A 51,317-nucleotide genomic window follows, 5' to 3' on the forward strand; every position below is an offset into this window, starting at 1 on the left:
TCTCCTCCTCGAGAATCATAAGGAACACGCTCCAAGAGATTGGTGCCAAGTATTCTAACAAAAACAGAGAAAAATACTGTATATAAGAATGATCAAGGATTACAGGCAATAAATGTCATAATACTTGGATTTCTTGTTAAAATACTGTGGCTGGGGAAGCAAAAGTGTAATAAATCATCAATGTTTTTTAATACTTCGGGCATTCAGAATGAACGCTGGCATTTTTCCAGCTGTAGCATATTAAAAATGATATTATTGCTCGTGGATGGAAAACAATCATAGCCAATACACACTTGCTGTACACTGGCCCAAAGCCCCAGCTCTCTGGCTTGGTGAGCAGATTTGAACAGATTTCTCCCACGCCAGTGGATGCATACTGTTACATGCTAAATACGTGGTGCAAGAAAGCAGTTTGACAGACTAAAGAGTATAAATGAAGAAAACATGACAAAAAAAGTCTTGAGGTGTAGTAGCTGTGGTATAAGCGGAATGATTGTCTCGAACATTGAATTATTAAAAATGAATGCAAACCTGAGGTGTAACGGCCGCAATGCGATTACCAATATGGGGTGTGCAATAATTCGATGGTCCCTCGTCGATTATTCCGTACTAAACTGAAGTAGGAAAACAATATGTTGGCTTTCTCAAGCCTGTATAATTTAATAAGTATTTTGAGACCAAATATGGTTAGTACGTGAACACGTCAACGGCCGTCAATGAAAATTATTACCTACAAACACATAACAATTGGACAAATACACAAAATGCCAATTATAACAACATTTAAATTTAAACGTACCTCTGAATTTATGTGATTCTTCAGTGACTTCCAGGTTATTTTAACTTGAGGAGAAGATCCTCCACTGACAGTCAGAGATCCATCATAGTGTTGCAAGCGTTGGTCCATGCACATCCCAAACTTCCCGCGCACATCCAAAACTTCCCACGCATGGCGAGTCAGTCCCATTGGACGAATTTGAATAAAGCCCTACACTGTGAAATTACCTGTTGCACTTGCAGCTCTTCAGTTTTTCTTGTTTAAAAAAGTTTGTATTAATTGTGCATAAGTTTGCACTCTTCCTTTGAATAAATGAAACATCCAAAAGATCCAAAGTTTAATGATTTTATTTAAAGAAACAGTTCATTTATTTTATATGGGATAAAATGGCATTGTTTGTAATTTAATTTAATGAATTTGTTTTATATGTAAAAATAAATAAATAAATAAATAATAATCATCTTGACACTAAATATAAACACTAAAATCCAGGTCAGATATGATTTTTTTTTTTCACCTGTTGAATGTGACCAGAGAACATGAACTATTTTACTATATAACATTTTATTTTATCATTTATTATTTAAGTTTATGTTGGTGTTGGGTGATTTTCAATTGCGTCTTTACTGAATTGTTGAGCTCACGTATGGGACAATGAAGTGAATTTCATGCACTTGAAGGGTTTGGCTTTGGGAGCTTTGAACCACCTCATCCCCCACCAGGCAAATCATTTGATCATAGTATTTTGTACCTTTTTTGGGGGAAATGGTACATACATGGATCCTATGATGGACAGAAATGTATTTGTACCTTATCTATCCCTAAAGGGTACATATTAGTACCTTAAGGTGTAACTTTGACCCAGTGAGTGTACAATCACATAAGCTGTAGCCTACCCTATGTGATCACAAATGGACTCCGACCGTACCCTTTTTTCTGACAGTGTATAAGTCACCTTATAATTTATGGTGAAATTTTGTAGTTTTATTTTTTTTTTTTTAGAAGACCCCAAAAATATGTTGTTTCTTCTTATTTTCAATATAAGTTATGCACATTGGGGTGTTTGGTGTTATGTTATAGTTTTTTACAGTGATGAGTATCCATTTTTATGAATATGCAATAATTAACAATATTTGTTTAAAACAAGCTTTTGGTAAATATTCCTCCCTTTAGATCAGAATTCTCTACAGATGATCACTGTAGAGGGCTTTGGTCTTCACCCTGTGGTCCCTCCCACTCAAGACCACCAGGACGTCCACAACGGTCCAGCTTGCTGGGCAACAGGGGACGCTGTGTGTCCTCGGACAGGACAGCTGGACAGTAAAGCTGTGGACACGAGTCCTAAGGGTGAGTTGAGTGCCACAACCCCAAACAAAACACAGATGCTCTACTTACAATATCTGCAAAATAGTACTGCAGTTTTTACATAACATTCTGGTTATTGTCTTTCCTGGCCTGATGAAAAATTGGACTAAGGAACAAGGACATAATAAATAATCTGTTTGTTTGATGTAGTTGTAAACGAAGCATGGCATGTCACACTGCAAGACACTGATGAAATTGTTTGAAATTTCATGTCAACCACATTATTTATCTTTTAACAGACATTTTGAGCCGATATCGTATCGGTAAGAAGCTGGGAGAAGGAGGGTTCGGAGCCATCTACGAAGGGGTGTGCTTGACGGATGGCATGAAGGTATTTTAGAGAATTTGGAACTTAAATTCACAAAACTTGACATGTCTGTTCAAGATAATGACTGAAATTATATGACCTCTACACTCTTGTTAATTGTAACTAATTCTCACAAAAAAATCCCTATTTCATGTTTTGTTGATCAGGTGGCTGTGAAACTGGTCAGAACGTTGCATGAGGAGTACATCAGCATCGTAAGCAGTTTTCTGTCACTGTTTTCAATTTAAAACATTGTATATGAATGTTATTAACATACTACAAATGTTTTTCACCAAACAAACTACCATTGACAAAAATTTGTCTATGCCTAAATCCTTATTTGGGAAACCACATCATGCCTCAAAAAATGAAAAAAAAAAATGCCCCTAAAATAAAAAGAAAATGGGGGAAAACAAATGGCCCGTCAATCAGTTTTTTTTATTTGTAACATCTGATATAGTTATTAGTATTTTATTATATTCCTTGTTATGCATATTATGGCATAAAATATGAGTTGATTTAATTCTTAGGGTAAGAGGTATTAATAAATTGAGGCACAGTTTGTTATAAATGGTTAGAAAAAATCTGCCCTCATAAAGGTAAAAATGCCCCTGAAATTAAAATCTAGGGGTAAAATATTGACCATTAATGTAAAAGTTAATTTCTGACATTTCATCCAACCAACATGATAATAATTGTCTTTCTTTTAGCCTGATCATCCCGTACCCCTTCCCACTGAAGTGGCTCTGACCATCCTGGCTAACAAGGGCCCCAGCTGTGCCAATATAATTCAGCTGCTCGACTGGGGTGAGCAGGCTGAATTTACATCATGGTGCTGGAGCGTCCCTCACCCTGTGAGGATCTATTCGCATTTGTACAGCACCATGGTGGCACACTGCATGAAGGGCTAGCGCGGCGTGTCATGAGGCAGGCCGTGTTAGCTGCTGATATGTGCTGTCATCGTGGAGTGCTGCACCGGGACATCAAACTCGAAAACTTCCTTGTCAACAGCAACACCATGGAGGTGAAGCTGATTGACTTTGGGTGCGGGGACCTCCTTAAAAAGAGTGCCTACATGACATTCAGTGGTAAGTATTATCCCTAAAAAGCTGTTGTTTTGGACGTTTTAATCATATCAGTTATCTTTGTATGTCTTAGTTATGAATGGCGACAAAACTTTTTCAGTTCTGTTGAGTAGGAAGTATTCAGTAGTATGTAAAAGTAGTGAATGTAAAAACAAACCAAATGATTTCTTACATGCTAACTGATACAGAGAAATCATATTTTGTTAATTCAAATGCACACATCTGACAAAATCTCTTTCCTATAGGCACACGACTGTACTGCCCTCCTGAATATTCAGCGACAGGCAAGTACAAAGGCAAGCCAGCGACCGTCTGGTCATTGGGAATGCTCCTCTTCCTGATGGTCTGTGGGCATTACCCATATGGCATTGACCTGAACATGATGGATGCCAAGTGCTGGTCAAAGGGTGGCTTGTCAAGAGGTAAGATCTTCATGACAACAAAGACTGCCAATTAAAATATTAAATCATACCAAACAGAATAACGAAAACAATTTTACCTGATATTCTGACCTGAAGTGTGATCTTAGAGCTCATAATAAAATGATTAAAGAGATCAGGTGTAAAGTTAATGGTAGTAATCAGTCTCTCCCATCTCAGATTGCAGCAATTTGATTCAGGCTCTGCTGCAGAGAGAGCCGAAGCGGCGGATGGGTCTGGAGGATATACTTCGCCACAACTGGTTTAAGGTACTGAGCCTAAGATCAACTAAAAATAATTGTGAAGATATGTTTACATTTTAAAAGATTTAGAATTTTCTTTTGTTTAGTATGATTGTCAGACTAATGTACATTAGCTTTCTCATGCTCGTTACATCATATTGTCAATCCACATACACAGCACAGATGACAAGTTGTATGTCTGACCTTATGAAATGTGCTTTCTTAAGTTCTAAAATGTCAAATTCTGATCTTTATGAATGTTGCCTCCCTTTGGTTGGTTATTTTGTTTAAACAGTGTTTAAATATGCTATTTAATGTAATGAATTTAAACAATAAACCTATTTTCTGTTTTCGTTTCAGCTCACCACATAAGTTGTGACAAAAAGAGAAAAGAGCTCACTGTCACTACTGCCTCCTCTTTTCTCTTTATGTCAGCTTTGTGTCTTGCAGGCTGACATGAGTGGCCTCTCCATCCCTCCAGCTTTTGCGTCTGGCGAGGCTGGCAAGCCTTGGTTGTGCCTGGAGCCTTGGCTTGAGGCAGCAAATTTGTTTATAGTTTGTTTGCTTGCCACTGCATGGGACTGCACCATCTCTTCATCTCTTCACCTTGAGGCCACTCAGAGACATTCCCACACCACGTCGCTCCAGAAAAGCGGCAAAAGAGATTCCTGCAATGGTCGCACAAAGGTTTCTGTCATTATCATCCCAGAGGTTACTGCTGCAGATGCCCGAAGATTCCTCTCATGGCTTCCCCAGAGGCTCCTGTCCTGTTATGGCCACTCCTGAGGCTTCTTCCATGGCTGCCCAAATTAATCCAGTCATGGCAAAAGGATCCTCCCCTTTCATGGCCACCCTGGCTCCAGAGCTCCCTGACATGGGGGCCCTAGAGGTTTCTGTCTTGGCTGCTAAATAGATTCCTGCCACAGCTGCCCATAGATTCCTGTTATAGCCACCAGAGAGGGTTTTGTAACAGCCAGAACTCCCTGTCATGGCTTCCCTAGAAGTTCCTGTCACAGCAACCCAGAGTGCTCCTTCTATGGCTGCCCAGATGTTCTTGTCATGATGGTCCCAGAAGTTCTAGTAATGATGACCCACAGGTACCTACTATGGCCGCCCAAAGCACCCTGTCATGGCTGCCCTTGAGGTTCCTGTCATGGCCACCCAAAAGGATCTTTTTATAGCAAAAGGATCCTCCCATTTCATTGCTGCCCTAGTCCCAGAGTTTGGTCTGTCTCAAGAGTTTCCTGTCATGGCCACCCAAAAGGATCCTTTTATAGCAAAAGGATCCTCCCATTTCATTGCTGCCCTAGTCCCAGAGTTTGGTCTGTCTCAAGAGTTTCCTGTCATGGGCACCATATAAATTTATGTCTCAACTGCCTCAGTCCTAGAGCTCTGGTCCCAGATTTCTGCCCCAAAGTTCCTGCCACGGCTGCAACAAAGTATCTGGCATGGCTTCCCCAGAGAATACTGTCACTGCCTTCCAGAGGAATCTTCATGACCACCACAGAGGTTCCTGTAGTTGCACCAAAGTTTCCTGCCATGGCAGCCCCAGAAGTTACTGTCACGGCACCCAGAGTTTCCTGTCATGGCCACCACAAAGCTTCCTCCTAGAGCTGTACCAAAGTTTTCTTTCATGGCTGCCCCTGAGGTTCCTGTCATGGCCGGCCAAAAGGATCCTGTCATGGCAAAAGTATCCTCCCATTTCATGGCCACCCTGGTCCCGAAGCTCTCTGTCATGGCCACCCAGTTCGCTGAGCTCCCTGTTCCCTCCTTTGTTGCATAGCCTAATTCTACCTGGAGAGAAGCTGGCATATACACTATAAGGGATCTTTGTAGGGATGGACTGTTTGAAGAATTTGAGTATGTTAGGGAAAATGTAATATCCCTGACTGTTATATTTCTAAATACGGAAATCCTAGCATCATCAAGGAAGATTATTTCAAAAATGTATTATATGATGTATGTAAATGTTTTATTTGATTAATTTGTGCCAGGAGCACCTTATAAACAAAGAGAAATGGGGGAAATATATATATATATATATATATATATATATATATATATATATATATATATATATATATATTTGGGTAAAAAGATTTACAAATAAAAGAAAATGAAAAAGTTGATTAATGATTCACAATCCATCTTTGTGAATCTCCTTTTAAATTACATCAGTTTTATCCTACAACGCCTTTCAAGTGCCTGATAGGTAATCAAGAGAATGCAGACCTATATCACATGTTCTGGGTCTTCTTTATACAAACAGCTTAGTAAAATATTACACAAAGACATTAAAATTGACCCAAATGTTGTATTGTTAGGGGATATGGATAAATTATCCAGCCCCACCTTGGATTTGTCACATAAAAATTGTTTTATTAGCTATGACAGCTGCAAAAAATATATTTATTGGAATCTTGGAAGTCTGACAATCCTCCAACACCGCAGCAATAGTTGAATGAGCTTTTATAATTTTGTATCTCAGAGAAAATCATGTATAGTCTAAAGGGGAGAACTGATACTTTTGAAAAAATGTGGGGTTCTGTGATAGACAATATGTCTATAATGAAATTTGATAAACATGTGAAGGAAAAAAGAGGCCTGTGTTAGGTTTGTGGTGAGGTTGAAGATGATGGTATTGATGCTATAATATTGTATTGATTATTTCTATTTATGTGTGCATTTGTTAGATTTAAATATATAAATAAAGAACATTAGCATGCCTCAATATATTATCTCATTATATTACTTCATTAGGAAGAAAAAAATGAATGATTATAATGAGACTGAAATGTTCACAATTAATTAAATGTAGTTGATACACACACAGACATTTTAAACAAATGAATCTACTTAATATATATATAAAGTTCAGTGCAAAAGTCTTTGGCGCATTATATTTTTCACAAAAGCATTTGTCTTAAAATGGTTATTTTATATATTCTGGTTTTATATCAGTAGGAAATATCAATTTCAGATTTCAACATTCCCTATTCAAATAGAATTGAATAGCAGAAGAACAAGGAGCTCTACAACAGATGGTATGGATCTCAACATCATTGAGTCAGTCTGGGATTACATGAAGAGACAGAAGCAATTGAGACATAGATAGAAGAACTGTGGCAAATTCACCAAGAAGCTTGGAACATCCTATCTGCCAACAACCAAGAAAAACTATGTCAAGGTGTACCTAGAAGAATTGGTGCTGTTTTGAAGGCAAATGATGGTCACACCAAACATTGATTTAGCTTTTTTTTATGTTTACTGGACTTTGTATGAGGTTAATTGATAAATGAAAACTATTTATGGCATTATCTTGAAGACATCCTCACTACGAAACATTTTTTCAAAAGTGACTAAAACTTTTGCACAGTACTGTATATAAATATTAATAATTCTACAATAATTTATTAAAAGATATTTTATTAAATCTAGAATTGTATTAATTCAACATGTTAACTGCTGTATTCTTATTTTTTTTCAGCAACTCACTTCAACAACTATTTTTTTTTATTTTTATTGAAGAATGTACAGTTCTTGAAATTTCTATAATCACAAAATTAATCATAATGAATTATTTGAATGCTGACACTGGTAGGCCTTGAAGTCAAACTGGTTAATCACTGTTTTACATTATGCAAATCTTTGCAATTCATAAGCCACTGAGCTTTACCTACTTTATTTGGTTAACTTACAAACACATACTCAGGGAAAAATAGACAAAAACGACATAGCTCTGATAGTTAATTGCATTGCTTTAAAATCCAGTAACAAGAGGTCACAGGCAGCACACATAACTAGACCAGCCTGTGGATCAGGACACAGCAGCTTAGTAGGTGCGCTTCATTTTCTGACCACCAGATGGCAGAACATTAAACCATGTAAATAAGCTTTTGAATAACAATGCGAGTATGGCAGGCGGATTTATCATTTATTGTTTGACTGTCCATAATTACATTTCAGACAGTCACAGTTGCATTTAGATGAGTCACAATTTGAATTTGATTAGTCGTAAATAGTATTTGAGATATCTGCAATTGCAATCTGACAAGTCAGAAAGATGATTAAAGATATCTGTAAATATATTTTGACTAGTCAAAATTCCATTTAAGATATCTGTAATGACGTCACAGATATCCACAACTGACACGTTACACATACACAAAGATAATTAGAGATATCTGTAATACAGTTTTGACTAGTCACAATTATATTTTCAAATATCTAAATTTCCCTTACCCCAAGTCAATCTGCTGTGTTGTGACGTGCAATGACTCTTCACAAAGCTCCTTACTTAATGAAACAAACAAACAAAAAGACAAAATGAAGCACCTTATATTATCCTATAAGTAGTACACCATTAAAAAGTATAACTAGCTAAAACTTTTTCAGAGTTCTTTAAATATTTTCTTTAAATATTAAATATTTTAAATATTTTCTCCCCAATTTTTGGAATGCCCAATTCCCAATGCGCTCTAGGTCCTCGTGGTGGTGTAGTGACTCAATTCAATCAGGGTGGCAGAGGAGGAATCTCAGTTGCCTCTGCTTCTGAGTCCGTCAATCCGCACATCTTATCACGTGGCTTGTTGAGACATAGCATGTTTGGAGACTTCACTCTATTCTTTGCGGCATCCATACACAACTCATCAGTGCCCCACCTAGAGCGAACCACATTATAGCGACCACGAGGAGCTTACCCCATGTGACTCTACCCTCCCTAGCAACCTGGCCAATTTGGTTGCTTAGGAGACCTGGCTGGATTCACTCAGCATGCGTTCTTTAAAGAATTTAAATATATTTCAACATCTTTCCTGAAAATTATAAAATCAGACATTTTATTTGAGGATTTACATTTATGAATATAATATTTTGCATGAAATAATAATACATCAATTGCAAAATTAATTAAAAAAGGGTCTAATTTTAAAGATTCAGAATATATATATATATATATATTACATTTTACAAAATTTGAAAAGTCAGTCCAAAACACTGCAGTAAACACAATTCCAAAACAAGTGGTCAACTATGTCTTCAAAGTTGGGATAGCATAAGGGACCTTTGAGACAAGACGGAAGTACTAATTTGACAATCAGGAATTGCATCCAAAATTATGGTCTGTTTTTTTGAGGGGATTAGAAAAGAACATTCTTGCATAAAGCGTTTGTAAGAAAACAAGACATCCCTATAATTCAAGAGCTAGCTTACTAAAATAATATTCTCATCAAACCAGTTGCGAAAAAGGGACTTGTTTTTATATCTTATATTCTTATTGTTCCAGATGAAATACATAATTTCCCGCGTTTACGGATGCACTTATTTTGCGATGACATCATTGCGCTGAGCTTCGACTCCACCCCCTTAGATTTTACCCACGTACCACACAAACTATCACCCAATACGATGATCAGAAACGAAATAATTAACGCGTCATAATGATTGACATGTCCAAGCACCAAACATACCAAACATTTAATCTCATTCAAAGCCGCCAGCCAATCAGCGACAATGAGAGAACACATTACGAGCCAATCGCATCCCTGTGTCCATGCACGACACCGGCTTTCATTCGCTTGGATCAGCGCTGCTGTTCTCTCTTTCTGAACCCAACAGCGATGGCGGAGCAGCAGCAGTTCTACCTCTTACTGAGCAACCTGATGAGCCCTGACAACAACGTCAGGAAGCAATCAGAGGTATGAAATTCGGCTCGCTGCCGTATTTGTGTGGATATATGGCGGGGAATATGACGAATCTATTTTTGTTTTAGTGCGGGGCGGTCAGCTGAGCTCCGGCCCTGCACATGTGTGAGGCGCGCGCTACTGCTGCTATGCGGGTTCGATTCAAGTTAGGGAATCGGTTTGTTCGGACGGTTCATTCCAAAGAACTGGGTTACAAAACTAAAACACTTGAGTGCTGTTTCGCGGTGTGTTTGGTAGATTGTGTTGATTTGTTTCAACAGTTTTGTTAATTATAACTATTTTTGTACAACTTTGTTCTCTCCATCCATTTTCTTTGTAGAGAATTACAAATGTTTGACGAATCGTTTCGACAAAAAGCGAATCGGTTCATAAGAACACTTAGAGTCGTTAGCGCGCTCTGCGTATCAACGTGGCCTAACAAGCGCTGTGAACGGTATAAACATTATCTAGTGTGTTTCAGTTCTGTGTCGGCTATTTTACGGCTTATTTGTTCGTTCTTTCGATCATTTAATAAATCAACAGCCGTGTTACTGGTCTTAGTTCCGTATTCGCGGCTAGGTTGCCGTTGCGCTGTTAACCGGGTGCAGGTGTTGCTCAGCTTGACTTTCAAACGCGTCTGTTAATAACTGTTTCTGTAACATGTTGAACAATTGTGTGGATTTAGAGCTAAATGAGTCATATTAGCGTCATATATTTCGCTAACTGTCAGTCAGGGTATCGTACGCTAGGTAACAACACAATCAAAATCATAGTTTTGTATTTTCACCTGAAAATACTTGCTATATGTAAGGTGGCATTTCTGAAATAGACAAGCAACTGGACAAAACTAAACTTCTTGGAATAATAATGAATATCTAACAGCTTTTATTGCCCCTTTTGTGGCGTGTCTTGTATTTCAGCCATTAAACAGTAACTTTACACCCATATTCACGATGAGAAGGAAGCTTATCACAAAAGATACCCGTTTTTAATGCCATGCCATGGAAACACTTTGGATTTGGGCCAGGAATGTGTGTATTTACATCAGGGTGAGTTCTTGTAACCATGCGAGTTTCTCATTATTAAGTTGTTAAAACACCATCTGTGCATGGAAGGTCACAAGTGTCCCGGATTTCGCGGGAAATTCGAAAGTTCCCCAAAAACTTGGCTCCCCAGTGGCGCGTATTATACGAGTCTTTTGTCTGCTCTAAAGCCTGGCAGGGAGCCAGATCGGTGTCCATGTGGATCAGGATGGGTCATTGGGTCTTATCACGCTCATCTCTGACATCGGTCAGCACTTTCCTTTATTACAGACAATGCATGACCAGCACACTGCTAATGCTCAGCGGAATCTGACTCGCTCTCACAGCATGACCAGGGCCAACTGGACCCCACAAATCCTTTTCTTTTTTTTTTTTTTTCTCAATTGTAAGAACCATCTTTAGAGTTCCTCTCTTTGATTACAGCTGTGTGCACTTCATGCCACTGGGCATTCCATACATACTATACTACACATAACCAAGTACCTTTTGGCACTTGGAAACTGACTCTTTGAATGACTCAGGCAAAATGAGAGTCTTAAGAGCCTCACCATGTCCATTTCCTCATCCCGGATAAAACAGATGGAACTTATTTGTTATTGGGTGTTGCTAAATCTGCGCTCTCTCTTATAAATGTCTTTGCCCTAAAGAGCGCAACAGTCTGATTCCGGAAGAAGAAATCCCATTTGTTTTTTCCATAGATTAATTGACTTTTACTGATAACGTACAAAACATGTACCGTGAGCTCTGAGGTTGTTAATCAATGGTATATGCTTCTGTTGACGCCATCAGTCCACATTATTTCAACTTAATTGTTGAAAAATCATATTTAATAGCGCAGTTCCTGGTGAATGACTACATTACCCATGATCCAGTAGAGAATCTACCAATCAGAGGACTGCGACTAAGCAAAGCCTGCCAAACAAATTCGCCCAATCCCATGACGTACTCTGGATGACGCAAACGAGTCTCCCTTCACTCTCAAACTACTTTTATATATTGTAATTTTTCAGAATAAATGTAAACTATATTGTTTTTATACTTGTAATCGGCAACCTTAAATCTATAGTTTTTTTATATTTCCATCGAGAGGTAGAGATATTCACAATGCTTCATGGGATTGTAGTTCGTGCGTGAAAGATGGTAAGTATACAGTCTTGTACCTTTTTGTCAAATATTACTTTTCTTCAAAACAAAGTTTGTAATGTTGTCAATCATTCACCATGGTGCTGGTTGGTTTGGTTCATGGCTTGGAACTCATTCATGAAGGATTTTATGAAAGAAATGAATGGGAAAAATACTTCTGGAACCCATTCGGCTAAAATGTGGATAGGTACTGTTGAGCTCTATTGCAAAGAATGGGCGTATTGTAAAATAAAATTAACATCTTGTGAATGTTTGTCTCGGATTGTTTAGGAAACATATGACACCATTCCCGGCCAGACGAAAGTCACATTTTTACTGCAGGCCATCCGCGATGCTTCTGCTGCTGAGGAGGTACGTAAAAGTCTGTCTACCACCATCTGTGCTCTAATTGTTGTTTGAGACATCCATGCTATTCTGATTGCTTCAAAACAAACTGTACGTCTAAATGAAGTTCTTTCTTTACATAGTCCATTATGTTTCCATACCATCTACCTTCAGGGTCAGACGCTGTGCTCTTGTCTTGTAGTGTTTAAGATGCTGTAAGTAGTTAAGTAACGTTGTTTTGCTGACTAGTGAGATTGGAATGGAGATGTTGTTTATGCTTGAATAGAATTTGATTCCTGGAACAACTGATTGCCCAAGTGAAACTCCATCTTGATCTAGTGTTGTCACAGTACCAAAATTTCAGTAGTTGGTACCGATACCAGTGAAATTTCACAATGTGCTATTAAACAGTGCTGTTTAGCCTATTTAAAAAGTTACTTTTCAATGTAAATAATAAATTAAAAGAGATCCATGTTTCCTTTAAGTGTTTCTCAATCAAGGATGCATTGCTTGAGTGTTTTTAAGTAGTGCCCTACTGACATCTGTTTTATTCTTTACCAAATCATGTTTTCCTTTTTGTTATTTATTATTATTTTCCAGAACTCCATGTTTTAGTTTAATTTCTTCATCAAAATAATGAATTAAAGTCTTTTAACAAGTGAAATATAACTTCATGTCATCATTGCATTTATTTTGCCAAACATTTATTCAGCAGCAGTCTTGTCATATATTGCATTATTATTATTATTATTATTATTATCATTACAGTGAATATTACATTTGTAATATATTTCTGTCACAATTTCTTCAATTTCAGGGCTCTAGCTTATATTTTGAAATGTTTTTATTATAATTTTGACGTATTTTTTTGCCTGAATCTTCACTTTCCGGATAAACCGTTTGCGACACATAAATCATGTCTGAAATCTCATCTTACACTGGCCTTCGAGTCTGACAAATGAAATATAGGACACAGTTTTGGAGTGTTTGTAGTTTGTGTTTTAAATTACTGGTGTTTGTGTATGTGGTCATTTTTAAATGTTATGTTTTAAATTAGGGATGCACCGATACCACTTTATCTTCCGATTCCGATATCGGAAATCTCAGTATCGGCTGATACTTATCCCAAGCTGATACCAGTGTTGTTTTTTTGCATAATCAGTTTAGAATATCTTTATTGTGTGGAACTAATTGGGAGTACTTTTTAATATGTAAAGAAACACAAACCTCTAACTACACATTATTTGAATGTAAATGTATAGCTTATTAAGAAACACTTTATTATTAACTAGTATACTGGATAATGTAGCAGCAAAATTAACAGTAATTCCAGTCTTCAAGTCTCCAGTGGAAAAGAAACCAGTGTTTTATTTTTTCCAAAAATGTTTAAACTTGCATCTGGACTTTAAAGGATTCAGATCTTTCTTTTTTTTGTTTTTTTTTTTTTTTTTTTTGTTCAGTTTAGTTGTAAGACATCAGTCCACTTTTCACACAGTTATTTTTTGGAACCCATTCAACTTAAATATTGTTATAAATTGTAAATAAATTCTAATGATGACAATAATAGTAATAAATTATTATTGAGTTTTTAATTTTAAATACAACAGTAATATATTTAAATTGTGCACTTTTTAAACCCTCTCGCTTTTATTTTGACATTCTAAACTCTCCAGGAAGTCCTGTATGTGTCTGTTTGTAGGCAAGTTCACTGTAGTTTAATTTGCTGCTTATTCAAATTCTGGTAAAATGCACCTCCGGTGCCATTCTAAATGCATATTATAAGTGAACTGAACTATTGAGCATCTACATCCGAGATGCTGTTCTTGAGTAGCGCTCAAATATTGCGCACCGCTGTGAAGGCTAAAAATAGCTGCGAATGCATCACCAACCTGTGCATGAGTTTGTGTCAACCGAGCGTTAGCGCTGCGCATACTATATTTTTTGTTAATTTAATGTATTTATTAAACAGCCTTTTGTGATTCACCAAGCTATCGCACATCTTCAAGTGGCTTTGAATAAAATGCACGAGTCATATGAACTGCTTTAATGGTGTTTTTATGGTTCTTTTATGTCATTTTTAGAGCTTGACAGTAACTAACATGACTAACACGCAGTATCGGATTTGGATCGGGCTCGTCGGACTGATACCCGATCCATCTAAAAGCTTCAGTATCGGAGCCGATACCGATCCAGGTATCGGATCGGTGCATCCCTATTTTAAGTTGTATTACTGTGAAGCACTTTGGTGAACTCTGTTGTTTTAAATGCTTTATAAAGTTGAGTTGAGATTAAAATGCAAATGCTGTGATTAAATTATATAAATATGTAGTTTACATGTGCTGCGTGGTTGACAGTAGGTTAGTGCTCTGCTCTGTCATCCGAAACGTGTCGTGAATGGTTCTCCATGTATGAGCGGTCGGAATTATACATTCAAAGTACGCAGCTCTTCCACACGAAGATTGCAGCCTTTAGCGATTTAATAAATCACACTAGGAAATGTCGCAATTTTAATTTTATTAATTGTCCATTTTAGTGTAAGGAGTAATGGAGCATGCGCTCAAAATGAGCGTTTTAAAGCAGTCGTGTGTCAGTCATATTGCGCGCTGGTACTGGATAGTCTGTGCTCAGTACTACAGAAACGCTGGTATCGTTACATCTTTTTTTATTTTACCAAAATACCTGCACTTTTGACAACGCTATCTTGAACTTGTTCCAGCAGCTTTGGAATACTTAACACTTGAAAAATCCCTCCAGTGTCTTTCTGTTTGGTTGCCCTTACAAAAATTAGAGGGTTCATGACAACCTTGCCGCAAATTCGGCACTCATTATTTTCACATGCAAATGAGCTTTGTGGCAATTTGTCTGTCAAAGGTTTGCTGCAGGTTCACCACTACTGGAGAAGAGTTTTTTTTTTTTTTTTTTCTTTGCAAGGGATTCGTAAATATTTTATGCTTTGAAAGCTGTCACGGTGACTATCTTTATTCTTTAAGCTCAATCGAAAGCATTTGTGGCATGATGTTGATTACCACAATTCATTTTGACTCGTTCCTTTTCTTTAAAGCAAAAATCGAGGCTACAATGAAGCACTTACAATGGAAGTGAATAGGGCCATTTTTTTGGAGAGTTTAAGGGCAGAAATGTGAAGCGTTTTATTTCATAAATTCATAAATTTTAAATTTTACAGTCATTTTTAGGTTTTGTTGACTGTCTTTATGGAAACGAAGTTAGAAAGCGATTTCATCACATTAAAAGCATGTTTACAAGCATATTGTTTGACTTGTGTAGGGCCCTAAGATTTCTGCGTTGCGGAAAATGGACAATCGCGGAATCGTAATATGTCCTAGTGTGATGATTAGACCTTAATGTTAAGATTTAATGAAACAAACTGTTTGCATGAGCTGCACTTGAATAGGTAAGTTAATGGGAGAAGCCGGTGTCAGGACGTGCATCACATGTGTACTATATATTTATATGATCAAATTATAGCCTTTTAATAAGCATATTAGTCCATATAGCGAACGGCTTTTCCGGAGGTGTGAAGTCGTCAAAAACATCCGGTTTTGTGCTATAATGGCACAATAAGTGTCCCATTTATCTAGACACCTGAAATTGAAAACAATGCGACAGAGAAATATATTCAGTGTAGGAGCAGTAGTAATAATGATAATATATCAATAATAATTAATTATATTTAAACAATATCTCACAAACAAGAGTTTCATCACTGCTTTCATTGACGCCGGGTTCACATCCTCCCAGTGAGTGAGACGTGAGTGGCGCATGAGCAGGGCGATCAATGTGTGGATTTTCACATTGGCCATGTCTCTTCCGCGAGAAACAGCAGCGCCTCTGCGCAGAAAATAGTTATCTATGGGGTCCTATGCCAAGTTTTTTCTTTAAGGTCCTTATAAGCTGAGGTTATTGCTGCTTTAAGGACAACAGCGGGCAGTCACGTGCTCTTCATCTTTATCAGCACACTTGGTTGTGATTGGTTAATGTTGCGTCTATACTGTACACCTATATACTAGCGGTCGACCGATATATCGCCATTTCTAATTAATCTGCTTATATTCTGACTTTTAATTAACGCATCGTCCGATAAATTTTCCCATTTATGTCTTGAGGCCGCTGAAAATCGCCTGCTTGCATTTGAAGTGACTGAGACATGTAAATGACCATTCATGGTTTTTGTTACGTGCCATCGTGTACTACAATAAGACCGGTGTGCAACACAGTCTCATTTAAACGGTCAATAGGCAGTCCACATGGCGTTACTCTTGCACTGATGCCACAGTATACTACCCAAGACACAAGCTATAATAACAGCGAAGTACCACATTGTTTTTTTTATTCATTACATTTGTATGTATATATTCTCAGATAGCAGAGGTATTCAGCTGAACTCGGTGGTGAAGCATCTTGGACTATCAGCCCAGGCCAGGGGCTGTTCAATCAAACAGAATGGAACCAAATGCGATTTGGATCTCGAGACACATCTTTCCTGACAAAGTATTAAAAAAAAACTCATTGCTTAATCTGAGAAATGCTTATAAGAGAGCAAGACGCAAAAGCCAAGTACCTCCACCTACTTTAAGGGGATATTCACATGGAACGTGTCGCTTTTACAACCATCCATTTGTTTTTATTTGTGAACGCACGCTAGGCGAACGTCTTTGTTTTTCTTTGTTTTTGTTTGGTCTCGTAACCGCACTGTTTTTAGATGCTGTCTAATTAAAAAATAATTTTAAAAAGCATCTCGAGACACCTGCTTTCTGTTCAACTGTGTCTAGCCTTTTTAGCGCAAGAATGGATCGATCTGAAGTCATCGTCAGTTCTTGGCACACATCCAAAATTCGAATGCACAATTTTAGCATTCGAATGCACAATTTTAGCATTCGAATGTGCATTTTTTTTTTCTTAACTTTGACCAATATTCGATTTTCAAATTTTTATTTGACAGCTCTAATGCACTGAATGTGCAGTTGATTCGATTAGGGTTTTTTTTGAGAAAATGCGATTGCAAACATGGGCATGCCATCCATGGTTGCTGGACTACTGTGTACTGTTATTTCCTTTTTCTAGTATATTAACACATTTTTCATGTGCAAATAAATTACAAAAATGTTATGACCAAACAAATCAGAAGAAACTGCTATCTACCATTTAAAATGAAAATTTTATTTTTTTTAGATTATCTTTTTCAAAGTTAAAGTTTTTTTGTGAAAGTGAGTAAATATAGTGCTAAATAAGAATTTAATACTTTTTTGCCATTTTATTTACTCACCATTGTATTGGCCACCCTGCTCTCTGAATATCGGCATCGGCCTTGAAAAAACCCATATCGGTTGACCACTATATTCTAGGGCTTCACAATCAGAAAAACTAATCACGATTAGTTATGACTGCCACGATTATGTAATCGTTAAAACTGACGATTACAGCGTTCAATTTAAGTCCGCTCCTGTTACGTCAGTGGTTTCTATTTATGTGTTTTTGCAGCGGTTGAGTATTCTAACCAATAACCAACATGTCCGTTGAGCAATGAAACAGCAATGGCCAATCGGAGCCGCTTAAATTAGTCCTCCGACCTATCTGTAATGGCAACTGATCCTAATGCGCAAGTTTTAAACCGTCTGAATGCCCAGATGTTTGCTTTATGTTCTAGCTCTGTTCGCGTGGCACACGAAAATTAATACTGAAGAAACATCACCTGGCATCCGAAAAGAAGCTGTAGAACGAGTGAAAAGCACTTTGGAATTATTTTGGATTCATTGCATATTGCACCTCTCGCTTTGAACGTAGATGTTAAATACACTGCAAATGAGCAACAGGACAAAACTAAAACGATCCCGTTCTAATCAAGGCATAGATGCGGTGTAAATAATTGCTTTTATTATGCTGATTAGACAGCTTTGTTTTTAATGAGAGCATTCGCGATAGTGCAGACCTTTGTGCGGAGCGTCATTGAGCTTGCGTCGAAATGCAGGTCTCAAACAGTGTAAACTTGCAGTGAGTGACAGCAGATTTCTAATTAATCTGCTTATATTCTGACTTTTTTAATTATCGCATCGTCCGATAAATTTTCCCATTTATGTCTTGAGGCCGCTGAAAATCGCCTGCTTGCGAGACATGTAAATGACCATTCATGGTTTGTTTTGTTACGTGCCATCGTGTACTACAATAAGACCAGTGTGCAATCGCACAAACTCTGATCGCAAATGACTGTTTTTAATTTCCAAAGTGCAACCACTGAGGCCAAAAATGATCTAACGGTGATCTTACATCAACAAGATCACCATTGAGGATCTAACGGGATGAATGGTCCCGTCTTGCCACTGAAGGGCTTACTGAATGCAGCAACTTGGTCGATTTAAATCGGCTGTTAATAAGTTTGAATATTGAATGTCATTATTTACTGTACGTGGACTAATAATTTAAGCAGTAATTTAGCAATAATATAATTTATTCTATACCACAGATCAATTTAAATTTTTTATTTGCCTTACCTTAAACATTATTACAATATAAAATACAATACAGTATAATGCTTAAAAGATGCTTAAAAGAAACTGGAGCGCAGCTCATATCCACCATTGAAATCTGCTGCTCTGAAGAACCACACGGTTGCTTGCTTTGTGACATCACGGTATTTTAATATTTTAATCGACATTTAATAATCGTGATTACAATATCAAGGGCAGTAATCGACAATTATGATTTTTGCTATAATTGTGCAGCCCTACTATATACACAGAATGGCAAAAGGTCCGGCAGTTTATTAAGTTATATTGAGTTTACTTGCATGCAGACATAAATTGTAGTGCACTATAGGTTCGGTTTGAATAATTTAGCTTTTATGTCTTAATCTTAGATTATTTGTGTTTTACTGCACACAGAGCCGCTGAGCTCAGCGTGAGCCGTGCTGCAAAAATAGGCTCAATGCTGAAACTATCCACTCACTGCTGCTTCTGGGACGCATCACCTCGCAACTCGCGCTTGCTGCGATAATGGTGTAATCTGTTAATATGGTCGCAAAAACGAAAACTCGCCGCTCACGCTCCGCTCATGGAAGATGTGTGAATCCGGCGGAATACAGTGATGCTCTTCAGTGAAAATAATTATTAAAAATTTAGTTTTGGATTGTGCTTTGATCTGTATAGAAGCTCTTCATTTAATAAAAAATAATGCAATGGTATGTTGTAAAGTAATTGTTCTGTTCTCATTTGATTAAAATTCCATGAATTTCATTAGGGTTTTTTTTATTATTATTATTATAAAATGTACTTAAATTTTAACCTGGAATTCAGAGAAAATAAAACTGAAATAGGAATAAAAATTAATGGATTTCATAGGGCCCTACTTGTGGCTATACTTTTGAAATGGAAGGTATTTCATAATTTACGGATTGGCCCTATTCACTTCCACTAAGTGCCTCACTGGAATCCAGATTTTTGCAATATAATGTCACAAATGCTGTCAATTGTGCTTAACTTGTATTGTGCCTGGAATGTTCCTTTGAGGATCTTGTTGTCCTCCAATGTATTTTATGCCTTTGCCTACTATCTCTTTTAGGTGTCCTGAACTGAGATATTTATAGAGCTGTGAAGCTACAGTGGGACAGTGTACCTAGAAAAGTGTTCCAAATGTTTTTGTCCAAGTAGGCATCTATATTAAATGGGTGGTGGTGATGCTATATGGGTCAAAGAAACCATCATACCTGAATGTAAAGATAGCGGACAGTCCTCCGTCTGTGTGCATCGTTGGCTCATTTGCCTGTGGTTGACTACTAAGAGTTTCACAAAGCAGTCGTACTACCTATGCGTCCGTAATTTGCTTGTGATCAACGTGGCCGACCAGTGTTTTTTGGTATGCAGAAAAACCAAGTAAACCTGGCCCTCCCAAGAAACTTATGACACCCCCCACCCTGGTTTGATGTCTATGTCCCACTTTGCTAGTCTGACGGTGAAATAAGAGAATCTGTTGCCCACCCTAAAGGTCAAATGCCACCTAAAAACAAGGATGCTGATTGGGCAATCCAGTTGCGCTAAAATACAAAAGAACCAATGTGACTTGATACACCTGTTCACCAACTAGATCACTGCACAGCATCCAACAATTAACCTTAGTTAACATGTCAATAACTTTTCTAGTGGATGTAATTTTATGAATTTTTATCAAATGTAAAAATAAAAAAATGGCATCATTTAATATTTTTGATAACCGTTTAATCAATGTCACTCCAGGCTGTGCTATATTGTGAATAAGGCCATCAAAGTAGCACTTCTATAAAGTTAAAAGTGGCTCAACTTTATAATAAAAAAAAGAAGCTCAGAAAACATTGCATTTGGTTCCGTTCTTTGGCTGTGCGTCCAGCTGTCTTTTTTCAAGGAGCAAATTTTGTTGTGTCTGGTCAACTTTACCCTAATTTAGCCTAATTATAGGCTACAAGATGTGGTTTTTAAAAACCTATTTTGCACATTTTGTTTAACTGTAGATCGCTGCGGTGTTGATGGCTTTTCCAGCTGTGTGTTGTCTAATGTCTACATTGTCTCCACCTGCACAGGAAGCTCAGGGTTTTTCCTGGGTCAAAAATGGTCTTCCGTGGTGGCTGAAGTACACGTTCATCACGTGGCAGTTATTTTTTTTTTTTTTACATAATTGTAATTTATATTTAAGTTGTATTTCTTGTTTGTAATATTTTTCAATCATCTGTGCATCTAGAAACTTCTGAACTCAGTTTTTGTTGTTGTTCAAGGTGCTGTGGGAAATCAAACTAACTTAACACTTATTTCTATAGGGCTTGTTAGAATATTCATGAGTTAACCACTATAGTGAGAGTACTGATTTGGGACTGTGCTTCTACAGTAAATTTGTATGTTTCCTACCTTATAACAGAGATTGGGTTCCTTTTATCAGACTCTTAATGATTTAGGAATCATTGTGTTTCTAGGAATATCTGAAGCAACGCCAGGCCAGTTTGTTTCTAATATCAAACATATTACAATTACACATGACTTAATTCATAATTTATATTCTACTCTGTAGCCTACTTGCACTTGTGTTTACCATAATTAAGACCAGGGAAGAAAATAGAAACTGGCCCAAATGTTGTTGGGGGGGGGGTTGCTGTCCTTTTCTGCACATCGCTGCCCCCTTCCGCATATCGCGACACCGTTTTGTGGTGCGTTCTGCATAACGCGGCAGCCCATGCGGCCCCATTTCGCGGGCGGCCCACCGGGAAAAGTCCCGGTTCTCCCAATGGCTAGTCCACGCCTGATTAAGACCATGGATTGCTCCTCAGATGTTAGGTAGTCTTTCTTAAAAATAAACTGTTCATTTGTTATGAAAAAATGAAATAATAGCCTAAACACATTTAAAAACTTAGATTTAATACAACTACCACAGTTGTAATGGAAAAAAATCTATTAAAGTTTACTGCGATAAATGTTTGTAAGGGTGTGTTGGTGTGAAAAGTCATGTTATTGATGCTAGTGCAGGTGTTTTCTCTTTCTCTCATCAGTGCTGTTTAGAATGTCAGTGCTGTCTTGCTGTTTGAAATGGTTGAACTGATCCCTAGCTCTTTAAAATTGAAAATTCTCATGTAGAATTCAAATTGGTTGCATGAGGTTTATGCGCCATGATATCGAGGGATGCCCAGTTTAGCTTTTAACTATAAACAAACCCGAAATACACAACGGACTCTTATTTTAAAGTGTAGACTTGGAAACCCTTTCTTGGAAATCATACCTCTAAATGTATTCCCTTTAAAACGATAAGGAATTGGTGTCCTGTGCTCAACGTGTGCTCTCTTCATGCAGGTTAAGCAGATGGCAGCCGTGCTCTTGCGTCGACTACTGTCCTCATCTTTCGAGGAGGTTTACCCCAGCATGACCGTCGACGTGCAGACAGCCGTGAAAACGGAGCTGCTCGCTGGAATCCAGTCGGAAGCTTCCATCAACATCCGCAAGAAGATCTGCGACATCGCTGCCGAGCTTGCTCGCAATCTCATAGGTAAGTTAACGTTTCGTAACATTGTGTGATTACTTTGTTGCACACTGGAGTAGAAGTGAAGAAATGTCTTCTGTTTCTCAAGATGATGATGGGAACAATCAGTGGCCAGAAGTCCTCAAGTTCCTGTTTGATTCGGTTAACTCGCAGGATGTCAGCCTCAGAGAAGCAGCGCTGCACGTTTTCTGGTAAAAAAGTTTGGAATGTCTAAGTTTAAGATTCTGCTTAAACCGGAATAATTATGCATTTTAAAAAAAAACAAATATTCTGGTTAACTTTAAAAATAAATTGATATTCACAATATATTTGCAGTGATGGTGGAATAAAATCAATGGATGGCCTAATTATATTATTAAAAGCATTATGAAATGGTTAAGCTAAAATCCTTGAATTAACAAAACACTAAATCTGTAATTGTCCCTTGTTTTATTTCAGTACTAGTTTGTCCATTTTCATTTTGTTTCTCTAATTGAATGGTTTGTCGCATTCAGGAATTTCCCTGGTATTTTTGGTAATCAGCAGCAGCATTACCTGGAGGTGATCAAGCGCATGTTGGTGCAGTGCATGCAAGATCAGGACAACCCACAGGTCCGTGTCTCGCACCGGTTTATAAACTTCTTATTTTCATTTTTTTTAGTTTCCATAATCCTTATTTCTTTTTCAGATTCGAACCCTGGCTGCGCGTGCAGCTGCATCCTTCGTCCTGTCCAATGAGGGAAACACAGCGCTGTTGAAACACTTTTCAGACCTTCTTCCTGGCATCCTGCAGGTGAAAAGCTCTTCTAACTTCACCTGCGAGGAGCGTCTAACCTCTGATTCCTCAACTCCGATTTAACAGTTGTCTACTCAGAATGCAGTGCTCTAAAATCTAAAATAGCAGTTTGAAAATGTTCTCATCAGGCAGTGAATGAATCCTGTTACCGTGGCGATGACTCTGTGCTGAAGTCATTGGTGGAGATTGCAGACACTGCCCCTAAATACTTGAGGCCCAACCTGGAGGCCACACTCCAGCTCAGCCTAAAGGTAATCTCTATTAGTTTACCTTTAGCTAATAAGATATTTTATGTTTAGTTCTCTAAACCAGTGGTTCCCCAAAAATTTTTAAACTGCGGCACCCCTTTATAGCATTCTCCCCCCCCCCATGGCACCACAACCACTGAAAAAATAAACAATGTGATTGAAAATACTCCTTAATTTTAAGTTTAATATTGATATAAATATTAATGTGTTAAAATGTAGCCATCAAGTGTTTCTCCTAAACATTGCTTAAAGTTTTTAAATTATTCAAGAGCTAGTAATAAAACAGAGTAATAAAAAAAAGAACCGAGTCAACAGTGCTTTGTATTATTTTTGGAACAGTAGCAATTAATAAAAAAATGTGGAAATAAAAACATTACACCGAATTCATTGAAAAAAAACATCTTAAATTTACTGTGATTTATTAGATATACATTAATAAAGATCCAATACAGAGTTTGACTGAAAAGCAGACATGTTATTGAAATTGATTGGGCTTAAAGTTTCTGAAGTTAACCAGCCAAAAGCGGTGAGCACTTTTCTTGTCAATATTGTTGTTTGATTACTAAATAACGATAGGCTATAACAGCTGCAGCACTTCTATTAGGCTGCATTTACACATTGCACAGATCGGATATTTTGAGAAGTTTTTTGTCCTGTCTACATGTAATACATTGATGGTTTCCATTAATATCGTTTCAAGACTGCAGGTTTTTGTCCCGTCTGTTAACACTCCCATAATATATTAACGTCTGTTTACATTCTTATCGCGTCAAGGAGCGCATTTAAATGTTCACGCGCACAGCTGCGTTCACCACGTGAAATGCACTCTAAAGAGAGCATGCACACATACACATGCGAGTGCTTAAAAAGCTGGCTGTAGACAAACAGTGCATGGGTACGGAATTGCGTCAGTACTCTGTTCTGCCGGTACTTTTAACTGGTGGCTATTAAAATATTAAACTGAAGAAATTTTGCGGCACACCAGCAAGTCGCGACACCCAGTTTGAGAACCACTGCTTTAAACTGTGGACTAAACTCTGTTGTGCCTGGTGGTTCCTTGGGGCGGCTCGTCCATGCTGATACTCGAGGTTATATTTGACAGGCACATATTAATATCTGTGATTTATGCTTGGAAGCTGCCGATTCCATGCGTCTTCCATAGCCCGGTTACAGAAACATGGCATGAATTTTGTCTTTGGTATGTTAGCATGCTAAGGTTTAAACAAGCGTGCTAATGTGATGAGAAAGTTCACTCAAGAATCTTAGCCAATCAGTGCATACTTGATAATTACAAAGACTGCAAAAGTAACCATTTCATTCATTTTCTCCATTGGTGAATTAATATGAATGAGCACTTAAGACCGGCCTACTGTGAGCTCTGAGGTTAACTGATGGTATATGCTTTTGTTGAAGCCAGGCCGTGTTATTTCAACGTAATTTAAGTGTTTCAAAGCAGAATTCCTGGTTTAAACACTACCCACTAAACTCTACACTACCCATGAAGCGAAAGATCCACCAATCAGAATGGTAGCCAGCAAAGTGCACCAAAAGAGCTCTGCTGCAACTGATGCACTGTGAATAACACAATCCAGTTTCTCTCCCTACAGTCTCAAACTACTTGTTTAAACTTGTTATAATCAAAAACTTTTAAATCAATAGTTCCATTGTTTTTAATTGAATTACGTCACTTGAAATGATTAATGGGATTGTAGTTCATCAAATCAAAGTTTGAAATATTGTGATTCACCTTGGAGTTGGTTGGTTCGTTTCATGGCTTAGAACTTTCATAAGGGATTTTAATGAATTAAAAAAAATTAATGGGGAAAAAAAGATTGTTTTTGCTGTTGTTTTTATTTTTTATTATTAAGCCTGGTTAGGGCTGAGTTAGGTTTACATTTATTAGTGGTTTTGTGTAGTGTTTACATTGAGTCGTTATGGTTGAATGAGTTTCTATTCTGTTGACCGCAGCTGTGTGCTGACACAAACCTGACAAACATGCAGCGACAGCTGGCACTGGAGGTGATCGTCACACTTTCTGAAACTGCTGCTGCCATGCTCCGAAAACATACCAACATCGTTGCTCAGAGTGGTGAGAGAACAATTGAAACATCAGAAATACAAGCATTGCTAGTGAATCACTCATTTGTTTGAACATGTTTTTTTGTGAATGTTTGTTCAGTGCCGCAGATGTTGAGTATGATGGTTGACCTAGAGGAGGATGAGGACTGGGCCATGGCTGATGAACTTGAAGATGATGACTTTGACAGGTCTGTTCAACTTAGGTTTTGGCTGTTAAAAGGAACGGTTCACCTATGAATACAATTCTTTAAGCTTTGAAATGGAGCCAAGGTCAATTTAACTCTGCGCTCTATAAAGAGACTTGCGAAAATAGATTTCTTTATTAAGGGAACTTCTGCTTGTATGTTTTTGTAATGTTCAGCAATGCAGTGGCAGGGGAGAGTGCGCTAGACAGAATTGCCTGTGGTCTCGGAGGAAAGATCGTCCTCCCAATGATCAAACAACATATCATGCAAATGTTACAGAACCGTAAGTACATGCATTTTCAACATCTTGTATAACAAAAAAGAACCCTTAAAAATAATGTTTCTTTTTAAGAGTTTTGTAAACCTGAATTTGCCGCATTTCCGTGCAGCTGATTGGAAGTACAGGCACGCTGGTCTCATGGCTCTGTCTGCTATCGGTGAGGGTTGCCATCAACAGATGGAGGCCATTCTAAATGAGATCGTCAGCTTCGTTTTGCTCTTCTGTCAAGATCCGGTGAGATAACCTGGTTTTGATGGCACATAAGTCACTTGAAATTTTCAGTCGTACTTTCATCATGCTAAACTTTGCATTTTTTTCAAACTTTTTAGCACCCTAGAGTTCGCTATGCCGCATGCAATGCAATTGGACAGATGGCCACAGATTTTGCACCGACTTTCCAGAAGAAGTTCCATGACAAGGTATTGCCTCAGTTTACTGTGCAAGAATGGCATAGGAATAAAGCAAGCTTTAAAAAAATATTTTACCCTAATTTATGAAATTTGCCTTTCTAAATGTTTTGCATTCAGTTTTAATTGGGGCTGTAGATCATTAATGCATGGTATGCTGAATAATAAAATTAATATTTTTTGTTTGAGAAAAGCCCTCGAAGATATTGTGGCAGACGAGTAAAGTATTGAATAAGCAAAGTATTATTTGTATTGTAAACAATATTACAAGTTCATGTTTTAAATGTTAACTTTTGCCAGGCATACTCGAAATGCATTCCAGTATCAAAGTTTTTCATTGTCACGGTATTTTGAGAAAACAGTGACTGATGGGCAACGATTCTTATTGTGAAGGCTCATTTATACATGACTGCACTATTTCTTCAATGAAATTACAATACAAAACTTAGAGCCTCTTATATGCACATTGTATACAAACATAAATAATAAAAGGGAAAAAAGTGCAATTAAAATAGTTGCAGCAAAATTAAAACATTAGCAGTGCAGATTTTTGTGTGTCTCGTCTTTTTTTAGCTCACCACTTATCACTCAATTTTAAAGTTTTATTTTTCTTGAAAATCAGAATATTCACATTACCAGAAGAGAGGGCGGGTCTGTTAGCACTGACAGTGTCCCCTGCTGGACAATTACAGCGTGTGCTTGTTTATATAGAATGGGCAATACAGATTTGCTGAAATGCGTTCTTGTAGGAACTTTATAACGGGGCTCAAGCAGGTTAAACAGATGCTCCATGAATCAACCCCCCCCCCCCAGTTAAATTTGGACTCTTGTAGCCTCTGTCTGGCCCTCCCCATCACAGGAAGGAAACACTAAGAACATTTAATACAGGCTACCAGTTTAAAAAAAAAAAAAAACTATTGGCTGACTAACTAGCTTTCAACACATTACCGAATCAGCACGATCCAATATTGGTTGACATTTGTATAATGGTACATAAACCAGTTTTAATGTGATAAGACATGATCTCTACATATGAATATTTTAAACTTATATATAGCCTACCCTGTTTTACTGGTAAGTAATGTTTTTTTTTTTTTTTTTTCACCCAATTTGGAATGCCCAATTCCCAGTGCGCTTTTAAGTCCTCCTGGTCGCGTAGTGATTCGCCTCAATCCGGGTGGCGGAGGACGAATCCCAGTTGCCTCCGTGTCTGAGACCATCAACCCACGCATCTTATCACGTGGCTTGTTGAGCGCGTTGCCACAGACACATAGCGCGTGTGGAGGCTTCGCCATCCACCACGGCATCTGTGCTCAACTCGCCACTCGCCCCACCGAGAACATTCATTTTATCCCATTATAGCGACCACGAGGAGGTTACTCCATGTGACTCTACCCTCCCTAGCAACCGGGCCAATTTGGTTGCTTGGGAGACCTGGCTGAGTCACTCATTACGCCCTGGGATTCGAACTAGCGAACTCCAGGGGTGGTAGCCAGCGTCTTTACCACTGAGCTACCCAGGCCCCCGATAAGTAATGTTAAGGCCATGTTGAATGTGTTCCCCTGCCTGTTTAAGAGTCTGTGATGCATGATTTATTTTGAGATTATGTTGGTTTGATTTGGTATGGGGATACGGTATTTTGTTTGTTCAGGTTTTGAAAAAGGTCTTGAGTCTTAAATTTGATTTTAAAAACTCTACAGCAACCCTGATATTGTATATCGCATCTAAGGGCGTTCAGAGGGAAATGCAAATATAAACACTGAGACAGCGTGCAAAAGTGAAAGCAGCCAGGGCAGTGCGTATGTTGATGAAAGAACTATCTGCATAAACTTCACATGCATTTATCTGATCCACAGTTTTTAGTGTGGCGCTCTGTTCTGTTGAGTTTTGGTTCCGTTCGGTCCTGTTACTCCGCAGTCTTTTAATTTTAGTTCTATGCGGTTTGTGTTCTTTGTTTTAATATTGGTTTCACTTCGTGGCAGCAACGACTCAACTGTGAGTGTTGCCACCTTGTGGATCACATATGTATTCTACGCGTTCAGAGTGTGTGCAGTTAGAGAAATCGGGCCACACTCCTGCAATACTCGAGCACTCTGCTGATGACTATTTGCGCCACACGTCCTATACCTAGACGCCTAGTGTTGGTGTCTGACTAAAGTAGACTTTGGGGTTTTAATGCGTCAATTTTAATTTTGATAAATTGTGCATTCAAACATTCATTTTATCCCAAATATATGACATTCTGTGACATTCAGTGTTTTGTAGTTGATTCAATTTTTGTAACTGGATTTCATTATTCCATCTGTGTTTTCCGCATTCCAGAAATCATAGGACCATAGTTTTCATTTGGGCAGTCTATCAATTCTAAGCTAATTGAAAATAATTAAGAGATTACTATTCTCGGCTGTCATAATATAGAGTAAACGTTGCAAAAATTAAAGCATTAATTTTGCCATCTGTACTCCAAATGCATTCCAGTACCAGTCACATTTCTTATTGTGCTTTCATGTAGGTGATCTCTGCGCTCCTTCAGACGATGGAAGATCAGTCGAATCCTCGCGTTCAGGCGCACGCAGCGGCTGCTCTTATTAACTTCACTGAGGACTGTCCCAAAACCCTCCTCATCCCCTACCTAGACAGCCTAGTCCAACATCTGCACATCATCATGGTTGCCAAACTCCAGGAGGTATTGCACTGCCAAAACCAATCCAATAAATTTGGTTAAATGGTTAAGGCAGTTTGTATTAGAAACTACATTCACTCAAAGTTTTTTCTCCCTTCTGTTAGGTGAACAAAGTAAATGTGGTGAGATTTGGGTTTTTTTCTGGATTGGGGTCTATTTAACTTCAATTTTGAAATGAATTCACTTTCATTCTCTAAATTTTGCTAAGAATTGAAATTCAATTGGCCCTCAATTCAGTTGTTCCTTTTTTTTTTTTTTTTTTTTTTTTTTTTAATTTCATTAATAGTTTCTAACATTTCTAAAATAGTATCCTCAGTGTGACTACTTCACATGCATGCAGTGTTCAATATTGCTGGTGTCTATAGTCATAATGGCTTATGGTGACTGACTTTTGATATTTTATTTCTTTTAGTTGATCCAGAAAGGAACCAAACTGGTGCTGGAACAGGTTGTGACCTCCATCGCCTCAGTGGCTGATACTGCAGAAGAGAAGTTTGTACCATACTACGACCTCTTCATGCCGTCCCTCAAACACATTGTAGAAAATGGCGTTCAAAAAGAGCTCCGCCTGCTCAGAGGAAAGACCATCGAATGCATCAGTCTGATTGGCTTGGCTGTGGGCAAAGAGAAGGTGGGTTTTAATGGGAACAAAAGCAGAACTTCCCAGTGTACCCAGACAAATCACACCCTATGAACTGGTAAACATACGATCATCTATGTTTAACATCTGCGCTTATGCAGTATTCTACAGCTTGGCGGTGGTGTTACTCATTTCACATGCACAAGAGGTTTAAAAATCATAACGGGTCATTAACACAACCCTAATGTGAAGTAGTCACACAGAGGAGCCCAATATTGATATTTTAAACTGTTATGGAAAGAATCAAATTACCTAAAGTTACTCATTTCATAAGAGATTTACAAAATGTAATGGGTCTTTTACATAAAGCCGGCTTTCTGCTACTGTATCAAGACTATTGTAAAATTCACAGGGGTTGGAAAATGTAATTAATAAATTGACCCAAGTATCTGAGATTTTTTTATATATATATATATTTACATATACATACAGACAGTACTGTGCAAAAGTCTTAGGAAAATAAGATTTTTCACAAAAACATTTGTCTTTACATGGTTTTTATCTTCTGCTTTAGTGTGTTAATATAAAATATAGATTTTAGATTCCCAAAACTTTTTGGCAAATAGAATAGAGGAACAGGGAGCCCTGCAGCAGATGGCATGTGCCCCCACAGAGCCCCCCACCGAACATAGTCAGTCTGGGATTACATGGAGAGAGAGAAGCAATTGAGACTGCCTAAACGCATAGAAGATCTGTGGCGAATTATCGAAGATGCTTGAAACATCCTAGCTGCCAAGAACCTTAATCTATGCCCAGGTGTACCCTGGAGAATTGGTGCAGTTTTGATGACAAGGGTGGTCACACAAATATTACTTTTAGCTTTTTTTTTATGTTTACTGCATTTTGTACAACGTTAATTGATCGATCAAAACTGTTTATGGCATTACTTTAGAAAATATTTTCACTATACAACATTTTTCACAAGTGCCTAAAACTTTAGCATAGTACTGTGTGTGTATATATACATACAGTTGTGCTCAAAGGTTTGCATACCCTTGGAGAACTGGTAATATATGTACCATTTTTAAAGAAAACATGATTGAGCAGGCAAAACGCATTTCTTTTATTTCTTATGGGATTCATATTCAACTGTAGGTTATAACAGAATGGCACAATCATAAAACAAAACATGGCAACAAAGAAAAAAATTAAATGACCCCTGTTCAAAAGTCTGCATACCCTTAGTTCTTAATACTGTGTATTGCCCCCTTTAGCATCAATGACAGTTTGCAGTCTTTTGTAATAGTTGTCTATGAGGCCCCAAATTCTTGCAGGTGGTATAGCTGCCTATTCGTCTTGGCAAAATGCCTGCAGGTCATGCAAAGTCTTTGGTCGTCTTGCATGAACAGCACGTTTGAGATCTCCCCAGAGTGGCTCGATGGTATTAAGGTCAGGAGACTGTGGTGGCCACTCCAGAACCTTCACCTTTTTCTCCTGTAACCACTTGTGCTTAAGGTCATTGTCATGCTGGAAAGTCCAAGAAAGTCCCATGCGCAGCTTTCGTGCAGAAGAATGCAAATTTTCTACCAGTATTTTCTGATAACATGCTGCATTCATCTTGCCATCAATTTTCACAAGAATCCCCGTGCCTTCAGAGCTCACCCCCCCCCCCCCAAAAACATCAGTGAGCCACCACCATGCTTCACAGTGGGGATGGTATTTTTTTTCAATATAGGCCTTGTTGACCCCTCTACAAACATGGCGCTTATGGTTGTGACCTTAAAGTTCTATTTTGGTCTCGTCACTCCAAATTACAGTGTGCCAGAAGCTGTGAGGCGTGTCAAGGTGTTGTCATTTGTGGCATTGGCGCAGTAAAGGCTTCTTTCTGGCAACTCGTCCATGCAGCTCATTTTTGTTCAAGTATTGTCGTATTGTGCTCTTTGAAACAACCACACCGTCTTTTTCTGGAGCAGCCTGTATTTCTCCTGAGGTTACCTGTGGGTTTTTCTTTGTATCCCGAACAATTCTTCTGGCAGTTGTGGCTGAAATCTTTCTTGGTCTACCTGACCTTGGCTTGGTATCGAGATCCCCGAATTTTCCACTTCATAATAAGTGATTGAACAGTACTGAATGGCATTTTCAAGGCTTTGGATATCTTTTTATATCCTTTTCCATCTTTATAAAGCTCCATTACCTCGTTACGCAGGTCTTTTGACGGTTCTTTTCTGCTCCCCATGGCTCAGTATCTAGCCTGCTCAGTGCATCCATGTGAGAGCTAACAAACTCATTGACTATACAAAGACCCTAATTGCAATTTAAAAAGCCACATGTGTGGGAAATTAACCTTTAATTGCCATTTAAACCTGTGTGTGTCACCTTGTGTGTCTGTAACAAGACCAAACATTCAAGGGTATGTAAACTTTTGATCAGGGCCATTTGAGTGATTTCTGTTATGATTTTAAAAAGGAGCCAAACAACTATGTAGTAATAAATGGCTTCATCTCACACACACACTCTACCAGTCAAAAGTTTTGAAAAAATTACTCATTTTTTATTATTATTTTAACATTTTAGAATAATAAAGTCATCAAAACTATGGAATAACATAAATGGAACTATGGGAATTATGTTGTGACTAAACAAAATCCAAAATAAATCAAAACTGTGTATTTTAGCATCTTCAAAATAGACACCCTTTGTCTAGAATTTGGACATGTACTCTTGACATTTTCTCAACCAACTTCTTGAGGTATCACCCTGGGATGATTTTTAAACAGTATTGAAGGAGTTCCCATCTATCTTGGGCACTTATTGGCTGATTTTCTTTATTATTTGGTCCAAGTCATCAATTTCAAAAACTTTTTTATTAAATTTTAGTTTTATAATGAAATAAATGAATATGGTGGCACAATTATATTTTTGTCTACAAAACTAATTTCAAACATTAAGAATACGCCTTCAGATCAAAAGATTTTTAAGATCATGAGAAACATTTCAGTCAAGTGTTTCAAAACCTTTTGTACAGTACAAAAAAAAAATATATATATATATATATATGCGTGCGCACACAGCCACAACATTAAAACCACCTGCCTAATATTGTGTAGGTCCCTCTCGTGCCGCCGCCAAAACGGCGCCAGCCCGCATCTCAGAATAACATTTTGAGATGATATTCTTCTCACCACAAATGTACAGAGCAGTTATCGGAGTTACCGTAGACTTTGTCAGTTCGAACCAGTTTGGCCATTCTCTGTTGACCTCTCATCATGGATGTATTGGCACCATTCTGAGTAAATTCTAGAGACTGTTGTGCATGAAAATCCCAGGAGATCAGCAGTTATAGAAATTCTCAAACCAGCCCGTCTGGCACCAAGAATCATGCCACGCTCCAAATCACTGAGATCACATTTTCCCCATTCTGATGGTTGATGTGAACATTAACTGAAGCTCCTGACCCATATCTGTATGATTTTTTGCACTGCTACCACATGATTGGCTGATTAGATAATCGCATGGATGATTGATGGTGCCAGACGGGCTGGTTTGAGTATTTCTGTAACTGCTGATCTCCTGGGATTTTCACACACAAGTCTCTAGAATTTACTCAGAATGGTTTTAAAAAAGTGAAGTTATACCACTAATTTCAATTTTGCTACACTTGGAAAATTGTCTCCTTTATGAAAGTTAATATTTTTGGCAGATGTAGTTGTTCAATCAGTGAACAGTATTGCAGGTTAAATACTTGGGAAATTGCCAACTTTGTTCCAAATGTGTTGGCTATTTCCAAACTTGCTGTGACTTTTTTAATATGCATATTTCTTTCCAGACAAAACTTGTGAAAGTTCAGAGTGTCGAGTGTTATGTATTTTATTTTGCCTATATTTAATGAAAATTGGAAATGTAATTGCTTTGAACAAACATTGCATTTGTTACGCTGAGTCTCTAAGGGTTTAATTAAAAGGTCAAAAGCTTGAAGTGTGGAATACAGCCCATTTAAATCTCACATGTATGCCAACTTGTCACTGTTATGTCGACAAACATGTTTTGGTTCATATAAACTCCTTATTTGTTGTCTATATGACCCTATTGTTTTTTTTCTTTAGTTCATGCCAGACGCGTCGGCCGTGATGCAGCTACTTTTGAAAACACAAACTGATTTCAACGACCTGGAAGACGATGATCCGCAGGTCAGCAAAACACTCAATGAGTTAAGAGTCCCATTTCTAAACTAGCATCTTTTGTGGCATTTATCTTTTCTCGTTCCTTCAGATCTCCTACATGATCTCAGCGTGGGCTCGCATGTGTAAGATTCTGGGCAAAGAGTTTCAGCAGTATCTTCCTGTGGTGATGGGGCCCCTCATGAAGACGGCCTCCATAAAACCTGAAGTGGCTCTGCTTGACAGTAAGACACTTACACCTCTAGCACTGCTTTATTTTTATGAGCCATATATAGGGTTTGTTCCAAAACCTAGTGAGCATCCTCTGAAGGCAACATTAAGACATCATAGGAGTGCCCCCGACGCAAAGGCTGTTCCAAAAACTAGTTTTGGCCAAATTCTAAGGTAGCATTTTATGTATTCTTCCCTGGGTTTGCGATCTCAGAATGCAACTTTATGAGCTTGGTGGAAAAATAAATCCAAGATGCCGGATGAAGCAAGAGAAATTTGGATTATAAATATTAGGGCTGAAATGATTAGTCTACGTTATCGACAACGTCGACAATGAAAAAATTTGTTGTCGAATAGTCATTTGACCTCAATTATCATAACATGAGATCTCAAACTCTAATGATGACACGTGAGAGGAGCACTGTAACTCGTGCCTGATTGAGGAGAAAACACAGCTCACAGTCCAGACGCACTCCAAACTTTCCAAACGGCTTCAGGTGATATAGATCGCAAAGTATGAGGAAATGAAACAAAAATACAAAATAAGTAAATACAGAAGCACACTCGTTGTGAAATAAAGCAGAGCCGGTAGGAAAACTTGCATATCAGAGCGTCTTAAAATGAAACACTTGGGCGTGATATCTTTATTAAAATTAAGTTTATTAAATTAGTTTATTAAATTTAAAAATAATAAGGAAGCAGGTCATGTAAATAAGTACAAACTCCGAAACTGGCATTTCTCTGTGAGGTCAGCGCGTAGAAACCATCTAAGGGGGAGGGATTGAAACTGCACCTGGCTGATGTGCACTCTGGCACGGGGGCGCGTGTCCCTCACGCGTGCTTGCTGTAGCTAGATTATAACATGATGGCTCGTGACATATTGACCCATAATATGTCATTGTGTGTTTTTTATTGTAAAGAAAGTTGACAAAATGTAGCTCTATTAAGAAGAGTTTTTTTTTTGTGAGTTAAAGTTCATCAGCCATTTTACACTGCAACAAAATAAATTTTTGATTTGTTTTTGTTTTGGCTTGTTTTCCAATATAAATATCTAAAACACCTTTAAAATAACACACATTTACTTTTGGAGCTATACTGCAGAAGAAAAATCTTATCTGAGGATGTTGAATATAATATTACAAATTCTAATATTTTTAAAATAACTAAAAATCCTTGATATATTCACCTCAGAAGCAGCATGTAAGATATTTAGACTTGCTTTCAGAGAATATATCTTGAATTAGTGGTGTGCGATTTTTTTTTATTTTATCTTATTTTTTTTAATTTTTTTATAAATGTCTATTTTCTGGGATTTAGTCGATAATAAGTAGATGATATTTTGCATTCTTCGAAAATGTGTTTGTAAAAGTCTTATATTGTACTTGCTTGCTCTTGTTAATAGGATATTGTTACTTACTAATGATATTAATGGAAACAACATTTAAGGAAAACAGGTCTTATTTACTTCAAACTGAAGCATTCAAGTAAAAACTATACAAAAACATTGAAATCACCGTAGGGCTGTGTGATATGTAAATGATTTTATCGCTAATTATCTTAACATTGCAGTTATCTGATTACATTTGATACATTTTAGAAATTGATACATTTATTGAAACACGAAAAACATAAGACATTTCTAAATTCAAATTGCACTTTAAACGAAAAAAGCAAGAAGTGATCAAAAAATCTTATGTAACCACCTTATTTAAACATTTACAGTCTCCAACGGCTCCATTTGCCATCACGCAAACATCCGTCAACGACACCAGGTGGAAAATTACTAATAGCCTACAGATTAAGAACTAAAGACAATCATAAATGTAATGATGATAATCATAATAAAGATTAAAAATTCCCTTGTGTTCCCAAAATAATGCTGCCAAATGTGTTTGTATTGCATTCTTGTAATACAGTTAATGCTGCCTAAAGAAAATAAAATGGAACTCAATTTTAGGTTCAAGGTGAAACTGTTTTTGTATTTTGTGATTTAATCACTTGTCTTTTTTTTTAATGCAAAGATATAGATTACTGAACCTGCAGAGTTGTGTTCACAATGCATTCCAACCGTGTGGAAATAAAGCAAACTAAACTCAAAGCACCTCCCAAGATGATCGGAGATAATTTGCAGCATTCTCATAGATGACATTATTCTTGCAAACAGTTTTCAGATTAATAAAACAGAAAAAAAACCGAGTAAAGTCTTTACATGTGCTTGTTCCACGAGACAGGCTTGCATTGCACGCTGACATGCTTTTGTTCCACATGACAGGCTCGTGCTGCATGCATCTGAACAAACGGCAAATCAGTCTCTCTTGTCTTTAATTTTTTTTTTATTTGGAGTGCCCAATTCCCATTGCGCTTTTAAGTCCTCGTGGTCGCGTAGTGATTCGCCTTGGTCCGGGTGGTGGAGGACAAATCTCAATTGTCTGTCAACCCGTGCATCTTATCACATGGCTTGTTGAGCGCGTTGCCACGGAGACATGGCGCGTGTGGAGGCTTCACGGCATCTGCGGCAACCACACTCAACTCACCACGTGCCCCACCAAGAACGAACCACATTATAGAGACCACGAGGAGGTTACCCCACGTGACTCTACCCTCCCTAGCAACTGGGCCAATTTGGTTGCTTAGGAGACCTGGCTGGAGTCACTCAGCACGCACTGGGATTCGAACTAGCAAACTCCAGGGGTGGTAGCCAGCGTCTTTTACCACTGAGCTACCCAGGCCCCCTCATTTGTCTGTTCTTAAATGTATAATAAAGTGTGTGTCTTCAAGCATGTGTCTTCGTGACTAACAGCATTTCTTGTCATGTGTCACTCCAAGATGTCACCTGCCTGTTGCGGGTAGATGAGCAAAATTACCCACGCATGAAATACCTGCATTTGGACGAGGAGCTTGTGAACTGGATTCAGCCTCGTTGCATTTTGCGCATGGCGGGTGCTAGTTTCACACCCTGACCACTGTTTAATATATTTGCCGACTTCTCAGATCCATGGTTTTGCTATTTCCCAATATTGTCGAACATTGTCAGTTCGCAATCGGCATCGGGATCTTTAAGACATCGTCGATATCCGATTACATCGTCCTATCGCCCAGCCCTAAATCACCAGTGCAAGTATTATTGAGATCAAACAGTGCAAGTATGAGTAAACCATTTCAAAGTGGCCTACAGGATTTACTTTGTGCAATGTAATTGGTGACAGCGTTTGTTATGTCTTGCCATCTGTTGCTTTTGTCGTAAGGCACTTTTTTGCAGAATGATTCTGCTAAAGTTTGCTGAGTATGTGTTTGTGCTGGTACCTTGGCTGGTTTAGGTCTGTTGTGGACAGCTGACTCCCAAAGCTTTTCATATTCTGTGTGGTGGTTAGTTCACAGATGGTTAAACAAGTTAGCTTGTCGACTTGGCTTTAACGGCAACCGATTTCTGACATAGTTTGCAGATTGCCATCTTTTGAGCAACATCCTCCATGCAAGTGAGGATGACCCACGTCTAGCAATTAAATCTAACAACGTAGATTGCGAGGCTGGTGGTGTCTGTATTTTGTCTCCTGGTGCTGTTTGTTCACTCATTTTTAACTTCAGTCATGCATTTTTAGGCAGCTACCCTAGCTTAACTTGTGATGCGGTGACCTTAACGCCTATACTAGCACACTGCATTCTAATAGGCTACATCATGCAGTGAAAGCGTAAGTGAAATTCCCAATGCACTCTTAAGTCCTCATGGATGCGTAGTGACTCGCCTCAATCTGGGTGGCAGAGGACAATCTCAGTTGCCTCCACGTCCGAGACCGTAAATCTGCACATCTTATCATGTGGCTTGTTGAGCATGTTACCGTGGAGACCTAGCGTGTTTGGAGGCTTCGCGCTATTCTCCGGCATCCACACACAACTCACCACGCACTCCACTGAGAGCGAGAACCACATTATAGCGACCATGAGGAGGTTAACCCAATGTGACACTACCCACCCTAGCAACCGGGCCAATTGGTTGCTTAGGAAGCCTGACTGGAGTCACTCAGCATGGCCTGGATTTGAACTTGTGACTCCATGTGTGGTAGTCAGCGTCTTTACTTGCTGAGCTACCCAGGCCCCCTCTGAAAGAAATTCTTAACATCCTATATGTTGCTTCTAAAGTAAATGTATGTTGTTTTAAGGATCCCCCCCCCCTTTAATTCAGTGAATGTCATTTAGAGGTACTTTTAAAATATGATTTTGTCCTTTTTATTGTTAGTAAGCACATTTAATGCAACCTTTTAACTCAGGGCACAAGCTGAATAGTCGGTTTAGAGCTAATGATTAATCGTTGCAATAATCGCCCGAATAGTCAAATAATTCTAATAATCGTTAGATGTCGATTATCAAAATAATCGTTAGTTGCAGCCCTAATAAATATACTTGTAATCCATTTTATTCAATACTGAAAAGTATCTATAAATAACAGTTTAATATGATGCAAAACAAACACTTTACCCAAAAAGGTGTGTGCTGTGCGTATTTGTGCTCAGAGGATCACGTCGTTTCTCTGGCGCCATCTGTATCTAAATCGGTTGTGAGTGGAGTGCTGCGCGTGAGTAGCACTATTTGAATGACGCGTGGAGCTGCCACCTATGTACAATGTTCCAAAACGCTCTCTTATGAGTCATCATTTCAGTAAGGATGCTGCCATTAAAGACAGCTGCCCATGTAGACAGGAGACAGCAAGGCAGCTCACTTAAGTTTTGGAACAGACCCATTATCTTGTTTGTTCTAATGCTTTTGGCCTCTTCAGCTCAGGACATGGAGAACATGTCTGAAGATGATGGTTGGGAGTTTGTGAATCTCGGAGATCAGCAGAGTTTTGGCATCAAGACTGCAGGGCTGGAGGAGAAAGCCACAGCTTGCCAGATGCTGGTGAGAATTCCCAACAAACAGACTTCAATTAGTGGAATTGCAAATTCATTGGTTTACTCAGTTGAAATGTGTGTCTCTGGCTGTTTTTCCTTAGGTGTGTTATGCTAAAGAACTCAAGGAGGGTTTTGTTGAGTACACAGAACAAGTTGTGAAGCTGATGGTTCCTCTGCTGAAATTCTATTTTCATGATGATATCCTTCAGAAACATTTAAAATGTTCTGTCTGTTGTAAATCCTTGTAGTATTTTGGTTGATCAATATAAATTTTTCAGAAACCAATGCCTAATTAGAGAACTGGCATTTATTTTACACTAAACTTACCATTTACTCTATTTTCAAGAAATATTAATGTGTTTTATGCATTGATAAGGCAGTTAAATTTGAGATCAGAGCTCAAAATAAAAATAACTACAGTGTCATCATTGTGTTGGTTTGACAAAGCCAACATACTATTATTTTAAAAATCCAAAACTGTGACCAAATTTATCAGTTATAACGTAACGGAATTACGTTTTTTGCACACTAGACTATCAAATCTGCGAAAAATCCCATAGCTTTGCATCGATGGAATGTACAAACTAGCCAAGATTATTCAAACTCCAACTGTCAAATATTCAAATGTAAAAGACAAGTCATATATCAAATTAAAGCTCTCATTATCAAGAATGTGACTGTACAGCTGTCCAAATACCACAGTTTGAATGATTATCAAAAGAATCACGGTGTTAAATGATTTCTGTAAAACAACAAAGACAGACTTCTCATGTCTGCTCTGATCATTACTTCTGTAGGCCCCAAATAGCCACAAACACTTTATCAGCTCTTACCTTTTTTTTTAATTTATTTTATTAAATGAGCCATTTTTTTACTTCTCTTTGAGCTTGGTTAATGCAATGTTATATCTCAGATGTCCAGAAAACATTTTAAAGTCCAGCAGAAAAAGCATAAAACACTGGGAAAAATTGTCAACTATTGATGTTATATATCATCAAAAAGCTGAGGATCTCAGCTTTCCAACAACACCTAGATTGAGCTTCTAGTCTATCTGACATTCTTTCTGCCTGTCTTTATGTACATTGGGCCTGTACAATTTTCAAACTGCAAACTTTAAAACTTTCAGGGAAGGTTCTGTTTAGCCAACAAATTGTCTAGACAAACTTTACCTGATTTTATAATTGGCTGGTTCCTTAACATGATGATCTCCACGTGTGCGAGTAGCAGCGGCTGAGTCCATGCCTCTGCTGTTGGAGTGTGCTCGCGTCCGAGGACCAGAATACCTCACTCAGATGTGGCACTTCATGTGTGACGCGCTCATCAAAGCCATCGGAACTGAACCCGACTCAGATGTGCTGTCAGAAATCATGCACTCATTCGCCAAGGTAAAAGGGGGTTAAAATGTTGTTGGTTATTTGGGGATTAATGCTATAAACTGATACATTTTGTAATAGAGGTTAACCAATAACTAAGGTGGTGGGAAAGACTGATAACTGATTAATCAGCCGATAATTTTTAAAATGCATATTTAAAGAATGCTATATAAGTATTAAAGGGACAGTTCACCTAAAAATGGAATTTCTCTTATTTCCTCACCCTCCTGCCATCCCAGATGTGTATGACTTTCTTCAATATATTTTAACCAAAATCCCAATAACAACTTGTATCGCTAGGTTTCAGAGGAAAATGCCGCATAAAAAAAAATGTAGCTGAACAAGTCCTATGCCTTCTGAACCATGTCTGCAGGCCAAGACATTTTGGAGTGTTTGCAAAAAGGAACGAGAATATATTTATTTTATATTGAATGTAATATAATTAATGAAATTACAATAATATTTTAATAGACTAAGTGCAACCCTTGGAAGTTTTGCCAAACATTCTTACATAAACCTATGTTGGGCTATTTAACACATTGATCTTAAAAACGCTATGATAATTTTTTGGTTGACATTTTATTTGCCACTTTAATTGTGAAACTAAAAAAAAAATGTAATTCAAAACTTAAAGCTTTTGTAAATTTTTGCTGAATCTAAATGAACTAACAAATTTTAGTCTATTTATAAGATTTATTTTTATTAAAGAGTACTCGATTAGAGAAGAAAATAAAGAAAACATTTCAAATAACTGTTCCACGGTTGCCGTATGTTGAATTAATTTACTGTTTTATATATAGAAGAAGCCTTTATTTTTGTCACATTATACATTTTGCACACATGCAGTGAATTCTTTTTTTTTTTCTGGGGTCAGAGCGCAGGGTCAGCCAAGATACGGTGCCCCTGGAGCAGATAGGGTCAAGGGCCTTGCCCAACAGTGGCATCTTGGCAGCTTGAACCCCCGACCTTCTGGTCAGTAACCCAGAGCCTTAACCGCTGAGCCTCCACTGCCCCCAAATAGGCTACTGAGCAGAGCTGTAACTACCGTCGACAAGTGCACAAAGTGGTAAATTACCATAAGAACTGTCAGTTTTTAGTGTAATAACTTATTTTGGTTATTACAATAAAAATGTCGTTTTTATGACGATTATCTTATAAGAAAAGTTGTCGTTTTAAAGAAATAAAGGAGTATAAAATTAAATGTGGCAGCACTGCGCCACTGTAAGATAAAGGGCTCTGTGTGCGTTTATATGTAGGGTGCATTCATAAATGTGAAAAAAATTGAAGGGTTTGAAAACTTTGCAGCCTTATGCTAAAATGCTTTAAATTTATTACTTTTTTCACTTCAATCTATACACTCCATACCCAATGATGACGATGCAAAAACCAGATTTTTGATAACTTTACAAATTTATTAAAAAGAAAAAACTGATCTCATTGACAACTATTCAGTTCCTTAACTCAGTGCTTAGTTGAAGCACCTTTGGCAGCGATTACAACCTCAAGTCTTTTGGGATATGATGCGACAAGCTTTGCACACCTGGATTTGGGGATTTTCTGCCATTCTTCTCTGCAGATCCTCTCATGCTCTGTCAGGTTGGATGTGGACCGTCGGTGGACAGCCATTTTCAGGTTTCTCCACAGATGTTTGATTGGGTTCAAGTCCGGACTCTGGCTGTGACATTCACAGAGTTGTACCTAAGCCACTCTTGCATTGGGGTCATTGTCCTTTTGGAAGGCGAACCTTCTGCACAGTCTGAGGTCCTGAGTACTCTGGACCAGGTTTTCATTTAGGATATCTCTGTATTTTGCTGCATTCAGCTTTCCTGCAACCTAGACCAGTCGCTGAAAAACACCCCCACAGCATGATGCTACTACCACCATGCTTCACCGTTGGGATGGTATTGCGCAGGTGATGAGCAATTCCTGGTTTCCTCCAGACATGATGCTTGGAATTGAGGCAATTTAATCTTCGTTTCATCAGACGAGAGAATCATGTTTCTCACAGTCTGAGAGTCCTTTTAGGTGTTTTTTGCAAATTCCAAGCGGGCTTTCATGTGTCTTGCACTGAGAGACTTCCGTCTGGCCACTCTGCCATAAAGCCCAGATCAGCGGAGTGTAGCAGTGAAGGTTGTCCTTCAAGTTTCTCCCATCTCCACACATGCTCTCTGGAACTCAACCAGAGTGACCATCGGGTTCTTGGTCACCTCTCTTGCCAAGGCCCTTCTCCCCCGATTGCCCCGTTTTGCCGGAGGCCAGCTCTAGGAAGAGTCCTGGTTGTTCCAAACTTCCATTTAAGAATTATGAGAATATATATGCTGGTCTCATGAGTGCAAATTTCTTTTTTTTTTTTTTTTCTTTTTTTTTTTTTTGATAGAATCCAAAATGCATGATGTCACAGGAGTGAAGTGGGAAGTGCATAGTACCCACTTTTTGTGTGTGCTGAAGGTGTGGGGGAATTGCACTTCATCAATGGCATCATGAATTCACACATGTTCAGCTAAATCTTTTCTCCCAATTTGGAATGCCCAATTCCCACTATTTAGTAGGTCCTCATGGTGGCGCGGTTACTCACCTCAATCCGGGTGGTGAAGGACAAGTCTCAATCGCCTCCGCTTCTGAGACCGTCAATCCATGCGTCTTATCACGTGGCTCGTTTTGCATGACAACGCAGAGACTCCGCATGTGTAGGCTCATACAACTCTCCGCGATCCACACACAACTTACCACGCGCCCCATTGTGAGAGAACCACTAATCGCGACCATGAGGAGGTTACCCCATGTGACTCTACCCTCCCTAGCAACCGGGCCAATTTGGTTGCTTAGGAGACCTGGCTGGAGTCACTTAGCACACCCTGGATTCGAACTCACGACTCCAGGGATGGTAGTCAGTGTCAATACTCGCTGAGCTACCCAGGCTCCCTATGTTAAGCAAAATCTTAAGAGATGTAACTGGATCTGGGCTGGCAGGCAATTTTTAACTTTGACAATGACCCTAAACATTATTCCACAGCCACTGCTGCATTCCTATGGATAAACAAGATAGTATACCACCCAACCTCAACCCTTTTTGAGCACCTGTGTGGTGCAAGTCGAGCATCACTCCCCATTAAACATCAAAGTACTCTAGGAGGTCATCCTCCAAGAGTGGAAGAGGATAGAAGTGACTGACAAACTTGTACACTTGATGTCAAGAAGGGTCAGAGCACTTTTTAAAAGTTATGGAGGACTTTCTAAGTACTAAAATATTGTGCACTATTTTAATTTGTTTCAATATTGTCATCTTTGCATGAATTGTAATGGTAATCATTTAGAAAGAAATATATCTTTGTTCAGAGGGGTTGTACTCATTTATGCTGTGTATGTGTGTATGCATTTATATATATATATATATATATATATATATATATATATATATATATATATATATATATATATATATATATATATATATCTCCAGATTTAGGTTTTATGAGGAATAAAGTTTATTTTTCACAAAATATGAAGTTGGAGACATATGCTGACGGGGGGGCATTTCCGTTTAATCACATTTTTCTTTGCATGCTCTCGGTTCAATTTAGAACATTTACCTTATTCAAATAACAAAATATGCATAAAAGTGAGAATACAAATGTCAACGCATATTGTCAATAATGAAAGATTTAGAGGCCGCAAATCCCCACATGATTGTTTTATTTCACCTCTAGATGCCGCTGTTATATTAGAGTAGAACCTGCCAGCGGCTGCCACAGTGGAACATGGAAGAATGAATAGTAAAAAAAAAAAACTTTCGCCATTTTTGATTTTAACTGGTAGTTCCAAAAAGCGTCTAATCGGTGAAACCGATATATTGTCTACCTCTGTTTTGTAATTTGAAAATGTCTCATTAGTACTACTAGTAGGACAAATACTGGTGTATATATGAATTTTTTTTTGTCTTTTTTTTTTTTTTTTGTGAAATGAATCTACATGCAACATGTTAACATGGCAGTGCTGTTTTTGTTTACTACCATGGTATATGAATATAAAAATCAGTGTTGTGATTTATAAATGAAATGACCATATCAAATGTTTTTTTTTTTTTTTTTTCCAGAAAGAACTGAGATTGTAATTGTGTGTATTTTAATGAAATGTCATTGATAGTGTGTTGAACTGATGGGCGATGGCTGCCTGAATAACGAGCACTTTGAAGAACTGGGCGGCATTCTGAAGGGCAAACTAGAGGAGCACTTCAAAAACCAGGAAGTCAGACAAGGTGAGTCGCACAATGACATCTGGACAACACTTTTTTTTTTTTTTTTTTTTTTTTTTTTGTCAGTCTTAATCCTTTAGTTTCATGAATCAAATAGTTTTGTAGCGTTACTATCTGTTTCCTGCAGCCAAACGACAAGATGAAGACTATGACGAGCAGGTTGAGGAAACATTACAAGATGAGGTGAGTAAATCAACTAACGCAAACAATTTTTTTTTAAGGCATTAAGGGGTTTGTTCACCCTATAATTAAGTTATGAAATGCAAGAATCAATGCCTGTTGGTATCATTGACCTCAAACCTGGTTTTTCAGTGAACAGCAGCTTAAATTTTGGTCTGATTGAACCAACCTTTGATAATGATAAATGACAAATGAGTAATTGATCTCATGTTTCTTGCCTGTGTTTCAGGATGAGAATGACGTCTACATTCTGACCAAGGTGTCGGACATCTTGCACTCAATCTTCAGCAGTTACAGAGAGAAGGCTCTTCCATGGTTTGAACAGCTACTGCAGCTCATTGTTAACCTTGTTGTAAGTTTGAACGCTGCAACATCTTGCCCTTAAGTCGACATGACGTCGAAGTTGAGCCCAATTACTTCATTGTGCACACCTCTGGTGTACATTATTCCAAAGAGGAATTTTATTTTAATCTTTCATCAAAACTTGCTCTGCTTCTGAAATGAAATTTCCATTTCAGCTCGAAGCACACTTTTTTTTTTTTTTTAACCAACTGTCATATAGAGGTTGTTTTTCACTAACCAATCAAATCCTGATGAAGATTTATTTATTTTTTACAAAGCATAACAATATATATTTACAGTACATAGAATATTTACATAGACTTAACATGAAACCTAATAAATGGTTTCTCTTTATTTTGTGTCTTCTGACAGTGCCCGCACAGACCCTGGGCAGACAGACAGTGGGGTTTGTGCATTTTTGATGACATTGTTGAACACTGCAGCCCATCTTCCTTTAAATACGCGGAGTACTTCCTGCGGCCCATGATGCAGTCGCTCTGTGACACCAGCCCGGAGGTCAGGCAAGCGGCTGCCTATGGTGTGGGAGTCATGGCACAGTTTGGAGGAGAGAACTACAGGCCTGCCTTCACAGGTATATAATTGTATTTGTTGTGACTTGTGTGAATGCACCCCTAGCACTTTGAGTTCGGTTGACATCGCTGTTCTTTTCATTTGATTGGGGTAAAAGCGGTTTTCTGAATTGAGGTTTGCAACAGCGAAGTTTTACCAATAGTTGTGATGAGTAACATTTTACCAGACACCATTATGCATATGTCGTCATTTGTTGTTTCAGAGGCCGTCCCTCTTCTTGTGGGCGTGATTCAGGCTGCAGACTCCCGAGCAAAAGAAAACGTCAACGCCACTGAGAACTGCATCTCTGCTGTGGGCAAAGTCATGAAGTACCGCCCAGAGTGCGTCAGCGGCAATGAAATCCTCCCTCATTGGCTGTCCTGGCTTCCACTCAATGAGGACAAAGAGGAAGCTGTACACACGTTTAATTACCTTTGTGACCTTATTGAAAGGTGAGCGTCCATTGCCTGCTATGGACTTGTACTGTAGCCGTTTTTGTATGTTAAACTATAAAATAATGTTTGTTTCCTTCGACAGCAACAATCCAATTGTTCTCGGACCCGACAATGCAAACCTTCCCAAGATTTTCATCATAATCGCTGATGGGGTCGCGAATGAATCGTTCAAAGGTGAAGACGGCTGTAGCAAACGATTGGCCAATGTTATTCGTCAAGTGCAAGTAAGTTTGTTATTAATATGAATAAAGTGGATTCTCACAATGTGTTTGTGCTATCAGAGTAGCGTTGTATCGCGATGAGCTTTGGTGTGCTTTTTCATCCAGTTATATTTACTGTTAAATTGTTCCAGCAGGTTTTTTTTTTTTTTTTGTGTGTGTGCGTGTCTCCTAGTCTCACAACTTTGATATGAGAGTAATAACGACCAATTTACTAATTGTTGTTTTTAGCACTTAGTTTGTTTACCTCTTAATGATAAAACTTTTGTTTTGTGACGTAAATTTGGTGTCAAGATAAATAACTATTATTGCAATTGTTTGAATACAATTTTTATTTGCAATTTGTGTGTTTCCTAAAGTTTCTGTAGAAGATCTGGATGATTATATTGAATAACAATATTACTGCAATGAATTTTGCTGCTCATTATTAAATTAAGCAATATCATGAATCAATATTCACTGTTTTAATCAGGGCTCATAATAGGCTGTTTTCAGTGGTCTGCGTTGTTAAAGCAAAGTGCTGCAGGTTCAAACATTCGTGTAATTCCAAACGTGTTAATTGCTACAATTACTATACAAATCTTATTGATGGTGTAAGACATTACAGTACAATTTCTAATTTCTGTAAAGCTACTTTTGAAATCATATGTAATGTGAAAAGCCCTATAGAAATAGAGATGATTTAAAAACGTACAGTTGTCTTATACGCTTTCAGTTTTCCATCAAAATAAAAGCTCCAGGTGAAGTAAAGATGGAATATAAATGAAACAATAGAATCAGAATACACACAATAATAATAAATAAAATAATAGTAACAATAATGATACAAAAAATAATAGAAAATAAAAAATAACAAATGTAATAAAAATAATGCTACTACTAAAAAAAATTAATTCAGTACTATAAAAATATTCAACATGGTTCCAAAAAAATGAGTGAAGTTTTCAGTATTTTAGTAAAAATAAACGCGGGTAAATATTGTATATTGTTATTCTTATTCTTATTTACTGTATTGCCGAATTGGTGCATGCAAATGTATTTACATTCTGGATTAATTTAATGAAAAACTGTGGAAAACCTGCCTTCATTATTTCTATATAGACTTTGTTTGGTTGATGATTCCACTTTATATACAGAATTTATTTTCCTTTGGTCCTAAATCGGACAGTCCTGCATTCAACAACTAATTTAGTAGTGCTCCACTTGGTTTACATTTTTTTCCACTGAAATAATTTTGATTTACCTTTTTTCTCCTTCCTACAATAAGTAAATGTGAAAAGTACACGGATTTGTGTTTGTGCCTACCTACAGCGAAAAATTGTGTACATTCAATTTCGATTAAAAAAATGGCTTACTCTGATGCATTGTCTTCAGGTTTCTGGTGGACTTTGGACACAGTGTGTATCAGCACTCAACGAGACACAGCAGAAGGCCATCCAAGACCTTCTCAACACGGCCTGAGTGAATGAGTGAAGCTTTAACCCTCTTAAATAGCCTGTCTGCTGAGGACAACTCTGCACCTAGAATCACACATCTAGATTTTGGCCCTTCCCCTGTTTTTGAGCGAAGAACTGTCATGTGGCCTCTTAGTCTTAAAGTTTCTCCAACCATCAGGCAGATTTTTCACCTCAAAGGGCCAACGACTTAAACCCTCATCTTGAACAAACATGGGGTGGGGTGGGGGGGGCATAGGGATTTAAAACGAAACTAACGGTCATCCTTCGTAGATCTTTAAGAATTTCTGGTGTAGAAATTGTGCTTTTTCTCCCTTACGAGATCTCTTATCTCATAGTCGTTCTGTCACAACTTGCGTGTCTGTCGATCCTAGCGGAAACTGATTTAAGGGGTCGATCCAACTCGTCAAAGGACGTTTCCTTTGATCCTGAGATGGATCGGACTGAAATGGATTTCAATTGGACTTGAATGCAACGGCGAGCATTGATGCAGCATTGATGTCACATCTTCAACACCTTTTCTTTCATTTTGTTTGTGTTCGGTGCCAGTCCCATGGGCTGGTTATGATATTTGGGAGGAATATTGGGGAATGGCATCTGTTTGCTCACTTTGCCAATGATGTGTGATGGCTAACAGTCTGTCTCTCATTGGTTCACTCAATCCATGCAATGAAATAAACAGGAAAACTGTGACTATGAAGGAAATGTGTCCTTGAAACATTTGTATGATATGCATCCTGGTTAATTATTTTACAACACTTTCAGTATTAAAGCTGCAAGACATAAAACTTTTGAATAACTTTGAATGTTGATGCAGATGAAGTGTGTAGCTGTGCTATCCAATTTCTGTATTTACCTTCAAAGGGTATACCTATCATATTTGTAAATCTCTCTTCCCTCCCAACACAAAACTAAGCCACAACACAACAAAATTAAACCAACACTTAGTTTTACTTGCAAAAAAAATTATTGAAACATGTATGAAATCATGACCACTCATGTGAGAGAGTGTTATATCAGTAACCTTATAAAAGCTCTTTTATTCTACATGGGGCAGTGGCGCCCTCATGGGTGCAACTCTGTTAGGATCACATGACCAGCTGAATACTACCAAAATCTTTCTAGCAAGTCGGTCATTTGCGGCCATATTTGGAATGCTCCCGGGAGACTATTTCCAGTCATGCCAGTGCAGCTCCTATCTGCCTGAATGGGGGAACACAAACTCAAAAACGTTTGGTCAAGATTACAAAGAACATATTTCAAATCAGCAGTAACATCTGACAATGCTGGTATCATAAATTGTGCTTTACCTCAGATTACACTAAAATCGCAATTTTCCCAACTTGTATAGCTAATGCACATGTGTGTTCTCGAGATGATTGACAGGCGAAATCTGTATCTAAAAGGTGATTGGCTTTTTTTTACCTTTAAGGCGGGAATTCCTTTCTACATGCATTGACCGTTGAGCGCTAGAGCCTCTTGGTTGGGCGTTCCAATTTCTCCCATTCATTTTAATAGAAGTGGCCCATCTCCGCTGAACAGTCTCTGATACTACTTTATCTCAGTAACTGCCCTGTTTTTGGACACTTTCATTCATGGATTAATCTTGGTTTACTGTGCATAGTGAATTTCTACAATGGCATTGGTATCTGAAAACTACTGTTTAAATGATGCAGCTTCCAGGCCACTAGGTGTCACTGTAAGCCACCTCAACATACTTCAAAAAATGACTGAGTGCTGTGTAATGTGAGAGATGCATACGCTGTAATAGTGGGGTTTCCTTCTGCATTAGTCTTCGGTGTTGTTCCCTCGACACACTTGAGCACATGTGCACACTTCGAAAACATATAAACACTGCTTAATCGTTAAACACACACAAAAGCATTTCACTTCACTTTCTCAGAGTCTGAATGGAGATTTGTAGCTCCAAAAATCACAAAGGAAACAAAAGTAATCCATAAGACTCCAGTGGTTACGTCCATATCTTCAGAAGCAATATAATAGATGTGGGTGAGAAGCAGTTCAATCTTTAAGTCCTTTTTTACTCTAATTCTCCACTTTTACTTTCAGATGTGAAAGTGAAACTAAACATGCACCACATGACTTTCAGATGAAAAAGTAGAGATTTAAAGACTTAAATTGATATGTTTCTCACTCCACACCTATTACAGTGCTGTGGAAAAGTATTTGCTCCCATCCAGATTTCTTCTGTTTTTATGTATTTTTCATACTAAATTGTTTTAGATCTTCAAATGAGATGTAACATAAAACAAAAGCAACGAGTAAAAACAAAATAGTCTATATATAATATACATTTTTATTTTTTTGAAGCAAAAAAAAGTTATCTAACATCTATATCACCCATGTGAAAAACTAACTGCCCCTTTAAACTTAATAGCTGGTTGTGCCACCTGTAGCAGCAAAAACTACAACCAAACGTTTCAGATAACTGGAGATCTGTCTTTCACAAAGCTGTGGTGGAATTGTGGCCCACTGTTCTTTGCAGAACTGCTTTAGTTCAGCCACTTTGGGGGGTTTTCGAGCATGAACTGCCCGTTTAAGGTCTTGCCACAGCATCTCAATCGGGTTCAAGTCAGGACTTGGACTAGGCCACTCAAACTTTAATTTAGCTTCTTTTGAGCCATTCAGAGGCGGACTTACTCCTGTGCTTTGGATCATTGTCTTGCTGCATAATCCAGTTGCGCTTGAGCTTCAACTCACAGACTGATGACCAGACGTTCTCCTTTAGGATTTTCTGGTAGAGAGCAGAACTCACGTTTCCCTCAATTATTGTAGCCCTGGTCCTGAAGCAGCAAAGCATCCCCACACCATCACACTACCACCACCATGCTTGACCGTACGTACGATGTTCTTTTTGTGGAATTCTGTGTTTGATTTACGCCAGATGTAACGGGACCCCTGTCTTCCAAACAGTTCCACTTTCGACTCATCAGTCCACAGAACATTTTCCCAAAATTTTTGATGGTCATCAAGGTGTGTTTAGGCAAAATTCAGATGAGCCTTAATGTTCTTCTGGGTTAGCTGTTGTTTTCACCTCGCCACTCTTCCATTTTTGGCCAGTGTCTTTCTTATAGTGGAGTCATGAACTGTGACCTTTACTGATGCGAGGGAGGCCTGCAGTTCCTTGGCTTTTTTGTGACTTCCTGGAGGAGTCGTGTGCTCTTGGAGGAATTTTGGAAGGTCGGCCACTTCTGGGAAGGTTCAATACTGTGCCAAGTGTTCTCCATTTGGAGATAATGGGTCTCACAGTGGTTCTTTGGAGTCCCAGAGACTTTGAAATAGCTTTGTTACCCTTCCCAGACTGATGTATTTCAATCACCTTTTTCCCTCATCATTTCTGGAATTTCTTTGGACCTTGGCATAGTGTGTTACTGGGCAAGACCTTTTAGCCAACTTCATGCTGCTGAAAAAGTTCTATTTAGCTGTTGATTTGATTGAACAGGGCTGGCAGTAATCTGGCCTGGGTGTGTCTACATAGATTTAGTAACTAAGGGGGCAAATAGTTTTTCACACAGGCCCAGTTTGTGTTGGATCAATTTTTTGCTTAAC

General features: G+C 38.2%; 1 protein-coding gene, 1 non-coding gene and 1 pseudogene across 2 annotated transcripts; all 3 read left to right on the forward strand.

The window, feature by feature from the left end:
- The first annotated feature begins 1,968 nt into the window (after positions 1 to 1,968).
- On the forward strand, positions 1,969 to 4,622 carry LOC127444737 (serine/threonine-protein kinase pim-2-like; annotated as a pseudogene).
- A 5,141-nt stretch (positions 4,623 to 9,763) lies between these two features.
- Positions 9,764 to 48,452, forward strand: LOC127444906 (importin-5). Its single transcript, XM_051704556.1, has 26 exons — positions 9,764 to 9,892; positions 12,334 to 12,414; positions 22,206 to 22,398; positions 22,481 to 22,583; positions 22,887 to 22,983; positions 23,060 to 23,164; positions 23,296 to 23,418; positions 25,384 to 25,504; positions 25,595 to 25,682; positions 25,856 to 25,962; positions 26,069 to 26,193; positions 26,289 to 26,378; positions 28,879 to 29,052; positions 29,462 to 29,680; positions 33,733 to 33,816; positions 33,899 to 34,031; positions 38,789 to 38,910; positions 39,005 to 39,101; positions 40,116 to 40,288; positions 44,420 to 44,531; positions 44,656 to 44,711; positions 44,938 to 45,060; positions 45,423 to 45,642; positions 45,844 to 46,072; positions 46,158 to 46,299; positions 47,668 to 48,452. The coding sequence occupies exons 1-26, from the start codon at positions 9,815 to 9,817 to the stop codon at positions 47,752 to 47,754; spliced, it is 3,282 nt and encodes a 1,093-aa protein (XP_051560516.1). The 5' UTR covers positions 9,764 to 9,814; the 3' UTR covers positions 47,755 to 48,452.
- On the forward strand, positions 24,460 to 24,596 carry LOC127445595 (small nucleolar RNA SNORA84). The gene has a single exon (XR_007898020.1). It is a non-coding gene; the product is annotated as a small nucleolar RNA SNORA84 (small nucleolar RNA).
- Positions 48,453 to 51,317: the final 2,865 nt, after the last annotated feature.

The sequence above is a fragment of the Myxocyprinus asiaticus genome, chromosome 8, assembly GCF_019703515.2.
Source record: "Myxocyprinus asiaticus isolate MX2 ecotype Aquarium Trade chromosome 8, UBuf_Myxa_2, whole genome shotgun sequence".
Lineage (NCBI taxonomy): Eukaryota > Metazoa > Chordata > Actinopteri > Cypriniformes > Catostomidae > Myxocyprinus > Myxocyprinus asiaticus.

Excerpts from the sequence above, each read along its gene's own strand:
- LOC127444906 (XM_051704556.1), top strand. The coding sequence starts at position 9,815 with ATGGCGGAGCAGCAGCAGTTCTACCTCTTACTGAGCAACCTGATGAGC. Across the intron at positions 23,165-23,295 it reads TTCTTCCTGGCATCCTGCAG|GCAGTGAATGAATCCTGTTA; the intron begins GTGAAAAGCTCT and ends TGTTCTCATCAG. Across the intron at positions 45,643-45,843 it reads CTACAGGCCTGCCTTCACAG|AGGCCGTCCCTCTTCTTGTG; the intron begins GTATATAATTGT and ends TTGTTGTTTCAG.